The 72,089-nt window shown below is 41.2% G+C and overlaps 3 protein-coding genes across 7 annotated transcripts in view; 2 read left to right on the top strand and 1 right to left on the bottom strand.

Moving 5' to 3' along the window:
- Nucleotides 1-12,632, top strand: part of LOC134294287 (uncharacterized) — an 18,903-nt gene extending 6,271 nt beyond the window's left edge. Inside the window, exons 3-6 of one of the 2 annotated variants that reach the window (XM_062964863.1) lie at nucleotides 2,265-2,579; nucleotides 5,249-5,347; nucleotides 9,688-9,737; nucleotides 12,170-12,632. In XM_062964863.1, coding sequence (XP_062820933.1) covers nucleotides 2,265-2,579; nucleotides 5,249-5,347; nucleotides 9,688-9,737; nucleotides 12,170-12,202 — 497 coding nt within the window. In that variant the 3' untranslated portion in view covers nucleotides 12,203-12,632. Of the gene's footprint in view, nucleotides 1-2,264; nucleotides 2,580-5,248; nucleotides 6,966-9,687; nucleotides 9,738-12,169 lie in introns of those variants that run through there. The other variant, XM_062964862.1, reaches the window with a different exon arrangement.
- A 7,220-nt stretch (nucleotides 12,633-19,852) lies between these two features.
- aph1a (aph-1 homolog A, gamma-secretase subunit) lies at nucleotides 19,853-47,021 on the top strand. The gene is made up of 7 exons (XM_062964856.1): nucleotides 19,853-20,039; nucleotides 24,742-24,912; nucleotides 25,449-25,522; nucleotides 32,030-32,152; nucleotides 35,372-35,499; nucleotides 39,185-39,308; nucleotides 44,480-47,021. The coding sequence occupies exons 1-7, from the start codon at nucleotides 19,927-19,929 to the stop codon at nucleotides 44,542-44,544; spliced, it is 798 nt and encodes a 265-aa protein (XP_062820926.1). The 5' UTR covers nucleotides 19,853-19,926; the 3' UTR covers nucleotides 44,545-47,021.
- Nucleotides 47,022-59,477: 12,456 nt separating this feature from the next.
- The window catches only part of ca14 (carbonic anhydrase 14), a 61,051-nt gene continuing 48,439 nt past the window's right edge, over nucleotides 59,478-72,089 (bottom strand). For 2 of the 4 annotated variants that reach the window (XM_062964932.1, XM_062964936.1), the window contains 4 exons: nucleotides 70,811-70,937; nucleotides 68,026-68,046; nucleotides 63,800-63,884; nucleotides 59,478-59,772 (listed from right to left, as the gene is read on the bottom strand). In XM_062964932.1, coding sequence (XP_062821002.1) covers nucleotides 59,703-59,772; nucleotides 63,800-63,884; nucleotides 68,026-68,046; nucleotides 70,811-70,937 — 303 coding nt within the window. In that variant the 3' untranslated portion in view covers nucleotides 59,478-59,702. Of the gene's footprint in view, nucleotides 59,777-63,746; nucleotides 63,885-68,025; nucleotides 68,047-70,810; nucleotides 70,938-72,089 lie in introns of all 4 variants that reach the window. The other 2 variants (XM_062964935.1, XM_062964933.1) reach the window with 2 other exon arrangements.

Here is a 72,089-nt window from a genome sequence, read left to right as displayed (position 1 = left end):
AGATCACCTGTATTCCAAAGTGCTGCAAAAAAAAGAACCTCCAACATTTCCCTATAACCTGTAAGGGGTTTAAAGTCTGTAGAACAGAAAAAAGGGGGAGTAGCCCACAGAGGCTTGAGTTTTCAAAAGTACACTTGTTCAGGCTCATTTTTTTTTTTTCTTGAGATTCAATTTCTGGGCAGATGTCCAGCTCTTATCTGTTGTATCACCATGTTCTCTAAAAACACTGAAGCATTGTTCTTTCAAAACAAGGATTTTTTTTTTCAAGCCTAAGACCATTTTTTTTTTCCAAAAAAAAATATCTACAGCTTCCGAATTGCTTCTGAACAAATCTACTAACATTGTTTATAACTCTTTATGCATTTTGAATTCAACACATACATCTCATTCACACAAGGTCCACAGGAATTCTGATTAGTGGTTAGTTGTTTAGATAAAGTCACACACTCTCTCTCAGCTCATGAAACATTCTCACCCAGTTGTCCCAAATAAGTCCAAAGCAAGGATTTAAGATCCAGGTGAAAGACAGAACCCCAAAATATTATATATATATATATATTATATACACATTTACATCATCATTTTCTTTCTTTCTTTTTTTTTCATATTAAATTCACATTACATTTTTTAAAACTTCACTAGTTCACAGCGGCTTTTCATTGACCTTGGCTGTCCACTGGAATTCCATTATCTTTCTCTGGGCATTTCGCCTGAGTTTAACAAGAATGACAGGGAGTTTTTTACCTTGGACTGTCTGCCAAGATTTTCCCACTATCTTTTTGGCATGAGGCCCAGGTGCAAAGGAAAACTTTTTAAGAAAACAGCCTTTGTTCCTCAGAAATAACAAGGAAAACTTTCTGAGCCACTTTAACAGCCTCCCTCCCTTTTTCTCGCCTCTCTGCAGCTTGTCAGCAAAAGCAAACTAACACAGACCCTCTTCGAATCAGATTTTTTCAACCGTAATAAAACATTTCTAGATATTTGTGCTCAACATTTTTTGTGTAAATCTATAGACTCATTTTTCATTTTCACTTCAATATTACCACGAAACATGCAGAACTTGAAACTCATTATTCCCCACACATAACAAAGAAATCAAACAGTTTTTTTTTTTTCCCTTCCCCGGGAGTTGCGACTCCTCATGAGCCCTGCACGACTTGGTCTTGGGGCACCCTCACAAGTCTTGTTCTCTGGGGAATTCCTTCTACGGCTCTACTTGCAACTGAGCCGAAATTGTCTAACATACACTGTAATGGGGTGGTGGATTTGAACCCACTGCCTCCCATCCTGCCTAATAGAGGGGACTGCCTTGGACTGGGCACCTGGACACTCAACGGTGTGTGTCAGGAATCACAAGACAGAACCCCTTTTATCTCCCTGGGAACCTTTGTGTCCCTCCCGGCGCTGTTCCCTTAGTGTCTCATTTAACCACTATACTTGCCAGATTGCTGTAGACGTCGGACCAACCTTCGCCCCTGGGCTTTTTCCCTGGATCCTTTTCCTCCTAGCTGGTTTCTTTGGAACCTCGCTGTCGTTGCGGCTCCCACCGTCGGCCGGCGTTGGCATCAGAGGCAAGTACCGCAGCCGGTCTTACAATATTCAGGGGCCCCTTCTCGTCTCACGGTAGTTGCCTCTGGCCCCCACCGCCGAGTTGGGACCGTCCCGCCAACGGGATCCGTCTCCGATCTCCTGGCCCGTCTTATTGTGGAATCACGTCGGGGTCACCAGAAAATGTAGCGGAAGCCAGATTTCCCCTCTTCCCGGCTTCTCGTGTGTCTGTGCGGACGCAGTGGAAGTAGGAGACAGACAACTGGAGGTTTTTCCAAAGAAAGCAGTTTACTAATGTTCCTGCAGCTGCAGAGGTTCATCCCACGCACAACTAGATGCTGAAAAGGGAGAACCCCGCAGACAGGGTCGAGTGTCTATTTATACAATTCAGTGGGTTCAGTTTACGACCGCCCACATATCAAACCATTGGTGCATATTTGTGGTGCAGTATTACATTTCATTACTTTCGTTTCTCTCAAAACACATGATTTCAGGGAAACCATGTGATAACCCATCGGCTGTGTTCCTGGCCTGCTCGTACCTCCTTATATGGCCATTTCCTCCTACCCCTTCATTCCTGCCTTACTTTCCTATAGTAAATCACCATTATTTTGCAATTTGTGTAGGTCTGGTTTTTTTGACACATGGTCTTTTCCACACAGCGCCTGTGAGAGAAAACAGCTAGCAAATTGTGAGTTATCATTTTTATTTTTCAGATGCTTCAAGTCCAAGTCCTTTCATCTTCATGCCTTCCTTCATGGAAGAGTCTCAGTTCAATCATAGCATCCCCCTCCTCTGTCTCTTCTTCAACACACTTCCTTCTCAGCATGCGATCTCTTGGGAAATTGGTGGAGAAATGTCTCATGAAGACTATAAAAATGTGAGTGTGATAGACAGAGAAGGAGTCGTCAGCATCTGGAGTCTGAAGCTGATTCCTCCAGAGAAATGGATCCCAGGGATGACCTATGCTTGCTCAGACCAAGGGAACAGAAACATCAGCGCTGTAATCCCAATGAATCTCACATCCAGAGGTACATTATGATGAAACCTATTCAGTCTGTACAGGCAGTCCCCATGTTACGAACAAGATTGGTTCTGTAGGTTTGTTCTTAAGTTGACTTTGGAACAGGTATATCTTGTAAGTTTAACTCCAGCCATCTATCTACATAACGCCTTTGTGATGTTCGTTTTGCTGTGTCTACCTTTGTTTAGAAGATTTCACCCCATTTTCTGTCCCTGTGGGAATTGGATTTTCAAAAGGTTGGCTTGTTGTGGGAACAAGGATTGGAAAGAAAACTTGAAGGGAGACTGTGAAGATGTGGCAGGGAGGAATCTTTTTTATCCCACCGCTGCCACCAAATTGTGGAGATGTCAGGCAGAGAGGAAATTTTCTTTTCTTTCTTATTCTTATTCACTTTAGATGGTAGCGTTACTTAGTTTTGAATGTAGGTGACAGAGACTTGGATATTGAAGAACAAAAACAAGTTTATTTCAGACACAGAGCTTAGTGGTTACAGTAACTTCTCTAAAGGCACTTAGATAATGGTTGCAAAGTTATTAACTGATCACTTTGGATCTAACTGGGATTGCTTTCCCTTCCTACTCGGACTCTACAAATACAGTAGTCTCACTTATCCAAGCTAAACGGGCCGGCAGAAGCTTGGATAAGTGAATATCTTGGATAATAAGGAGAGATTAAGGAAAAGCCTCTTAAACATCAAATTAGGTGATGATTTTACAAATTAAGCACCAAAACTTCATGTTATACAACAAATTTGACAGAAAAAGTAGTTCAATACGCAGTAATGCTACGTAGTAATTTCTGTATTTATGAATTTAGCACCAAAATATCACGATATATTGAAAACATTGACTACAAAAATGGCTTGGATTATCCAGAGGCTTGGATAAGCGAGGCTTGGATAAGTGAGACTCTACTGTAAACCTAAACAAGTCACCTAACTTGCTTAATTTAACACCACTAGAGATCTGAGTTCCCCTGGTTTCCCTAACCTGGAACCAGTGTCTTCCCTGTGACTAAAATCAAAGACTAAACTGTTTTTTAAAACATTCCCTCCTTTTCCTTCAAACGGCGGTTGGCTCCGCCCTCGTTACTATGGCAACCTGCCTCAGAATGCTGAGCTGGTTACCATCCCCCATGCACTGGTGACTAATACTTACCCTTTTAAACATAGTTAAACCTGACTTTTAAAACAAAATTAAACATGAATCAAAAATAAATATAAATCAAAATAAAAACACACTTCTTTACAGAGACCCCTTTCCTCTCACTTCCTGTTGTCTCAGTCCCGTTCTTATGAGTTGTTTCAAAGTCATATGTTGTAACTTGGGGACTGCCTGTATACTAAACAATGTAGCATTATATCCCACCTCAATGTGCATCATTTGCAATTTTTTTGGGGGGGGGGGGTTCCTTTCCCTTGTGATTTGATGATATTTTGAAATATTCTCATGGAGGCAGTGAACTTATGCTCCAGATAAAACTTCCCACACCATCCTCCATCAGGTCTTTAGGAAAAGTTTCCACAAAAAGAAATTACAGTAGAGTCTCACTTATCCAACGTTCTGGATTATCCAACACATTTTTGTAGTCCATGTTTTTAATATATCGTGATATTTTGGTGCTAAATTCATAAATACAGTAATTGCTACATAGCATTACTGCGTATTGAACTACTTTTTCTGCCAAATGTGTTGTCTAACATGATGTTTTGGTGCTTCATTTGTAAAACCATAACCTAATTTGATGTTTAATAGGCTTTTCCTTAATGCCTCCTTATTATCCAACATATTCGCTTATCCAACATTCAACCGGCCCGTTTATGTTGGATAAGTGAGACTCTACTGTACCTACCATCTTAGAGTCTTTCTTTCAGTCTCGTTCAAAGTTAGAATTGGAGATTAATGTTGTTTGTTTTCTGGGCCGTATGGCCATGTTCCAGAAGCATTATCTGCTGAGGTTTATATATCTGCATATAATGATGTCCACGGTGGGAGAAAGAACACTTGTCTGTTGGATGCAAGTGCGAATATTGCAATTGGCCATCTTGATTAGCACTGAATAGCCTTGCAGCTTCAAAGCTTGACTGCTTCCTGCCTCAAACATTCAAGTGTTCTTTCTCCCAGCCTGGACATTATTCCAGAGGTATATGAACCCCACTTGCCTAGTTTCCAACAGACCTCACAACCCCTGAGGATGCCTGCCATAGATGTGGACGAAACATCAGGAGAGAATGCTTCTGGAACATGGCCATATAGCCCAGAAAACACAACAACCCTGTGATTCCGGCCATGAAAGCCTTCGACAACACAATGGAGAGAATGTTTGAAAATATTCAGTGAATGATCGAAAAATATGAGGAAGTCTGGTGAGGCGAGTCCTGGACGCTGGGAGTTCTTCCATGCAAAATTCGTGTTTGCTTCTTTTATGGGTGAAGAAAATAGTTAACATTACTCATTCCTTCCTAGGCAAATTTTGGACTTTTGGAGATGAAATCCAAAACACTTGGAGGGCCAAAGTTTGCCCATGCCTGCTGTAGGGAGTCACAGAGATTTGCAGGAACTGTGTGTTTTGGAGAAGAGATACGTGCCATGTGTAAACTTCCCCCTAAAGTACTTCAAATTAGAACAAAAACCATTTTAGTTGCTAATTGCCTTTGTCCCTTGTGCCTTCTAATAGTAAACTGCACTGCAATATTATATATCGGGATCCCTTGCATTGTCGCTCTCCTGGCAGTTCTACTCATGATTGCCCGCTTCTGGAAGCATGTCTTTGGAGGTAATGCCGTTTCTAAATATAATATTAATTCAATCATATCCACTCCAATATGGATGTTGTTGTGGACCAGGACAAATGCAAGATGCTCCACTTAAGCAGAAAAAAAATGAAATGCAAAGATATGAATGGGGGATGCCTGGCTCAAAAGCAGTACATGCGAAAAGGATCTTGAAGTCCTCGTGGGGAGGAAGGTGAATATGAGCCAACAATGTGATGTGGTGGCTAAAAAAGCCAATGGGATTCGGCCTGCATAAATAAGAGTCTAGTGTCATGCTCCCCCTCTATTCTGTCTTGGTCAGACCGCAACTGAAATCACACTGTCCAATTCTGGGCACCGGATTGAAGGGAGATGTGAACTCTAAGCTGGAAGGTGTCCAGAAAAGGGTGACTCAAATGATCAAGGGTCTGGAGAACAAGCCCTATGAGGCGCGGCTTAAAGAACTGGGCATGTTTAATCTGGCTGAGGGTGATGAAGGTGTATTGGGAAAATATAATACTTGTATTGGAAAATATATATTGAATGTAATCATGTTAAGAAATAGAAATAGGAAAATATGTAATCACCAGCAGATTGTGTGCTAGCCTTAAAAATACACTCTGCTCAGCAAAAGCAAGACCTAAGTTCACTCTGAGTGCCAGGGACATATGTTAAGTGTCAACAAGAATAGATAAGCTAATGGACAAGAGACAAATTAAGGCTTTTTGGGATGTCAAGATAAGACCGGGCGCCATGAGGGGAGTGCTAATAGGTCTCTGACATCTAAGATAAGGGGGAACTCCTTAATTAATGAGAACCCCTAATGGATGAGATGAGAATTCCAGAGATAAGGCTAATGGAGGGTCAGGGGTCTTGAAAGTAGTCTATATTTTAGGAAAATGCAAAGATAGCTTTTTAGTAAGTGCACAGTAAGACTTTTTTGACACTAATTGGTGATGGATAATGCCTGCATGACGTAGTAGATGGAGGAAAAAGGATATATAAGAACCTATGATCCTTTGTTCCAGTACCTTCACTTTCCTGACCACAGGAGAAGGTCTTTGCTTATTCTCTCTGGCCATTGAGAATAAACGTCATTTTTTCTACAGCCACCGGAACTCTCTTTGTCTCATTTCCTCAAACCTTTGTCTGCCATTTCAAGGGGAAGGCTGAGAGGAGACATGATGGGACACATGGATCAGGATGTGAGGGGAAGGAAGTCATAGGGAGGAGGGAACAAGCTTGTTTTCTGCTGCCCTGCAGACTAGGATGCGGAATGATGGCTTCAAACTAGAGGAAAGAAAGGGGATTCCACCTGAACATCAGGAAGAACTTCCTCACTGTGAGAGAGAGCTGTTCAGCAGTGGAACTCTCTGCCCCGGAGTGTGGTGGAGGCTCCTTCTTTGGAGGCTTAGAGGCTGCATGGCCATCTGTTGGGTGTGCTTTGAATGCGATTTTTCTGCTTCTTGAAAGCGGGTTGGACTGGATGGCCCACGAGATCTCTTCCAGCTCTATGATTCTAAGAGTCTATGAAAATAACTTTGGCTCCTGTTCATCTAGTCCAGGGGTCCCCAAACTAAGGCCCGGGGGCCAAATGCGGCCCTCCAAGGTCATTTACCTGGCCCCACCCTCAGTTTTATAATACATTTTTATATCAGTTTTAATAATATGTTGTATATACATATAATATTGATAAAAATATTATAATGTTTTACAATATAATACTAATAATAATACCATATAATAATATTAATTATATGTTATATATTACATATAGTATTACAATATAGTGGTATATTTCAATATAGTAATGTATAATGCTAATATTGTGCTATGCTAATAATATAATATACTAGCTGTGCCCGGCCACGCGTTGCTGTGGCAAAGTATGGAGGAAGGGCCTTGAGTCTACACTGCCATATAATCCAGTGCAAATTAGATAATCTGTGGAATTGGCCTAAGTGAGGCCTAAATCTGCCTGTCCCCTAACTGAACCCTGGCTGTCCCTTGGCTGAGTTGGTTGCTAGGAGACCAAGTGGGCAGAGATTAGCCCTCTAAACTGGCAGCAATTGGATAAAAACAATTATTGCTCTCTCTCTAATTAGGACTTTATTTTTCTTTTCTTTTTGTTGTATCAACCTAGAGGCATGGATGATGGGTTGTATTGTCAAATTTTGAGGTTGGGGGGCCTGTAGTTTTGTTGTTTGTGGGTCGCCGTGATGCCATCACTCATTTATATATATAGATTGTATGTACATACAGCTGCTCTGAGTCCCCTTCGGGGTGAGAAGGGTGGGATATAAATGTAGCAAATAAATGTAGTAAGCAAATAAATAATTAATTTTAGACTTAGGCTCACCCAAATTCTGAAATGACTTGAAGGCACACAACAACAACAACAATCCTAATTAACTTGACTATCTCATTGGCCAGAAGCAGGCCCATACTTTCCCTTGAAATCCTGATAGGTTTATGTTGGTTAAGATTGTTTTCATTTTTAAATATTGTATTGTTCTTTCATTGTTGTTGTTGTTTTGCACTACAAATAAGACATGTGCAGTGTGCATAGGAATTTGTTTGTATTTTTTTTCAAATGATAATTCGGCCCCTCAACAGTCTGAAGGATTGTAGATCGGCCCTTTGCTTTAAAAGTTTGAGGACCCCTGATCTAGTCGATGCTTTTCCTTTGTCTGCAGCCTGGGGATGGAGTGACAAGGCCTATCCCTTGCCCTTCCTGCTTCATTGAGGAGCATTGGTTGAAGCGGGCAAAGTCAATGGGTGCATCCATACTGTAGAATTAATGCAGTTTGGCATCACTTTGATTGCGGCGAGAGTTGTTGTTTGGTAAGGCACCGGCCCTCCTTGGCAGAGAAGGCTAAAGACAATTGTAAATGGACAACTCCCACAATTCCATAGCATTGTGCCATGACAGTTAAAGTGGTGTCAAACTGCATTAAGTCTACAGTCTAGATCAGGGGTCCTCAAACTTTTTAATCCAAGGGCCGGTCCACAATCCTTCAGACTGTTGAGGGGCCGGATTATCATTTGAAAAAAAAGACAAACAAATTCCGATGCACACTGCACATGTCTTATTTGTAGTGCAAAAACAACAACAAGAACAATGAAAGAACAATACAATATATAGAAATAAAAACAATTTTAACCCAACATACATTTATCAGGATTTCAATGGGAAGTGTGCTCCTGCTTCTGGCCAATGAGATAGTCAAGTTAATTAGGATTGTTGTTGTTGTTGTTGTTGTTGTTGTGTGCCTTCAAGTCATTTCAGACTTTGGGCGAGCCTAAAATGTATTTATTTATTATTTATTTATTTGCTGCATTTATTTACTACATTTGTATCACACCCTTCTCACCCCAAAGGGGACTCAGAGTGGCTTAGAAATTATATGTACATACAATATATTATATTATTATCATAGCACAATATTAGCATTATATATTACTATATTGAACTATACCACTATACTGTAATATTATTAGTAATATTATATGTAATATAGAATATATAATAAATATTATTATATGGTATTATTATTAGTGTTATATTGTATTACATTATAATATTATTATTATTATCAATATTATATGTATATACAATATACTATATTATAAAACTGAGGGCGGGGGCCGGGTAAATGAACTCGGAGGGCCGCATCCGGCCCCCGGGCCTTAGTTTGGGGACCCCTGGTCTAGATGCACACCATGTCTTCTGAAAATAAGACAGAATTCCAACTTGCCTAAAGGAGGCAGATGTGAGGCCTTCACTGTCATTATAATGCAGATTGAACGGGATTATATGGCAGTGGAGACTCATATAATCCAGCTCCATCTGCATTATATGGTCATTGCAGACCAGGCATGGGCAACCTTCAGCCCTCCAGGTGTTTTGGACTTCAACTCCCACAATTCCTGACAATCTACCGGCTGTTAGGAATGGTGGGAGTTGAAGTCCAAAACACCTGAAGGGCCAAAGTTGGCCCATGCCTGGTATATACTGACCATATGATGCAGTTCAAACTACATTATATGTCAGTATAGATGTGGCCTAAAATAGCAATTCCTGAATTTTCTATAATTGATTTTAAAAACTCTGGGTGACTTTGAGAGTCACACTCTCTCAGCCTCCGAGGAAAGACTCCTCAGAATAAACCTGGCCTAAGAAAGCCCTGCAATAAGTTTTAAACAATACAAAGAGCCACTGGACTTTGAAATGTGTTGATTTTTTAATGTTGTGAGCTGCTTAGCATCTCAATCAGAAGATAAAAGCAGAACAACAAAAAACAACAACAACAACAACAACAACAAATTAACTAAGCTTTCCTCTTTTTCTCCTTTCTCATAGGAAATGTCAGGAAACCAGCCAATGAAATGCCCATGACGCCAATGCCACAGGTATGTGCAGTCCTTGCATGATGGCAATCTGGGATTTTAAATTTGTGTTTGAATTTATTTTTTTCTAAGGATCTTAGGCCCCTTCTACACTGCCATATAAAAACCAGATTGCTTTGAACTGGATTATATGGCAGTGTAGACTCATATAATCCAGTTCAAAGCCGATAATCTGAGTTATCCACTTCAATGATCTGAATTATATGGCAGTGTAGATCCACCCTATGATGATCCAAAAGTCTCTTTTTAAAAAAGAATCAATGGTGCTGCTGAATTTTACAGATCGAACAATACTTTCAGGTAAAATTAGAGAGCTTTTGTCCCCCCAGCCGATTCTGCAAACATAGGGCCCTCCCACACAGCCATATAACCCAGAATATCAAGACAGATAATCCACAATATCTGTTTGAACTGGGTTATCTGAGTCCACACTGCCAGAAATCCAGACTGTAAACCCACAGAGTGGGAAAAGAATGCTATGCTCTGAAGATAAACGGGTCGGCAGAACCTTGGATAAGCGAAAATCTTGGATAATAAGGAGGCATTAAGAAAAAAGCATATTAAACATAAAATTACATTATGATTTTACAAATTAAGCACCAAAACATCATGTTTTACAAGAAACTGACAGGAAAAGCAGTTCAATACACAGTAATTACTGGATTTACAAACTTAGCACCAAAACATTGCAACATTTACCACAAAAACAATGACTATTAAAAGGCAGACTGCCTTGGATAATACAGAACCTTGGATAAGTGAAGCTTGGATAAGTGAGACTGCTGTATTATTTATTGGAATCATGCAGACAGTATGGGCTCTAGATTCATTTGGTGCATTTCCTTAAGCTGGTATCAGAAGAGTGTCAGCATTGATGTAAGAATATTATACAGCTATATGGAAGCGGCCCTAGGAGATCAAATAATAATAGCAAGCTCAATGGAGGCAACACCATCAAGGCCATAAACACCTGGGCCATACCTGTCATAAGATATACTGCTGGCATCATAAACTGGACACAGATGGAACTGGACAATTTGGACAGAAAAACAAGAAAACTCATGACCATTCATCATTCACTGCACCCTCACAGTGATGCTGACCGACTATATCTGCCTAGAAGATCAGGGGGCAGAGGACTCTTACAAGTAAAACAAGCAGTCAAAGAAGAAGAACATGCCCTGGCAGAAGATGTAAAGCAAAGTGAAGAACCTGTTTTGATTGAAGTCAAAAATCAGAAACTCCTCAAAGCACAGCAGACAAAAAACCAGTACAAGAAAGCCGCACTACAAACTAGAAATGACAGCTGGCACAACAAAACATTGCGTGGAAGGTTCCTTGACAAAATTGAAGGAAAAGCTGATAAGGAGAAGACCTGGCTCTGGCTCACGAATGGGACCCTGAAGAAGGAGACAGAAGGCCTGATCCTTGCAGCCCAGGAGCAAGACATCAGGACAAAGGCCATTAAGGCCAAGATCGAAAAATCAGCTGATGACCCAAAATGCAGACTCTGCAAGGAAACCTACGAAACCATTGATCATATCCTCAGCTGCTGTAAGAAAATTGCACAGACAGACTACAAACAGAGGCATAACCATGTGGCCCAAATGATTCATTGGAACTTATGCCTCAAGTACCACCTCCCTGCAGTAAAGAACTGGTGGGATCACAAACCTGCAAAAGTCTTGGAAAATGAGCACGCAAAGATACTGTGGGACTTCCGAATCCAGACTGACAAAGTTCTGGAACACAACACACCAGACATCACAGTTGTGGAAAAGAAAAAGGTTTGGATCATTGATGTTGCCATCCCAGGTGACAGTCGCATTGGCGAAAAACAACAGAAAAAACTCAGCTGCTCTCAGGACCTCAAGATTGAACTTCAAAGACTCTGGCAGAAACCAGTGCAGGTGGTCCCGGTGGTGATGGGCACACTGGGTGCCGTGGCAAAAGATCTCAGCCGGCATTTGGAAACAATAGACATTGAGAGAGTTACGATCTGCCAACTGCAAAAGGCCACCCTACTGGGATCTGCAGCATCATCCGAAAATACATCACACAGTCCTAGACACTTGGGAAGTGTTCGACTTGTGATTTTTTTATACGAAATCCAGCATATCTATCTAGTTTGCTGTGTCATAATAAAATAATAATAATAATAATAATAATAATAATAATAATAATAATAATAATAATAATAATATACTTTATTTTTCTATCCCGCCACCATCTCCCCGAAGGGACTCAGGGCGGCTAACATGGGGCCAAGCCCAACGTAATACAAATATAATAGTTTAAAAACAACAGATAAGTCAAACAATATCAACATAACATTCAGACATAAACAAAATTAAAACACAAAATAGAAAACAACCATGATGAGAAATAGGGAGGGTAATAAAACAATCCTAGTGATCTTTGGCCTTCTCTTCCAGACCAAATATGCAGAACTCCGTTCCAGCAGATGAAGAAATCTATTTGTTTCCCAAATAGATCGATTCTGGTAATGATTTGTGGCCCATTTTAAAAGAAGGGAAGACTGGGTGATTATAGATGCTTGTATTAAACATGATTTCCCCCTATACCGATATGATCTGTGTCCTTACTCAGAAGTGAGATCTCGCGTTCAGTGTGATGCTAGGAAGGAAGTGTCCTGAGATATGAGGCGACTCATTTACCATCATTTTGCAAATGTTTCCTTTGTGCTTTGCACCTTTATATATATATATATTTCCTGCCTGCAAGCCTCGAGGGAAGGTCCAGCTGAGCACAAGAGCAAATGCTTTCCTGTTTTGTAATCAGGAGGGAAAAGAGTAATTGGTTGCATGTCTTACCAAATGTAAGTAAACATTATAAGAGCCCTAAAATTGGGGCTCTTTCTGCTCTTTGCAGGAAGGAGTTTCAATCCTCTCTGGGATCCAGTCTGAATTTTAAATCTTTATCCTTAAGTATCAGCTTTAGAGATACAGAAAAGACAACAAGAATAGCAATGGCAAGAGTACCATCCAAGGAAACAATCCTATTTACAAGCTACTGGTAATACCTTGGGCTGGGTCTACATCTGCCATAGAATGCACTTTGGAACTGCTCTAGCTGTAGGGTGAACTACAACTCCCACAATGGTGAATCATTCCCCTCCAACCCCTCCAGTAGATTGAGTTAGTCATGCGTGATCTGTGTGCCAAGTTTGGTCCAGGTTCATCATCAATGGAGGTCACAGTTTCTCTGTTTGTGGGTGTGAAATGGCAGACAAAGGTTTGAGGAAATGAGACAAAGGGAGTTCCGGTGGCTGTAGAAAAAATGACGTTTATTTTCAGTGGCCAGAGAGAGTAAGCAAATAAGAAAAAAGACCTTTTCCTGTAATCAGGAAAGCGAAGGTGCCTAGACAAAGAAACACAGATCTTTATATACTATTTTGGTCTACCTCCATCTACGTCACATAGGTATTATCAATCACCAATTAGTGTCAAAAAGTCTTACTTGGCACTTAACTAAAAGCTATCTTTGCATTTTCCTAAAATATAGACTACTTCAAGACCCCTGACCCTCCATTAGGTGTTATCTCTGGAATTCCCATCTAAGCTCTCAGGATCCATTAATTAAGGATTTTCCCCCTATCTCAGCTGTCAGAGAGTCATTAGCCCTCCTCCAGGGCGCCAGGTCTTATCTTGACATCCCAAAAAGCCTTAATTTGTCTTTTGTCCATTAGCTTATCTACTCTTGTTGACACTTTATTTATTTATTTATTTTTCAAACTTATATGCCGCCACTCCCCTTTTTATACATAGGCTGCAGCCAAGCCTCTAATTCTGACCAGTCACAGCCACTGGCCAGCATGGGCTGGGAACAAAGGATGATTAAGTGTCAATGAATGGGGTTCCTTTTACTGAAAAGAAAAAATAACAAAGTGATTGAGGGCATTTTCTGGCCCTACCCAGGAAGGCTATTGTCTTATGAGATGAACATGGCATGGCCCCTTAATAGGGCTGGCTGGTGATTCCAGACCCCAGAGAAACAAAACATCATATATTAATACAATCATGCAAAAATGATAGAAGATGGGTTTGGATGTAGACATGCAGATTTCCTTCCGATGCAAGAGGTCCTGTCCATCAAAGGCGCAGGTGGTGAAATGGGTTCTTCCCCAGAGGGCAGCGAGAGGTGATTGCCCTGCCTGAGTAAGCTATTGTGTTACAATGTCCAGATGAAGTCCACGAGATGGATGAGGCTGGAAACTGATGAGGAAATTCCCAGCTTGGTTTCTTTTCCCCAGACTATGCAATTGTGTGGGACGCAAGACATCTTTGGGTTCAGGAACAAGGTTCCCACCAAAGGGAAGGAATGGGGATCTCAGGAGCGTAACGTATTAGGTTAACACAACATATAGGCAAAATAGGAACACATAGGAAAAAACATGGAGTGTTTAGGGCAATTTATATACATGAGAGACATTGTTTTCCAAAGTACCTTTAACAAGCCAGGCTTCCCAGAGGAAAAAGGGGAAGGAAGGCAGGCATAGTAGAAGAAGAGGAGGAAAGGGGGGAAAACGTGAGGAAGGAAGAAAAAGGGAAGGGGAAGGAAAAGAGGGAGGAAAGGAGAAAGAAAGGAAGGGAAGGAGGAAGAAGAGAAGGAAAGGAGGGGGAAGAAGAAAGAAAAAAGAGAAAAAAGGAGACTTCAGTGGGTGGGGACCTGGCCCAGGTAAACTAAACATCCCAAGGACCCAGGGCTAGTTTTCTCATGCAGTGTGACAGCGCGAGTGGCGCCATCTATATGTTGAACTGTAAGTTGCAAGATTTGAATTGTATCATGCCTGATTTTGCCTTTACCCTGTAAATGTAGTTGGATTGATTGGTTATTTATAGCTGTCAATCAATGTTGTTTGCACCAGTTATATTGCTCCCTCAGCTCAATTGTTTGGCTCCACCTCTTCCTGGAGTAGGACAATGTTTCCTTTTTTCATTCCACCATCAAGCTTTCTACCAGATGGACGTGAGAGAGACTTGGCTCTAAAAGCCCTTGATTAAGTTAACCTCTCAGCACCAATTCTGAGGTTCTTACCCTTGAGACTTACGCTTCATGTTCAGGGCCAACCTGGACGACGTTGAGGAGTCTCGAGCGCCTTCAAATCAGTTCTTTGGCACCAAAGGAAGACTGTGTCTTCAAACATAGGCCATTTGGACTGAGGCTGAGGATTGCTCCGGCATTCACAGCCATTGAGAAAGAGGGACCTGGAAAAGCTTCTCAGCTGCAGAGCTCCTTGGACTTAAGACAACCAAACACTGTAATGTATTTTCCTTTACCCCTTTGAAACTTCCAGCTTATCGCCTTAATGGGATAACCTTTTGTGAACAATAAAACCAGTTTTGAGATATCTACAGTGTTTTGGTCCTTGGGAGTTCCAGTTTCCCTAAAGGAGGGCAAGAAGCAATCCCCTGGGGAAAGATGTCACGTCCATGCCTCTTTCGCTAAGAGTTATAGCCGCAGGCGCAACGGCACATGCAGCAATAATCAAATTTCAGCATAACAGGTCTGTGTGCCAAGTTTGGTCCAGATCCATTGGTGTTTGGGTTCACAGTGCTCTCTGGATGCAGGTGAACTACAACTCCCCTAAATCAAGGTGAATTTTCCCCAAAAACCTCCAGTATTTTTTGCTGGTCATGGAGGTCTCTGTGTGCCAAGTTTGGTCCAATTCTACTTTGGTGGAATTCAGAGTGCTCTTAGATTGCATGTGAACTATACATCCCAGTCCCTACAACTCCTATAAATCATGGTAAATTCTCCCCAAACCTCTCCAGTGTGTTCAGTTGCTGATGGATTCCTCTGTTTTCTGTGTGCCATAGAGAAGAATAGGAAAGGGTTATGGGAGGGGCAGTGGGCGGGGTCATGCAAATTTCACGCCAATGGAGAGATTCAGGAACACTGGGGTGTCATTGGTGGAGGAAAAATGGAAAATCTAGAAGGAAATTGTCCCCATATGAAAGCCTTCTCTTGGGTGGTGGGCAGTGTGGCATTTGTGGAGGACATTGGCAGGATTCTTAGACATGTTCATGGCGCTCACTATAACCTGCAATGTCATTGGAGGCCATTGGTGTCTCTTGAGTTGTGGGAGCTAAAGATGTGTGTGGAAGTGGGAGCTTGTTTGTGGAAGTGAACACCTCAGCCATACACACTCATACATATTTTCATTTGTATTATGTGTATATGATATTGAGCTCTTTTAGTTAGGGATTTCCTTCTTGAAGGGAATCCCCCGCTCCTCTCTCGGGCGTGAGTCTGAGGATCCTGGCAAGAGGGGCAGCCCCTATAGATCAATCAAGGTTTAGCCAAAGAATTTCTCACCCTCAGGATGTTGAAGAAAGAACTCCGAGTTTTATTCAGTTTCAGCTGAAAAAGGATGACAGTCTGCGATCGTTCGTCAAGAGTCATGACATACATTTACAGATCAACCATTTTATAACAAAAATATGGGAGGCGTGGATTGAATTCCGCGCGACACCTTTTCCCCGCCTTCCTATGCGCTGATTGGTCCTTAAAATGGTGGCGGGAACCCTCGTCCAATCAGAGGGCTCCCTATGTCTCAGGGTCCCCCACCAATCAGGGATGAGGAGGCGGGTTTATCTAGGAACAATGGACTTGCTGGGGATTAACGAGGAATTATGATTGAGTCATTGAGTCAATGTCCAGGAGGGGTTTCTAGACTGCGTCTTGGGGTGTAAAACCGCTATTAAATAAGACCTCCCTGGACCCATCTGTATGTAACAACTACAGACCTATTTCCAACCTCCTGTTTTTGGGCAAGGTTCTGGAGCGGGTGGTTGCCACGCAGCTCCAGGAGTTCCTCGATGACACTGATTTTCTGGACCGCTCGCAGTCTGGCTTCAGGCCTGGGTACAGCACCGAGACGGCTTTGGTGGCCTTGGTGGATGACCTCCGCAGGGAGCTGGACAGGGGGAGTGTGACCCTGCTGGTTCTCTTGGACATCTCAGCGGCTTTCGATACCATCGACTATGGTATCCTTCTGGGACGTCTCTCCGGGATGGGCCTTGGGGGCACGGTTCTGCAGTGGCTCCGGTCCTTCCTGGAGGGTCGTTCCCAGATGGTGAAGCTGGGGGATACCTGCTCGGACTCCTGGCCATTGACCTGTGGGGTCCCGCAAGGGTCTATCTTATCCCTCATGCTATTCAACATCTACATGAAACCGCTGGGAGAGGTCATCCGGAGTTTTGGAGGGCGTTGCCATCTCTACGCAGATGACACGCAAATCCACTACTCGTTTCCACCTAATTCCAAGGAAGCTCCTCAGATGCTGAACCAGTGTCTGGCCGCTGTGGCGGACTGGATGAGGAGGAACAGGTTGAGGATCAATCCTGACAAGACAGAGGCCCTCCTGGTCAGTCGCGCGTCGGATCGGGGTATTGGGTGGCAACCTGTGCTGGACGGGGTCGCACTCCCCCTGAAATCACAGGTCCGCAGTTTGGGGGTCCTCCTGGATTCAGCGCTGACGCTTGAGGCGCAGGTGTCGGCGGTGGCCGGGAGGGCTTTCGCACAACTCAAACTTGTGCGCCAACTGCGACCATACCTCGTGAAGTCTGACTTGACCATGGTGGTCCATGCCTTAGTCACCTCTAGACTGGACTACTGTAATGCGCTCTACGTGGGGCTTCCCTTGAAGACGGCGTGGAAACTACAATTGGTTCAGCGTTCGGCTGCTAGATTAATAACGGGAGCGAGTTACAGGGAGAGATCCACTCCCTTGTTTAAGGAGCTCCACTGGCTGCCGTTTATTTTCCGGGCCCAATTCAAGGTGTATACCATCACATATAAAGCCCTAAACGGTTTGGGACCCACCTACCTTCATGACCGTATCTCCTATTATCAACCTACCCAATCCCTTCATTCATCAGGGGAAGCTCTCCTGGCGCCACTGCCAATAACCCAGACCCGCCTTGTGGGAACAAGGGAGAGGGCCTTTTCTGCTGTGGCCCCCCGATTATGGAATTTACTGCCCACTGAGATTAGGCAAGCCCCCACATTAGTAGCCTTCAAGAAAGATTTGAAAACATGGCTTTTCCGTGGTGCCTTTGGAGAGTAACTATTTTACATCCCTTTTCTGTTGCTCCCTCTAATATCTATCCTCTAGACTACACCACTTCCTTGACCCTGATTGCTATGGTTTTATTTTATGTTTCTCTCACCCCGAGTTTTAATTTAATGTTCATACGGACCGCACTTGTTTTTATTGTTCTCTTGATTTGTATTGTAATGGATATTTTATTTATTGTACTGTTCATTGTGTTCTGAAGTGTTGTTTTTTTTTAATATGCTGTTTATTTTGTATTGTTTTGGGCATGGCCCCATGTAAGCCACCCCGAGTCCCCGTTGGGGAGATGGTGGCGGGGTATAAATAAAGTTTTATTATTATTATTATTATTATTATTATTATTAAATATACATTTTGGTCTGGCAGGCTTTGCCAGATTTCGGTGATGGGCTGTATTTGTTTTCGAAAGGTGTCATGTCCATGTTGACAGCTGAGACCATCCTAGACTTTTTGTAAGTGAACCGAGAACCGGATGGTCACCCTTTGCATTAAATGGGCTGCTCCGACATTCAATGGAAGGAGGGAGACCAAATCTATTGTCCATGCAAGAAATGGGTGTCTGACAGTTTCCTGGTGGAAGGGATTTCCTTCTGAGGTGCTGCAACTTGTTCATTCCTAGGTCAGGTCTCGGTCATTCTTCAACATAAGACATTTTTCACAAGAATAAAGAAAAGGAACAGGTAGGGTACATAATTCATACACAGGAAAAGACATTGCACAAGGAAAATAATATTGGAAAATGTGTGTCAATACAGGAAAAGCAGAAAGATAAGCAGTGAGAAATAAGGGCAAACATGTGGTTTAAAATGGGCTAACTCTTTTGTCTGAATAAACAGGGAGTGCTTTTGTTTGTAAAAGGATTAACAGGGTTGTTATCTCTTGCCTCAGGCTAAAAGGTCAAACACCTTTGGTGCAGGGATTTTAGTAAAATTACAGTGGACAGTAAATATCTCAGTTACCGTCTGCTATAAATGTATGAAATGTAGGACATAAGCCTTGATTAAAATGTACACACTATCTAACATGGGAAGGGTCCTTGTTATTGTTATTGTGGTCTTTGCAAATTGACCAAGACATCCAGCCTGATGTCCTTGTCAAAACTATGAATTCCTTAAATCATCGCTCACCTTCGATCTCATATAGATAGATATACAGTAGGGTCTCACTTATCCAAGCTAAATGTCCGGCAGAACCTTGGATAAGCAAATATCTTGGATAATAAGGAGGGATGAAGGAAAAGCCTATTAAACATCAAATTAGGTTATGCTTTTACAAATTAAGCACCAAAACATCATGTTATACAACAAATTTGACCGAAATGTAGTTCAATACACAGTAATGTTATGTTGTAATTACTGTATTTACGAATTTAGCACCAAAATACCATGATATATTGAAAACATTGACTACAAAAATGCCTTGGATAATCCAGAAGCTTGGATAAGCGAGTCTTGGATAAGTGAGACTCTACTGTATTATATTTTATTCTGGTTTATTATTTTTATGTTTAGTTTTGTTGGCGCTCCATGCAGTCATGCCAGCCACATGACCTTGGAGGTGTCTACGGACAACGCCGGCTCTTCGGCTTAGAAATGGAGATGAGCACCAACTCCCAGAGTCAGGGGAACGTCAGGGGAAAACCTTTACCTTTACCTTGTTGGCTAAGGAATCATGGGGGTTGTAGTTTGGCAAGGCTTCTTTGGCCTCCTCTGCCCAACAGGGCCAGTATCTCCCCAAACTACAACTCCCATGAATCCATTGCTTTGAATCATGGCAATTAAAATGGCGCCGATACATCCTTCGCGACTCTTTTCTCTCCCTCAGAAAGGCCTTCCCGCCTTTTTTTCTTCCCTCAGAACTACGACTCCCATAATGCATCTGTGGGAGGAAAGCTCCCTCTCCCTCTTTCGCTCCCTGTGGGCGGGTCGAGCCAAACCCTTCTCGCTCCTGATTGGCCGACTCGGCTTAGTTGCCCCCTCCCTCCTGGGAGGCTTTGGCCCCGCCCCTTCGCCTGCCTGCCTTCAGTCCCTTCCTTCCCTCAGCCGAAGCCGGAGTTGCTGAGCCAAGCGGCGGTCCATCCGGGCACTCGCGATGGGGGCGGCCGTCTTCTTCGGCTGCACCTTCATCGCCTTCGGGCCGGCCTTGGCCCTCTGCCTGCTCACCGTCGCCGGAGACCCCCTGCGCGTCATCATCCTCGTGGCCGGGTCAGCCAAGGGGTCGCTGAGGGGGGAGAGGGGGGCCATTGTGGGATGGGGAAGCCCTGGGGGCGGGGCTTGGGCAGGCCCCGCCCACTCGGGAAGTGCGGAAGTAGGGGCGCCCTGCTTGGAGGATGAGGGAAAGGGGGCTTGGAGGGAGGGGGCTCGTATAAGGACAGGGGCTTGGAAAAGTTACTTTCTGATGGCAATGTTCAAACCTATAGCAAGATTAGGGGATAGGACTTCAGATCCCTGGTCATGAGCAAACTTGGGCCCTCCAGGTGTTTTGGACTCCAACTCCCACGATTCCTAACAGCCTACCGGCCCAAGTTTGCCCTCCATGCTTGCAAAAGCCCCTTTGGCATGAATCCCCCATCTATAGCCTGCAGCTTCCTTCCACTATTCAGTATAACTGCAATTCCCAGAATCCCCCAGATGACATGGCTATTACTCCCCAGATCCCTGACCTATCAGCCTCCCAATTGATGTGACTACGATTCCCAGAATCCACAGATGACATGGCTATTACTCCCTAAATCCCTCCCAGTCAGTGTGACTGCAATTCCCAGAATCCCCCAGATGACATGGCTATTACTCCCCAGATCCCTGACCTATCAGCCTCCCAATTGATGTGACTACGATTCCCAGAATCTCCCAGATGACATGGCTATTACTCCCCAGATCCCTCCCAGTCAACGTGACTGCAATTTCCAGAATCCCTCAGATGACATGGCTATTACTCCCCAGATCCCTCCCAATCAACGTGACTGCAATTTCCAGAATCCCCCAGATGACATGGCTATAACTCCCCAGATCGCTCCCAATCAGCATGACTGCAATTTCCAGAATCCCACAGATGACGTGCCTATAACTCCCCAGATCCCTGACCTGTCAGCCTCCCAAGTGGCGTGACTGATTCCCAGAATCCCCCAGATTTATTTATTTAATTACGGTATGTATTTATATACTTCTCTTCTCCACCCCCAAAGGGGACTCAGGGCACTTGACATGGCTATAACTCCCCAAATCCTTCCCAATTAGTGTGACTGCAGGTCCCAGAATCCCCTAGTTTACCATGACTGCAGACTCTCAAATCCCTGAGCTATATATCTCTAGAAAGCCTAACAGATAACATGGCAAGAGTTCCCAGAATCCGCACCCACAACAGTGTATAGTCTTTCGGCATGACTGCAACTGCCAGAATCTTCCAACTGGCCATGACTGCAGATCCGTGATCTAGAACTCCTTGGAAGCCTCCTGATCAACAGGACTACAGTTGCCAGAATCCACTACGCACAGCTTGTGGGATCCTCATTCACCATGACTGCAATTCCCGGAATCCCCCAGATGCACACAACTACAGATCCCTTATCTATAACTTTAGGAAGCCTCCCTGTGAGCATGGCTACAAATGCCATAAGTTCCAGTTTGCAATTTGGAACATCCTTCCCCTATTCAGCGTGACTGCAACTCCCAGACCCCCCACCTCAGCTCCTGCCAGCATGTCTGCAACTCCCAATTAATTGACAACAACTTATGAGCAAACATGGTCTTAAATCCATTTGAGAGGCAACCCTTCCTTCCTTAAACAGGTCTAGCTTTTCCAGTTCTGCCACTCTCTGTTCTTTTTTTCCCCCCATTCCTGTGTTGCGTATTTTCCTTCCTTCTCGGCCGGAAACATATGGCAGGAGTTGCTGAGACTCAGCTTTCCGCTCATTCCTCTGCATCACAAAGCTGCGTGGGATTGCTTTGGATCCCAGTGATGGAGAATGATGGGATTTGCAGTCGTACCTCGGAAGGCCCTGTTCCATTTGTTTAACGTAATACCATCGATTGACTCAAGGTGGTTTGCAGCAAAATAATAATAATAATAAAACTTTATTTATACCCCGTCACCATCTCCCCGTGGGGATTCGGGGCAGCTTACATGGGGCAGAGGCCCAAACAACAAAGAAGAAAACATAAGCAACATAATACAAATCACACTATAAAAAGATAAAACAGTAATACAATATATCAATTAAAACAAAAATACAGGATAAAAAATTGCATTTAAAACACATAAATGGCAAAATCTTAATAAAAACGGGATAAAATTCAAGCAAGAAACACTAAAAGTAGATGAGATCGATTTAAACTAGCTGTCACATCAAATGGTCAATAAAAATAGTATAGAATTAAATATATATACTGTATATACTCGAGTATAAGCTGGCTCGAATATAAGCCGAGGCACCTAATTTTACCACAAAAAAAACTAGGAAAACATTGACTCCAGTATAATTTGACTCCAAGGATGGGTAAATTTCAGAAATAAAAATAGATACCAATAAAATTATATTAATTGAGGTATCAGTAGGTTAAATGTTTTTTAATATTTACATAAAGCTCAAATTTAAGATAAGACTGTCCAACTCTGATCAAATCATTATTCTCATCTTCTTCAATGTAAATGTGCTTCTGTATCCTTTTAATAATAATAGAGTAAAATAATACATGTAATAATAATAATAAATACAGGAAAATAATACATAATAGTAAATAGAGTAAAATAAGAAATGCAATAATAATAAGATCAGAGTGAAATAATAAATGTATTAATAATAATAATAATAATAATAATAATAATAATAATAATAATAGAGTAAAATAAATGTAATAGTAGCAACAACAATAGAGAAAAATAATAAATGTACCATATATTCTCGAGTATAAGCTGACCCAAATATAAGCCAACCAGGACCCTCAACCGAGTATAAGCTGAGGGGGGCATTTTCAGTCTTAAAAAAGGGCTGAAAAACTAGGCTTATACTAGAGTATGTACAGTATACGTATTAACAGGAAAAGAATCAAAGTGCCATAATCAGAGGTAGTCTGATCCAGGTGGTTGTATGTTTTCTGGGCTGTGTGGCCATGTTGCAGAAACATTCTCTCCTGACGTTTCACCCAAATCTATGGCAGGCATCCTTAGAGGTTGTGAAGTTTGTTGGAATCGGCAAGTGGAGTTTATATATCTGTGGAATGTCCAGGGTGGGAGAAAGAATTTTTCTGTTTTAGGCAAATGTGAATGTTGCAATTGGCCAGCTTGGTCAGCATTGAATAGCCTTGCTGCTTCAAAGCCTGCCTGCTTTCTGCCTGAGGGAATCCTTTGTTGGGAGGTGTTAGCTGATCCTGATTGTTTCTTGTTTGGAATTCCTGTTTTCTGAGTGTTGTTCTTTATTTACTGTCCTGATTTTAGGTTATTTTAAATACTGGGAGCCAGATTTTGTTCATGTTGATGGTTTCCTCCTTTCTGTTGAAATTGTCCACATGCTTGTGGATTTCAATGGCTTCTCTGTGTCGTCTGACATGGTGATTGTGAGAGTGGTCCAGCATTTCTGTGTTCTCCAATAATTTGCTCTGTCCTGGTTGGTTCATCAAGTGCTCTGCTAGGGCTGACATCTCTGGTTGAGTTAGTCTGCAGTGACTTTCATGTTCCTTGATTCTTGTCTGGGCAATGCTGCTGCGTTTGGAGGCCCCTCTGTAGCCTTGTCCACAACTGTATGGTATACAATAGACTCCTGCTGTGGTGAGAGGATCCCTCTTGTCCTTTGCTGAACGTAGCATTGGTTGGATTTTCTTAGTGTGTCTGTAGATAGTTTGTAGGTTGTGTTTCTTCATCAGCTTCCCTATGCAGTCAGTGGTGGATGTCTTCTGATGTCTGTGGTGGAGTCCACAGAAATGCTGAACCACTCAAACAACCACCATGTCAGACTACACAGGGAAGCCACTGAAATCCATGAGCATGTGGACAATTTCAACAGAACGGAGGAAACCATGAAAATAAACAAAATCTGGATACCAGTATTAAAAAAAAACCTCTAAAATTAGTACAGTAAATAAAGAACAGCACTCAGAAAATATGGTAATTCCAGACAAGAAACAGTCATCTAACACCTCCCAACAAAGGATTCCCCCAGGTCAGAAAAAGCCAGGCTGAAAGGCCATATACAGTGTTCCCTCACTTATCGCTGGGGTTAGGTTCCAGGAGCACCCGCAATAAGTGAAAATCCGCAAAAAAGAGACACTATATTTATTTTAATATTTATACTTTATTTTAGTAGTTACACACTATTTTAAGTCTTTATCAACCAATCGTGTGTTGATAAATCGCCTCCTTCTCATCCCGTTGCCACTTGGGCTCCTTTTCTCTCCCTTTGGCTTCTTCCTCCCTTCATTAAGCTGTAAATTGTAATTTTTTATGAGATAAACTTTTAGAGTTTATTGAAAAACTGCGAAACAGCGAATCCGCGAAAAGTGAACCGCGAAGTAGTGAGGGAACAATGTAGTGCTAATCAAGCTTGCCAATGGCAACATTCACACTTGCCTCAAGCAGACGAGCTTTCTCCCATCCTGGACATTCCACAGATATATATTTAAGCCCCACTTGCCTAGTTTCCAACAGGCCTCACAACCTCTGAGGATGCCTGCCATAGATGTGGGTGAAACGTTAGGAGAGAATGCTTCTGGAACATGGCTAGACAGAGCAGAAAACTCATAGCAGCCCAATGGCTGTTATGTTAATTCTCTTCTTTCCTCCAAGTCGCCTTGGCAAGATATGCATTCAGTAGAGAAGGCAAGATATGCATTCAGTCTTCTCTGTTGTAGAGAAGGCAGAACGTGGGTTTATGGAGACAATAATGTTCTTTTTAAAAACCTCTCTTACCCGCAGGGCCTTTTTCTGGCTGGTTTCTCTCCTCCTGGCCTCTTTGATCTGGTTCATATCAGTGCACTTGAGCGACCGCGAGGACGGGCGGCTGCAACACGGTCTCCTGATGTTCGGGGCGGCCATATCTGTTTTGCTGCAAGAAGCTTTCCGCTTTGCTTATTTCAAACTCCTCAAGTAAGTCTGTACAGACCATTTGATGCAGTTTGATGCCAACTTCAAACTGCAGCAGCTAGACAACAACCTTCCTTAATGTACCTCGATGCTCTGTTGTTTGTCTCATCACCATCTGGACACATTATGGTTGCCTCTGTAGCATCCTTGTCTTCTTATTCCTTGACTGTAGTCTCTATTTTGATTAGAATCATGGAGTTGAGAGAGACTACAGAGGCCATCTAGTCCAACTATTTGCCGTGCAGGAAATGCACAATGAAAGCATCCCCGACAGATGGTCATCCAACCTCTATTTACAAGCCTCCAAAGAAGGAGCTTCCACCATAATCTGAGGCAGAGACTTCCACTGTTAAATCGCTCTCACGGTCAATAAGTTATTCTTAATGTCTTGGTGGAATCTCCTTTCCTGTCATTTGAAACCATTACTGTGAACTCATAGTAACTGATGTAATGCAGAGATAGAGTTGAGTAGGTTGTGCAGTCCTAAGTGCATATATTGTCTTCTTTTGGAATTGCCTGCTGATTTTCTGCATCCGTAGGAAAGCTGACGAAGGCTTGGTGACCATAAGCGAGGATGGACGGTCTCCCATCTCGATCAAGCAGATGGCATACGGTGAGTGGGCAGGCCAGAGCTGCATCCACACTGGAGGGTTAATACAGTTTGGCATCACTTGGAGCTACCATGGCTCAGTGCTATGGGATCCTGGGATGACAGAAGGGCTTGTAAAACCAGAATTCCCATTGAGCTGTGGCCATTCGAGTGGTGTCAAACTCTGCAGAAGCCACTTTGAGTTTCCTTGTGGAGAGAAAAGTGAGGTATAAATAAGCATAATAATAATAATAATAATAATAATAATAATAATAATAATAATAATAATAATAATAATAATAATAGTAGTGTAGATGCATCCCTAGATTCTTCCTTATATGTCTTACTTGGACCTTGGAATAGTTTCCACTGAAAACAGTCCATGACTGGCTGCATTTTTCCATGTTTGGGGAGTGTTGTGTATGGGTTAAGGGAAAGCCTTTTCTGACCTTATGCAACCATTGCAAAGACCCAACGAAGCTGTAACCAAAGCATTTTTATATTCCCAAAGTTGTTTTTCTTTAAAGCAAGGGTGGGCAACAAAAGTGCTTAACTGTAGTAATAATAATAATAACAACAACAACAACAACAAAGCTTTATTCTTGTATCCCGCCCCATCTCCCCAAAGGGACTCGGGGCGATTCACATGGGACCAAGCCCAAAATACACCACAAAATACAACAACAAGGTACAATTAAAACATCTAAAATCAAATGCATATAAAATACAATAAAAACATACAATAACCAATAGCCTTCTAGGCGTAGTAAGCATTATGTTGTTGAAGGCTTTCATGACCAGGATCACTGGGTTGCTATGAGTTTTCCAGGCTGTATGGCCATGTTCCAGAAGCATTCTCTCCTGACATTTCACCCACATCTATGGCAAGTATCCTCAGGGGTTGTGAGTTCTGTTGGAAACTAGGCAAGTGGCGTGTATATATCTGTGGAGTAATGTCCAGGGTGGGAGAAAGAAAGAACTCTTGACTTTTGGAGACAAGTGTGAGTGTTGCCTTTGGCCACCTTGATTAACATTGAATAGCCTTGCAGTTTCAAAGCCTGGCTGCTTCCTGCCTGAGGGAATCTTTTGTTTGGGAGATGTTAGCTGATCCTGATTGTTTCCTGTCTGGAAATCTGTCCTGATTTTAGAGTTTTTTCAATACTAGTAGCCATATTTTGTTCATTTTCCTGGCTTCCTCCTTTCTGTTGAAATTGTTCACATGCTTGTGGATTTCAATGACTTCTCTGTGTGGTCTGACATGGTGGTTGTGAGAGTGGTCCAGCATTTCTGTGTTCTCCAATATTTGAAGTGGTCAGTTGCAGCATTCACACTTGCCTCCAACAGACAAGAGTTCTTTCTCCCATCCTGGACATTATTGCACAGATATATGAACCTCACTGATCTAGCTTCCAACAGATCTCACAACCTCTGAGGATGCCTGTGAGCAAAATGTCAGGAGAGAATGCTTCTGGAGCATGGCCATACAGCCTGGAAAACCCACAGCAACCCTGTAGAGGCATATTTAAGGACGGTTAGGCCAGCTTGTGCTTCCTCCTGTCTTAAAATTTGCAGTGGTTCATAAAAATAAGTTTTGGCAAGGCAACCCAGAAAGCTGTGCAAAGGCCTCATTTATTTATTACTAGCTTGGGGATCCAGCGATGCCTGGGTCATTTGAGAATGGTATTATTTGTCTTTTAATGTTATGTATTCTGTTTGGAGTGGGTGAACTATAATTCCCAGAATCGTGGCTGAATCCTTCCCAAACCCTGCCAGTGTTATAAGTTGGCCATTTTGGGCGTGTGTACCAGATGTGGTGCAGTACTTTCTGGATGGGGGTGAACTACTGCAACTTCCAGATTCCTGGGGCAATTGCCCCAAAATATCTATCAGTATCCCCAGCAGGCAATATTCAGTCTGTGTGCCAAGTTTGGTCTAGATTCGTCAATGGCTGGGTTCAGTGGTCTTTGGATGGAGGTGAACTACAACTCCCAAAATCAAGGCCCTTCCCACAAATATCTGCAGTTTGTTCAGTAGGTCATGAGGCTTCTCTGTGTGAAGTGTGGTCCTAGTGCATTGTCGGTGGGGGTCAGTGTTTATCTAATTGCAGGTAAACTATAACTCCCTTTTTCCCAAACTTGTCCAATATGTTGTATTGGTTATGGGGGTTCTGTGTGCCAAGTGTGATGCTCATTCATTTCAGGTGAACTATAAATCCCAGTACCTACTACTCAACTTCCAGTCCAGTTCCCCTCCAAACCCACCAGTAGTCAAATCTGGGCATATTGGGTCTGCATGGCAAGTTTGGCCGAGAGCCATCATTGTTTGGGTTCATAGCGTTCTGGGTGTGGGTGAACTACAACTCCTCTGTATTCCCCAGTAGGAGTGACAGGGCTCTGACTTGATGCAGGGTGAACTACAACTTCCACCATGTGGAGTCAGTCCCTAAACTCTTCCAGTAAGTTTAGTTGCAGCTCAGTTCTGCTCTGTTTGTTATGCAGAGAGATTGGAAAGGGAAGGGCAGTGGGCGGGGCCATGCAAATTCCACAGCAATGGAGAACCCTGGGATGCCTGCCTGTGGTGGAAGAAAAAGCAAAATCTAGGATGAAATGGTCCCCAAACGAAAGCATTCCTTGGGTGGTGGGCCGTAGTGTTTGGGAAGGACATTGGCAGGGACTGGGATACATGTTCATGGTGCTCGCTGTAACAGCAATGTCAGTGCAAAGGAGTGACTTGCTAGATTCTTGACCCTGGGAAGTACAGCCTGTTTGTGAAGGCCGGAGGCTGTCTGTGTGAGCAGACATCCGTGCCACATACACGCATACGGGTTTTTGCTTTTATTATGGCTTTAGATAGATTAGATTTATTTACAGTATATATATATTTTTCTCTGACTGAAGCCCTACATCACATCCCTTCAACAGAAACCCCCAATACCTCTATTGTAACTGGAGATCTTCCCAAAACAGTGAATGGAAGTGACATCGGGTCAGTCGTGTTTCTGTTTTGGGAAAGATTGGGTTGATAATCGAGATATTTAGTGATGCCGGAGGGGTTTGGGTCAAGACATAGGCGTTTTTACCTGTTCCCGTTTGCGGGAAAAGAAACACGCATATAAGCCCACCGATTAGGGTATTTTCAGGACTCAAAAAAAGTCAAATGTGACTCCCGTTGCCTTCTAATGTTTTGCCACCTCCTCCATTTTTCCTTGAGTTGCTTCTCCCAAAGGAAATATCCATTTTATGCCACCTTCTTAAGCTCTCTGAGTTGCCTTCCCTGTTGAAGTTGGCTTCTGCTACTTCTTTTTCTGAAACGCTTCTATTTTTAAGACAGATGGAAGTGTCGCGGAGGAGGAAGCACAAGCTGGCCCAGCCGTCCTTAAACACGGCTCTACAGTTAAAGGCTTTTGTGCCTCGTCCTTTGTTCTTGTTCTGGAACTGGATGCTGTTCCGGGCATCTCCAATATACTTCTTTTGGTGCCGAACACAGCAATAAAGAGACACTTTTTCTTTGTGGTCAGATGATGGAACAGATGGTAGAAACACTTTCCAGCTCCTTTGGCTGATCTCTTCACAATTTGAGATCCTAAACAAATTATCCCTCCGACAGCAATTCATTCCAGTCATTATTCCTGAATTTATAGAGAGTCAATTTTGGGTGCAATACCCCTAAAGCTGATGGAAGATGAGCTGCTGAGGTTGATATAGTCCCAAAGTATACAAAGAAAATTAAAGTGTGGCTCATATAATAATTGATAATAATATTATAACATAACTAGCTGTCCCCGGCCACGCATTGCTGTGGCGAAGTGTGGTGATATGGGAAATAAAAGTATTGAGGAATTGATGGTCATTAGTATATGTTATTTCCGAAAACTTGTGAATATACAATATTTCTGGTTGTTCCCTTTTTTGTCTGTTGGAGACAAGTATGAATGCTGCAATTAGTCAGAATGATTAGCATGTAATGGCCTTTTAGCTTCAAAGCCTGGCTGCTTCCTCCCTAAGGGAATCTTTTGTTGGGAGGTGTTAGCTGTCCCTGATTGTTTCATGTCTGGAATTCCCCTGTTTTCAGAGTGTTGTTCTTTGCAATATTTTGTGTTCTTCTACTGTCTGTGTAGATGAAGAAGTACCCTTGTGCAGTGCTTGAGCACACACACACAAAAAGAAAGGCTGTGACCCTCAGAAAACAGAGGATTTGCCAGGCTTTGATGATGCAAAGCTATTCATTGCTATTCATGCTGACCTTGGCATTCTGGGTTATATAGCTGTGTGGAAGGGCCTTGAGTCTACACTGCCATATAATCCAAATCAGATAATCTGTATTTTATGGGCAGTGTGGAAGATGCCCAAGTGAACCCTGTCTGTCCCCCGGGCACCATTGTGGCTGAGGGGGTTGCTATGACACGAAGGGGGCGGGGCCTATCCTTCTGACTGGCAGCCAGGGGGTGAAAGGCTCTTCCTCGTCCTCTGTAATTTAGACTAGGTTTTTTTTTTATTAAAAGACATAGATTGGATGACTATGTCTTTTGTGGCCAAATTTGGTGTGATTCGGTTCAGTGGTTTTGTTGTTTACTCCATGGGGAAAATGCACATTACATTTATATATATACTAGCTTTGCCCGGCCATGCGTTGCTGTGGCTTATGGGAATCCTTTGTTGGCCAGATGGAATAGCAGTGAATAGCCTTGCAGTCTCAAAGCCTGTCCGTTTTCTGGAGTAGCTGGAGTTTTTTGTTGTATGAACGTAGAGGCATGGATGAGGTGTTGTGCTGCCAAGTTTGGTGTTTCTGGGATGTGTAATTTTGTTGTTTTGTCCTAGGCCAAAATTTCATTACCCTTTTATATATATAGACTAGCTTTGCCCGGCTACGCATTGCTGTGGCTTATGCTTTCAGAGTGTTGCTCTTTATTTACTGTCCTGATTTTAGAGATTATATTGTTCTGTATTATTATATCACAGTCATTATTACATATTATATTTATAATCTTATATTATCTGCTTAGAACTGGATTATACGAGGCCCCTTCTACACAGCTGTATAAAATGCACACTGAAGTGGATATATGGCAATGTGGAGTCCAGATAATCCAGTTCAAAGCAGATAATCTAAGATTATGAATAGGTTATATAGCTGCGTGGAAGGGCCTTGAGTCTACACTGCCATATAATCCAGTTCAAATAAGATAATCTGTATTTTATAGGCAGTGTGGAAGAGGCCTAAGTGAGGCCTAACTCTGCCTGTCCCCTGGGCTGAGTGGGTTGCTAGGAGACCAAGTGGACGGAGCTTAGCCATCTAACTGGCAGCAATTGGATAAAAACAATTATTCCTCTCCCTCTAATTAGGACTTTATTTTTCTTTTCTTTTGTTGTATGAACCTAGAGGCATGGATGAGGGGCTGTACTGCCAAGTTTAGTGTTTCTGGGATGTGTTGTTTTGTCCTAGGCCGAAATTTCATTACCCTTTTATAGATATAGATAGATACAATATAATAATAATAGTAATACAATATAATATTAATTATATAATATTACAGTATAATGGTATAGTTCAATATAGTAATATATAATACTAATATTGTGCTATGCTAATTAAATATATAACAATGTAATGTGCGTTTTATTATGGAGTAAACAACAAAAGCACTGAATCAAATCACACCAAATTTGGCCACAAAAGACATAGTCATCCAATCTATGTCTTTCAATAAAAAAACCCTAGAAAAATAAAGTCCAAATAACAGAAAACCCCCAATTGCTTACCAATTTGAATAGCACTGAACAACCTTATAGCTTCATCGCCAGGCTGCTTCCTAACCAGAGGGATCCTCCATTGGCCACCTTGAATAGCACTCACCAGAGGGATCCTAACCACCAGACTACGCCACAGCAACGCGTGGCCGTATAATATATAGTATTACAGTAGAGTCTCACTTATCCAACACTCGCTTATCCAACGTTCTGGATTATCCAACACATTTTTGTAGTCAATGTTTTCAATATATCGTGATATTTTGGTGCTAAATTCATAAATGCAGTAATTACTACATAGCATTACTGCGTATTGAACTACTTTTTCTGCCAAATTTGTTGTATAACATGATGTTTGGGTGCTTCATTTGTAAAATCAACCTAATTTGATGTTTAATAGGCTTTTCCTTAATGCCTCCTTATTATCCAACATATTCGCTTATCCAACATTCTGCCTGCCCGTTTATGTTGGATAAGTGAGACTCTACTGTATATAGTATAATATATTGTATGTAAATATAATTTCTATGCCTCTCTGAGTCCCCTTTGGGGTGAGAAGGGCAGGATATAAATGTAGTAAATAAATAAAAGTACATATCTGTCCCATATGAGAACGGAGCAAACAAATCCAATCCGTTTCCAACATTCAGGTCTTATTCCCAGCCGCAAAACTGTTAAGATAAAGGGGGAAATCGAACAAAGGTGATAACAGCTATATAGCCATGATGCTAACATGGACTCCAAATCCCATCTGTCCAGCTCACTGCAGCTCTCTTTTCCATAGTGTCGGGTCTCTCCTTCGGCATCATCAGCGGCGTCTTCTCCGTCATCAACATCCTTGCGGATTCCATCGGGCCGGGAACTGTGGGCATCCATGGGGATTCGCCCCATTATTTCATCACGTCAGGTAATAATCTATACACCTAATAAAAGTGAAAATATGTCTGTGTCTATGTAATTAGGGTGTTCACATACACAGACAGGCTCCCATTTCCATAACTAGCTATAGCTCCCACTACTCAGTAGAACCAACATCCTCCCTCCAGTGACATTGCAGGTTACAGTGAGTGCCGTAAACATGTCCAAGAGCCCTGACAATCTCCACAAACACCATCCTGCACACCACCCAAGTGAAGGCTTTCATAAGGGGACAATTTCGTCCTAGATTTTCTGTTTTTCCTCCACCACAGACATCCCAGTGTTTCTGAATCTCTCCATCGGTGTGGGATTTGCATGACCCCGCCCCCTGCATCTCCCATAACCCTTTCCTATTCTTTTCTATGGCACACAGAAAAAGAGGACTTGATCAGCAACTGAACATATTCGAGGGTTTTGGGGAGAATTCACCATGATTTATAGGAGTTGTAGGGCCTGGGATGTATAGTTCACCTGCAATTAATGAGCACTTTGAACTCCGCCAAAGATGGAATTCGACCAAACTTGGCACACAGAGTCCCCATGACCAGCAAAAAATACGGGAGGTCTTTGGGGAAAATTCACCTTGATTTGGGGAAGTTCTAGTTCACCTACATCCAGAGAGAACTGCGGACCCAAACACTGATGGATCTGGATCAAACTTGGTACACACATGCCCCATGACCCACTTTACATCCTGGTGAAGTTATAATAATAATAATAATAATAATAATAATAATAATAATAATAATAATAATAATAATAATAATAATAATAAACTTTATTTATATACCGCCCTATCTTCCGGATGGGACTTAGGGCAGTTTCCAGTCATAAAAACAACACAAACATTACATAACAACATAACACATTATTAAGCAAAGTAAAATAATACAATTATAACAATAAATTGAATGCGATTTCCTGCTTCTTAGCAGGGGGTTGGACTGGATGGCCCATGAGGTCTCTTCCAACTCTACTATTCTATGATTCTAAATAACACTTACGTGACCAGATCAAGGGGACGGGAACCATAAACCCAATATATTAAAATGTATCATTTTAGGCTAGGGAAATCTTGTGCTAGGGAAAGTTGGGGGAGGATAGACCACGGATGATGAGATTTGCAGTATCTTCACCCGATTCAACTTCCAACAGACCACTGAAACCCCCAAGAATGACAGTCCTGGGCAAAACTTGGCACACAGACTCCCCATGACTAACAGAACAAGCTGGAGAAGTTTTGGGGACATTGATTTACAGTAGTTCACCTGCATCCAGAGAAACAGTGACCCCCACTGACAGTGGACCGGGATCCATGCCTGGGCGGTTTGTTTTTTCCCCATGGCTGCTTTTAGGAAAGAGACGTCTAATAAGTACAGTAGAGTCTCACTTATCCAACATAAACGGGCCAGCAGAACGTTGGATAAGTGAAAATGTTGGATAATAAGGAGGGATTAAGGAAAAACCTATTAAACGTCAAATTATGTCAAAAGTCAGACGCCAATTAGAGAGCAAAACAGTTTATTCAAGAAATAGCCCAAAAACAAGTCACAAACATAAAAGATGGCTTAAAACACTTAACTTTCAGTGTTTTAAAGCAGTTCAGACAAAAATGTATCAAAAGCTATGATTTAACAAATAAACCGGATTATTCAAGCAAATAATCCAGATTAAACCAAAAGGTTCTTCAGTTTGACTCAAAACGTTCTGAGTTGACTTGAAATCAGCAGCCAAAACAAAGCAAAGACTTGGAAACCCCCGAAAAAACTCCCCAAAGTCCCAAACTGGCAATGTAAACTTAAAACTCCAAACGGAAAACCTAAACGGAGCAAAGGAGCTATCCACTGAATAGCTTGTAAACAAACTTTGGAAGCTGGTGCAAAAGGAGAGAGCTCCAAGCCGCTACGGAGGCAACACCAGGGTTTGAGATTTAAAGGGACAGAGCAAAACTTCATCAAACCGGTCTGGAGTCGAAACAGGAGAAATAGCAAAAAGAGTACAGACAATGCCAGGGACTCAAGGAGTGAAGCGAAGAGAAGTCGTCAGGTCGGTCCAGGGTCAGGAAAGGAGGCAGCAACAGGGTTGGGAGGCCAGCCAGGAGTCGAGAACCGTAGGTAGTCACAAATCAGGGAGCGAAGGCAGAAGCAGAGTCGAGTTCCAGTCCAAGGTCCAGTAGTCATCAATTCAAGGTCCACGAAACGGAATGGCACAAAGAGCCAAGGTAACGGAGGCAACAGCAGCTAATACAAAATAGTAATAACAGTGCAGTCCAAGAAAACCCACACAGTTCCAGCCCTCCGTTGCAAAACAACCCAGGTTAACTTACATCAGAAGCAAAGTCCCAGTCCAGTCTTCAATAACACGTACAGGAGTCCCAGTGGCACCCAGCAACACCTTGCCACGCGCAAAGTGAAGTGCCTAAACATTCCCATTTTATCTCAATTCTCCCAGAGTGTCCAAACACCAACGCCCAAAGAGCAGGTGACCCAAATCCTTAATCTGAATCAGAACTCCACACAGCTAACGCCCATGGGTCGGGTGTCCTGAATTCTTCATCAGAATCCCAATCAACCTGCCCACGCCCAACACCACGCACACCTGGAGATCCATCCTCACTCCTCCAAGCAGCCCAAGTGGGGTCTGCTTCTGAAGGTACCCAAGCTTCCCCAGTGTCAGCAGTATCCATGGGCCCCGATTCCTCCCCAGGCATCTCCGGTGCCCGTGCCCAGTCAATGCCCACTTCTTCAGCCACCACCTGTTCCACAGCATCCATTTCTTCCACAGACTCCCCATCTGAATCTTCCTCAGAAGACTCCCCATTGAGATCCCTAATTCTCTTTCTGTGCAAATCCTCCAGCGAGCCCTCCTCGCGAGGGTTTTACTTCCTCTTCTGATCCCACCACCATCATTCACAGTCCCCAAAGGCGCAGTCACAACAAATTACATTATGATTTTACAAATTAAGCACCAAAATATCATGTTTTACAACAGAAAAAGCAGTTCAATACATGATAATGTTATGTAATAATTACTGTATTTACAAATTTAGCACCAAAACTTTGCTATGTATTGAAAATATGACTACAAAAACATTGACTACTAAATGGCAAACTGCGTTGGATAATACAGAACATTGGATAAGCGAAGGTTAGATAAGGAGACTCTACCGTACACTAGTATTGATGAATCTTCCGTTTTCTCTTTCCAGCCTTCCTGACCATGGCAATCGTTCTTCTGCATACATTCTGGGGGACCATCTTCTTTGACGCCTGTGAGAAGAGGTGCTACTGGAAGCTGGCGCTGGTGGTGGCCAGCCATTTGATGACGTCCGGGTTGGTGAGTAGGAATCCTTGCCCGCATCCGTCTTCCATGGGATGGCAGCCTTTCCAAATACAGTATGTAAACAAATTGTAAAATAATAATAACAACACTTTATTTATATTCCACACTTCTCCCCGTGGGGACTCAGAGTGGATTACAGTATAAACAGATACAGGCAAACATTTGGTGCCTTGTTACAATACAATGAGAGACACATACACAGACAAAGGCAAAGACAAAGGCTTCTCCTTTCATTTCCAGCTTATCTCTGGCTCTGAGGGAGGTACTCTTTTCCATTTTCAAGCCATGGAGCCTGCATTGTTGCCTTCTAGTTGTGTCACTGGCATGATTTCTTTGAATGTCTTTATGCCTTTCCCGCCGACGCGGTACCTATTGATTTACTCACATTTGCATGCTTTCGAACTGCTAGGTTGGCAGGAGCTAGATCTAACAGTGGGAGCTCACCACGTCCAGTGGATTCAAACTGGCAACCTTCAGGTCAGCAGTTCAGCAGCACAATAATAATGACAAAAAACAACAATAACAATGATAATTTTTTATTTATCTATGGCCCTATCTCCTCAGGAGGACTCAGGGCATTTTCCAACATAAAGCAAAACATTCACTTGACAACGTGAACATCATAAAAATAATAAGCATAATAAAACAAGAACATACAATTCAAAACAATCCACAAAAGTTGATTGAACCCATTGCACCACCGCAGCCCTGAAAAATTATGTTCCTGCTTTAAAAGTCTTCTTTCCTGTTCAACTGTGTGGTCCTTACTTTGAAAGTACAGTAGAGTCTCACTTATCCAAGCTAAACAGGCTAGCAGAAGCTTGGATAAGCGAATATCTTGGATAATAAGGAGGGATTAAGGAAAAGCCTATTAAACGTCAAATTAGGTTATGATTTTACAAATTAAGCACCAAAACATCATGTTTTACAACAAATTTGACAGAAAAAGTAGTTCAATACGCAGTAATGCTATGTTGTTATTACTGTATTTACAAATTTAGCACCAAAATATCACGATATATTGAAAACATTGACTACAAAATCGGCTTGGATTATCCAGAAACTTGGATAAGCAAGGCTTGGCTGAGACTCTACTGTAGTTGTTCTATTCCAGAAGTGTCATTTTGTGGCTGCCACAAGCTAGGTTGAATGGGCTGAGGCTCGATGAGATATTCATTGAAAAAGTATAGCAAAATGTGCTGCAAGATGTCCCGCCAAAACAAAGTTTTTGCCATTTAATAAACCTTTCCCATGTTTCTGTGATTGAACCAATTAGGAAATGGCATTTATAACCCAGGAACAAAAATTGTGTTACACAGATGGGGCTGGGCTTAGTACAGCGGATGAACCACTGTGCTGCAGAAAAATCCTGCCGATTGAAAGATCGGCAGTTCAAGCCCAGTTCAGGGTGAGCACCTGGCGGTAGCCTGAGCTCACCTGCCCATCTAACAAATCAAAAGCAGTAATGCGAGTAGATAAATAGGTACTGCTTTTAGCAGGGGCGCAATAAAGGTGCCCTTAAGGGAGGTATTTTATGACACCATAAAGAACAAGACCAGAGATATGGTGAACAAGAGGGAGGTGGAAGAAAGAAGTCCTGATGGCTCTTCGTCATAGAGAATGGAGCAACACCATCACCCTGTGACTGAATCTGAGCTCAGCCTCCAAGGCACCAAAAACTGGACTTTATTTATTTACAGCATTTATATTCCGCCCTTCTCTCCCCGAAGGGGACTCAGGGCGGATCACATTACACATATAGGCAAACATTCAATGCCTTTTAACATAGAACAAAGACAAGACAAACATAGGCTCCAAGCGGGCCTCGAACTCATGACCTCCTGGTCAGAGTGATTCATTGCAGCTGGCTGCGCCACAGCCCGACTTCAAGATAACATACTTCCTTCTGTCTGTCTGTTCTGTCCTGTCTGTCCAAATGGCATTGAATGTTTGCCATGTATGTGTACTGTGATCCGCCCTGAGTCACCTTGCAGAGATAGGCCGGAATATAAATAAAGTGTTGTTATTATTATTGTTATTATTATTAAAATATCCTCAGGCCTCAAAGGCTGTTGGGGTGCCATTCCCATTATCCCTAGTCCGCATGGTGGATTGTCCAAAGTGTCATTCAATAACATCTGGGACTCAGATTGGGTAGAAACTAAAAACTAGGTAAAAAAGAATTATAGTTGGCCATCTATATATTTTCCGTCCATGAATTCAATGGTTCTTTGAAGGTAAACAAAAGAACAATGTGGCCCTTGATGAAAATGGGTTTGATGCCCCTAATATGAAAAGGCCCTTCAAAACACAAAAAGGCTAGAATTTGGTGACTTGGCTTTATTATTGGAGAAGGCTGCCTCCAGAATGTCTGTACCCCTTATACGAGGGCTATCCAGAAAGTAGGATACGTTTTGGATTTTAAAAAGATCAAAGTATAGGATAAATCATTTACCATATGCAGCTGAAAGACACATCCCAAAACTACAGTCTCATGTAATCCCCATTTAAATTTAGCCACGTTTCTTCAGTAAATTCCCCGCTTGTGTCCTCAGCTCTTCCCCCTTCTCCCTTCCTGCAGTGTAGCCAAAACGCTGCGCTGCCAGCCACGCCCCCATTGTTGGAAACGGAGGAGAGAGGCGGCAAATTTACTGGTGCAGTACTTTTCAAACTCATCTATATATATAAAAGAGTGATGGAATCCTGGCGACCGACAAAACAACAAAACTAAACACCCCACAACCTCGAAAATTGACAGCACAACCCCACATCCACACCTCTAGGTTGATACAACAAAAATAAAAGAAAAATAAAGTCCTAATTAGAGGGAGAGGAATAATTGTTTTTATCCAATTGCTGCCAGTTAGAAGACTAATCTCTGCCCACTTGGTCTCCTAGCAACCCACTCAGCCCAGGGGACAGGCAGAGTTAGGCCTCACTTAGGCCTCTTCCACACTGCCTATAAAATACAGACACCACCAGACAATGCCACAGCAACGCGTGACCGGGCACAGTTAGTTTATCTATAAGAAAGGTGGCTAAATTTAAATAGGGATTTCATGAGATTGTAGTTTTGGGATGTGTCTTTCAGCTGCATATGGTAAATGTTTTATCCTATACTTTGATCTTTTTAAAATCCAAAACGTAGCCTACTTTCTGGATAGCCCTCGTATATGCTGTGGCCACTGGTGGTGCTGTTTTGGGGTGTGCTTCTGGAGGTCAAATCTCAATCTCAATCCTGGAGGTCAAAGGGCCATCTCGTCCAACCCAAAAGCCAATTAGTCCAACCTCATTCTGTCGTGTACAATCAAAGCCCTCCTGACAGATGTCCATCCAGCCTCTGTTTCAAAGCCTGGAAGGCATTGTATTGTGGGACACCCTCTTAATAAAAATGTTATGCTGCTCTGGGTTTAGGTCTGAGCTGTAAAGAATGCTCTGGGAGGATGTGAGGTGGTGAAACGGAACCCAGAGACGTAGGGAGTAATCCACTAAGCCCAGGAGGGGTTTCCTTGGAGACGAGGGATCCTTTCGCACGAGGGGCTTTGTGGCAGCGAGCGAGGCTTACAGCAGGCCGATGGGGGTTGGAGTGCAGAGTGGGATTAGCGGCTCTCTTCTCAAATCCCCCTTTATCTCTCTCTCTCTCTGTCTCTCCCCTTGTTTTTTCCTCCCTTCTCTCCAGACATTCCTCAACCCTTGCTACGAGGCCAGCCTCATCCCCATCTTCATGATCACGCTCTCCACCGGAGTCTGGGCTTTCTTCACAGCCGGAGGTTCCTTCCGCCGCATCCTCTCCTGCCTTTCCTGTGAGAATCGTGGAGTATTTGGGGATTGCAAAAAATAACTCACGAGGAATACGGTTGGCCCTCCATATCCACAATACCTATATCCACACTTTCAACCACCTGCAGATTGAATGAAAAACAAAAAAACAAAAATCTTAAAACCCTATCCCTCTATTTTATATAAGGGTACCCATTTTATTATTGTATATCACGGGATTTAAGCTTCCACTTTTTTCCCCTCTCAAGGTTTATAAGCAGAGGCTTGATGGCCATCTGTTGGGAGGGCTTTGATGGTGTCTTCCTTCCTGGCAGAATAGGATTGGATGGCTTTTGTGGTCTCTTCCAACTTTAGGATTGTATGATTCCTGCCCAGAAGCTTTTTAAAGCAGAGGCTGGATGGCCATCTGTCAGGAGGGCTTTGATTAATAATAATATATTGTATATCCATATAATATTGAAAATAATATTATAATGTAATATGATATAATACTAATAATAATACAATATAATAATATTAATTGTATATTATATATTACATGTAATATTAATAATAATATTACAGTATAGTGGTATAGTACAATATAGTAATATATAATGCTAATATTGTGCTATGCTAATAATATAATATATTGTATGTACATATTATTTGTAAGCCGCCCTGAATCCCCTTTAGGGTGAGAAGGACGGGATATAAATGTAGTAAATAAATAATGATATAGAGCAGGGGTCCCCAAACTAAGGCCCGGGGGCCAGATGCAGCCCTCGAAGGTCATTTACTTGGCCCCTGCTCTCAGTTTTAGACTTAGGCTTGCCCAAAGTCTGAAATGACTTGAAGGCACTCAACAACAACAGTCCTACTAAACTTGACTATCTCATTGGCCAGAAGCAGGCCCACACTTCCCATTGAAATCCTGATAGGTTTACTGTATCTTGGTTGAAAATGTTTTTATTTTTAAATATCGTATTGTTCTTTCATTTACTAATATTGTGCTATGGTAATAATAGAATATATTGTGAGTACATATAATATTGATACTAATATTATAATGTCATACAATATAATACTAATAATAATGCAACATAATAATATTAATTATACATTATATATTAAATGTAATATTATTGATAATATTACGGTATAGTGGTATAGTACAGTATAGTAATATGTAATGCTAATATTGTGCTATGCTAATAATATAATATATTGTATGTACATATAACATTGATATTAATATTATAATGTCATACAATATAATACTAATAATAATGCAACATAATAATATTAATTATACATTATATATTGAATATAATATTACTAATAATATTACGGTATAGTGGTATAGTACACTATAGTAATATATAATGCTAATATTGTGCTATTCCATTAATATAATATATTGTATGTACATACAACTTGTGAGCCGCTCTTGAGTCTTGGGGTGAGAAGGACGGGATATAAATGTAGTAAATAAATAATGATATAGAGCATTGGGAAGTTACCTGGTTTTCAGTTAACAAACGCCAGCACCAAACTGCTCTACATTCGCAACGTCTCCATTGGCTGCCAGTTTGTTTCTGAGCACAGCTCAAAGGGATGGTTATATCCAATATAAATCCCCTTTGGCTTAGATTCAGATAATTATCTGTCAGGCCATAACTTCTCATATAACCCTGGCCCAACCCTAGAATCAACAAGAGTCCTTTCAGTTCCACTACTATTACAGATAGTATTACAGATAGGAGCCCCCAGTGGTTCAGTGGGTTAAACCACTGAGCTACTGAATTTGCTGATGAAAAGGTCAGCAGTTCGAATCCGGAGAGCGGAGTGAGCTCCTGCTGTCAGCTCCAGCTTCTGCCAACCTAGCAATTCGAAAGCATGTAAATGTGAGTAGATCAATAGGTACCGCTCTGGCGGGAAAGTAATGGCACTCTATGCAGTCATGCTGGCCACGTGACCTTGGAGGTGTCTACAGACAACACTGGCTCTTCAGCTTAGAAATGGAGATGAGCACCAACCCCCAGAGTAGGACATGACTAGACTTAATGTCAGGGGAAAACTTTTACCTACTATTACAGACACCGTAAGTCAGAAAAAGCTTGAAGACACAAAATATCAACCCATTTTTAATACAGGACTTTATCAATTTGATTAAAATTCAATCTTTAATTATAAATAATAACAATAATAATAATAATTTTGCCTGCCTCCTTGTGGCTCAAGGCCGGTAACAACATCACTAAAACCCCATAATCATGTAAAACATTTCTATAAAATACACATATTAAAACATAATTTCATGAAATACACATTAAAATACACACAGAACAAAGGTTAAACATTAACCATCCATTGTCGAAGTCTTTCATGGCTGGAATTGCTGGGTTGGGGTGAGTTTTACATGTTGTCTGGCCATGTTCCAGAAGCATTCTCTCCTGATGTTTCACCCACATCTATGGCAGGCATCCTCAGAGGTTATGAAGGTCTGTTGGAAACTAGGCAAGTGGGGTTTATATATCTGGAATAATGTCCAGGGCGGGAGAAAGAAAGAACTCTTGTCTGTTGGAGGCAAGTGTGAGTGTTGCAATTGGCCAGCTTGATTAGCATTGAATAGCCTTGCAGTTTCAAACCCTTGCTGCTTCCTGCCTGGGGGAATTTTTTGTATAGGACAGTGATGGCCAACCTATGACATGCGTGTCAGCACTGACACGCCTAGCCATTTTTGCTGACACGCTGCTGCCTGCAGATTGATTGGATGACTATGTCTTTTGTGGCCAAAATTGGTGTGATTTGGTCCAGTGGTTTTGTTGTTTACTCCAAGGGAATTATGCACATTACATATATATATATCATTCTATTATTATTCTATTATTATTGTAATATATTCTATTATTACCATTATATTACTATTATATTATTATTCTATTATTCATGACTACATTGAAACTAGAATAGAGAGAAATCAGCGTGGAAACTGCAAGAGGTACCATAGATTGTTGTACATGGAAATAATGGTAGTAAATAGTTTTTTGATTTATTAAATACAGTTATATATTACAATTATACATTTTTGTTATTTAAACTATACATATTGCGAAATTATGATTTTTTTTTCTCGAAGTGACACACCACCCAAGTCATGCTAGGTTTTTTTGGTGAATTTCGACACACCAAGTGAAAAAGGTTGCCCATCATTGGTATAGGAGGTGTTAGCTGTTGGAAACCAGGCAAGTGAGGTTTATATATCTGTGGATATATAAACAACCTACAAACTATTTACAGACCCACTAAGAAAATCCAACAAATGCTCAGTTCAGCAAAGGACAAGAGGGATCCTCTCAACTCTGCAGGAGTCTACCATATACAATGCTGCTGTGCACAAGTCTACATAGGGATACCTTGTTGGCCACCTTGATTAGCATTGAATGGCCTTGCAGCCTCAAAGCGTGGCTGATTTCTGCCTGGGGGAATCTGGCTACCAGTATTAAAAAAAAAACCTAACAAAGGTTTTCCCCAGTCAGGAAGCAGCCAGGCTTTGAAGCTGCAAGGCCATTCAATGCTAATCAAGCTGGCCAGTTGTAACATTCACACTTGCCTCAAACAAACAAGAGTTCTTTCTCTCACCCTGGATATTCTTCCACAGGTATATAAACCCCACTTGTCTAGTTTCCAAGAGACCTCTCAACCTCTGAGGGAGCCTGCCATAGATGTGGGCAAAACATCAGGAGAGAATGCTTCTGGTACATGGCCAGACAGTCCAGAGAACTCCCAGCAACCCAGTGATTCCGGCCATGAAAGCCTTCGACAACACATTATTATTATTATTATTATTATTATTATTATTATTATTATTATTGCTATTACTATAGTTACTAGCTGTGCCCAGCCACCCATTGCTGTGGCAAAGTGGTGGTGGTATTGGTTAAAAATTGTTGTGGAATTTTTATTTGACGTTATTTGTATTTTTTAATTAATTTTATTTTAACTTATCTTTTTTATTTATTCTATTTTATTATTTTCTTGCATTATTTTTAGTTATTTTCTGTTATTATAGTATTTTATTGTATTAATTTTTAGTGTTTTTTATTATTTTTTAGTGTTTTTATTATTTTATTGTATTATTTGTATTTATTTTATTTTTATTCTTTCATTATTATTTGTCTTTTTATTATTTTATTGTATTATTTGTATGTATTATATTTTATTATTTGATTATATTATTTTTATTTATGTTTTTTATTGTTTTATTTTATTTTATTTGGTATTAATTTTATTATTTTTGTTTCTCTTTGTATTGGGTTGCTCTGAGTTCTGTGGTCTGCGTAGTCATGTTCCAAATGTATTCTCCTGATGTTTCGCCTGCATGTATGGCAGGCATCCGCAGAGGTTGTGAAATGTGTTGTAACGAAAGCAAGTGGGGTTGATATATCTGTGGAATGACCAGGGTGGAAGAAAGAACTGTTGTCTGCTTTAGGCAAGTGTGAATGTTGGAATTGGCACTGAATAGCCTTGTAGCTTCAAAGCCTGGATGGTTCCTGCCTGCCTGGAATGAACAAAATGTGGCTCCCAGTATTTAAAAAATCTGTGAAATCAGGACAGTTAACTAAAGAACAGCACTGAGCAATCAGGGAATTCCAGACATGATGTATTGAGAGCCAGCTAACATCTCCCAACGAAGGATTCCTCTCCGAAGCAGGAAGCAGCCAGGCCTTGAAGGTGGAAGGGTATTCAATGGTAATCAAGGTGGGGAAGTGGAACATTCACAGTCGCCTCAGACAGATAAGAGTTGTCCCATCCTGGATATCATTGGTGAGATAAAAATAAACATCCCACTTGTCTGTTGTCAAACAGATCTCATAATCTCTGAGGATGCCTGGCATAGACATGGATGGCAATTTGGCAGCAGAGAGGGTCGTGAGGGAATGTGATGTTTAATCGGCTTTTCCTGAATCCCTTCTTATTATCCAACATATTCACTTACCCAACGTTCTGCCGGCCTGTTTATGTTGGATGAGTGAGACTCTACTGTATATTTATAATCTTATATTATCTGCTTAGAACTGGATTATATGAGGCTCCTTCTACAGATTCTGGCCATGAAAGCCTTTGACAACACATTCTCAGCCTCGTTTGCTGGGCGATTGACTGATTTTCTCTCTTTCTTTTTCCCCCCCGGTCGTGGGCTTCCTTGCAGGCCGACGGAAAGAAGAGAACCACGTGATGGTTTACTCTGCACTCCAGCTCCCCAGTGAGAACTGAGTGTCCCGGGATCCTCCGAAGGGAACGGGAGTCACCCAAGTGCCTTCTTCTTGCCAATGGTACACATCCATTTCTCTGTCTCTTCGTTCTCTTCCGGAACGGAGCGACCACTCTGACGTTTTGTACATTCCTTTGGGATTCGGGATAGAAGTGTCGCTCTGGTTGTGATGTACCATTTGGAGTTATAATTTCCCCTCGCTTCTTCCGTGGAAGATGGGGATTGTTGGTTGCGGGAGGCGCCGAGCTCCTCATCATAGAGAATCCGGCACATTTCGGCGTCGGTTGTGAGACGTTTCCTGTGGCGATGTGGTGAGCCTGTTTGGATTCGTGCCATTTTTAAACGTCTGTGTGTGCGGACGTAGAGTTTGCCAAGAGAAGCGGATGAGCAAATGATGGGGCCTCATCCGGGATCATTTTATCCTACTGAATGTAAACAAAGGCCGAACTGGAGGAAGAGTTTTGAATACATGTTGCAAGTGAGGCTCCCAACCCACGTTCTTCTCTCCCTGCTTGAACATATCCTCCATGATGTACAATTATTGATATTTTTGTTGACTAGAATCGAAACCGAACTCATTAGATTGTATTTTTTAAGCCACTGGTTTGAGCAAGTGGACTCTTTTGCCTCCGCTGCATAGGATGTTTTGTCTTAGATTTTCCATATTTTTTTGTATTTTTCCTTTCTTGTTCAGTGCTAAGAATCACAGCCCCCTTGGAAAAAAATATAGAGATTGGAAGAAGGAAACGGAGTCCGTTTTGAGAAGGACGAGAGCCGCAAAGACTGTCTCATGTTGTAATCGTTCTTGTCCAAGCTCTAGATGGTGGCATTGATTCCAAAGATAGGTCCGGGGTCCAAGAGAGATGTTTTCAGACTCTGATTCCCAGAATCCTTCACCACCAAAAATGGCGGCTTTCAAATGGGGATGATTGGTAGTTGCCACTTGGCAACTGTCTTGAAAAAATAATTATGCAGGGAACCAGGCGAAAATCACTTTGGGGCAGGGTTGTTGTGTGTTTTCTAGACTGTATGGCCATGTTCCAGAAGCATTCTCTCCTGACGTTTCACCCACATCTATGGCAGGCATCTTCAGAGGTTGAGAGGTACCGTGTTTCCCCGAAAATAAGACAGTGTCTTATATTAATTTTTGCTCCCAAAGATGCGCTAGGTCTTATTTTCAGGGGATGTCTTATTTTTCCATGAAGAAGAATTCACATTAACTATTGAATTAAAAAATGAACATTTATTATATACTGTATAGTAGTTGCCATCACAGACCAGCATAACCAGACAAACTGTGAATCCTATCAAGAATTTCTTGTTACTACCCTGTTTCCCTGAAAATAAGACATCCCCAGAAAATAAGACCTAGTAGAGGTTTTGCTGAATTGCGAAATATAAGACCTCCCCCGAAAGTAAGACCTAGCAAAGTTTTTGTTTGGAAGCATGCAGGATCAGTAAATGTACATACCATAGATTGTTGTACATGGAAATAAAGGTAGTAACAAGAAATAGTAATAATATAATAATAACTTTTCTTGTATCCCACCTCCATCTCCCAGAAGGGACTCAGGGCAGCTTACACAGGGACAAGCCCAGCAACAACATAAATTTACATACAAACAGAAATTTAAAACAGTATAGCAATAAAATATAATACAGAAATTGTTGAAAGGATTCACAGTTTGGTTATGCTGGTTTGTAATGACAACTACTGTACAGTAGATAATAAATTTTCATTTTTAAACAATTCAACCATAAATGTGAATTCTTCTTTGTGGAAAAATAAGACATCCCCTGAAAATAAGACCTGGTGCATCTTTGGGAGAAAAAATTAATATAAGACACTGTCTTATTTTCGGGGAAACAGGGTATATCAACCGGAAATCGGAAAGGAAATCCCTCATTTTATCCTACTGAATGCAAACAAAGGCAAGACTGGAGGAAGATACATACCTCACAACCTCTGAGAAAGCCTGCCATAGATGTGGGCAAAACATCAGGAGAGAATGCTTCTGGAACATGGCCATACAGCCCGAAAAACACACAATAACCCTGTGATTCCAACCATGAAAGCCTTCGACAGCACACTTTGGGGCAATTGTATCTACTATCCCTGTAATCTATATAGACAATGGTGAGGAATGTTGGGAAATGCAGTCCACCATCTATGATTCCTCACCTCTGGTTTAGAAAAAGGTAGAACCACTTCCACTTGTTTTCCTGGGTTGCTGATATGGCTGATGGAAGTTGCAGTCCAACGGCATCCAGTGATTCACAAAGAAAGGACTGTTGCATCGTTGTTAATGTACGTAATTCATGTTTCTTATGTGAGACGCGGGGGCGGCATTGGATCTCGGTCCTTTGACAAAAATGCCGGCCCTTTAAGAAAAGGTTCTGACGCCAGAGTCCTGTGATTCCCAGTCCTTCCCCTTCCCTGAAAAGTTTGTGCAATGAATAAAAAAGGGCTTTTCTTGTGGTGCTGTTTCATACACAAAGGCTATTATGCGCCATCCTGGTTACACTATGCAACCCAATATTTGTTCCCAGGTTGTAAATGTCATTTCCTAATTGGTTCTGTCATAAAAACATGGGGATAGTTTCTTAAACTTCAAAAACTTCATTTCTGGGGGACATGATCCTGCAGCACATTTTGCAATAGTTTTTCAATGAATACCTCATCCAGTTGCAACCTATTCAACACACCTCCCAACAAAGGAGATTATATATCTGTGGAATGATGTCCAGGGTGGGAGAAAGAACTCTTGTCTGTCTGAGGCAAGTATGAATGTTGCCATAGGCCACCTTGATTAGTATTGAATAACCTTGCAGCCTCAAAGCCTGGCTGTTTCCTGCCTAGAGCCAGTCCAACAATGAGGCGAATTAAGCGGTCGCTTCGGGCGCCAAACATACGGGGGGCGTAGTCGAGACTGCTTTTTCTGTTGATTTGTAAAATATGATGTTTTAGTGCTTAATTTGTAAAATCTTGATGTAATTTGATGTTTAATAGGCTTTTCCTTAATTTCTCCTTATTATCCAACATTTTCGCTTATCCAACGCGTTTATTTTTCAGTGATTGTTGGGGGGGGGGCAAAATTCTGTTCGCCTACACTTGAAAAATACCTAGGGTCGGCTCTGTTCCTGCCTGAGGGAATCATTTGTTGGGAGATGTTAACTGGCCCTGATTGTTTCCTGTCTAGAATTCCCCTAGGTAGGAAGCAGCCAGGCTTTGAAGCTGCAAAGCTATTCAATGTTAATCAAGGTGACCAGTTGCAACATTCACACTGACAGACAAGAGTTCTTTCTCCCACCCTGGACATTATTCCACAGTTATATAAAACTCACTAGCGTAATATGCCTCACAACCTCTGTGGATGCCTGCCATAGATGTGGGCAAAACATCAGGAGAGAATGCTTCTGGAACATGGCCTTTCAGCCCGGAAAATTCACAGCAACCCAATTCAACACAGTTTGTGACAGCCACAAAAATGAGTTTTTTGGAGTAGGTACTCAAACTAAGTACCCCACAGTTAAACAGGAATTAAAACTTTCAAAGCAGGAACAGAAAAAATATTTTAAATTTTGGGTTGCTGTGAGTTTTGCAGGCTGTATGGCCATGTTCCATAAGCATTCTCCCCTGACATTTTGCCCACACCTATGGCAGGCATCCTCCGAGGTTGGGAGGTCTGTTGGAAACTTGGCAACTGGGGTTTATATATCTGGAATAATGTCCAGGGTGGGAGAAAGAACTCTTTTCTCTTTGAGGCATGTTGCCATTGGCCAGCTTGATTAGCACTGAATAGCCTTGCAGCTTCAAAGCTTGGCTGCTTCCTGTTTGGGGGAATTCCGGACAAGAAACAATCAGGGCCAACTAACACCTCCCAAAGAGCGAAGTTTATATATCTGTGGAAGGTCTATGGTGGCAGAAAGAATCCTTGTCTGTTGGAGGCAAGTGTGATTTTTGCAATTGGCTATCTTGATTAGCATTGAATGGCCTTGCAGTTTCAAAGTCTGGCTGATTCCTGCCTGGGGGAATCCTTTGTTGGGAGGTGTTAGCTAGCCCTGATTGTTTCCTGTCAGGATTTCCGCTGTTTTCTGAGTGTTGTTCTTTATTTACTGTCCTGATTTTAGAGTTTTTAAAATACTGGCTGGATGGCCATCTGTCGGGAGAGCTTTGATGGTGTCTTTCTGCCTGGCAGAAAGGGGCTGGATTGGATGACCTGTGGGAGTTTCTTCCAGCCCTAGAAATCTATTTATCCCAGTTTATATTTCTTTCTCTCAATCCCTGAGATGCCTCTCCTCCAGCCTGAAGGAGCCCTGAGTTATTTTGAGCAAGGAATGCGGTGAAGCCTGATCTCAAGCCAACCCCCGTTTTCACCCTCAAGCGGCTGGTGTCATATTCAAAGAGTCGATCCCAAAATACATTGCCGACACAAAACAAAAGGAATGGCAGAGTGGGACTGTGTCTTTGGAGTGCAACTGTAGAGGTTGTTATCTTCAAATGGCATTGCTTTGCTATCTACGAGAGTTGAATGAAAAGTAATGCCTTCACTTTCGTTACTTGGGTTTGGATGGGAATCTAATCTAAATTCTAATTCTAAATCTAAATCCATAATAAAAGCAAAAGCCCGTATGTGGCACAGATGCCTGCTCACACAGACAGCCTCCGGCCTCCACAAACAGGCTATACTTCCTAGGGTCAAGAATCCAGCAAGTCACTCTTTTCCACTGACATTGCGGTTACAGCGAGCGCCATGAACATGCAGCCCAGCCCCTGCCAATGTCCTTCCCAAACACTACAGCCCACCACCCAAGGAAGGCTTTCGTTTGGGGACAATTTCATCCTAGATTTTGCTTTTTCTTCCACCACAGGCAGGCATCCCAGGGTTCTCCATTGCTGTGGAATTTGCATGGCCCCGCCCACTGCTCTTTCCAATTTCTCTACATAACAGCAGAACTGAGCTGCAACTAAACTTACTGGAGGAGTTTAGGGATTGACTCCACATGGTGGAAGTTGTAGTTCACCCCACATCAAGTCAGAGCCCTGTGACTCCTACTGGGGAAGATACAGGAGTTGTAGTTCACCTACACCCAGAACCCTATAAACCCAAACAATGATGGCTCTCGGCCAAACTTGCAGATATGCCCAGATTTGACTACTGGTGGGTTTGGAGGGGAACTGGACTGGAGATTTGGGAGTAGCAGGTACTAGGATTCATAGTTCACCTGCAATGAATGAGCATCACACTTGGCACACAGAGGCCCCATAACCAATACAACATATTGGACAAGTTTGGGGAAAAGGGAGTTATAGTTCACCTGCAGCCAGATAAACACTGACCCCCACCGACAATGCACTAGGACCACACTTCACACACAGAAGCCTCAGAGAAGCTACTGAACATACTGCAGATATTTGTGGGAAGGGCCTTGATTTTGGGAGTTGTAGTTCACCTCCATCCAAAGACCACTGAACCCAGCCAATGACGAATCTAGACCAAACTTGGCACACAGACTGAATATTGCCTGCTGGGGATACTGATAGATATTTCGGGGCAATTGCAGTATCTAGAATCTAGAAATTGCAGTAGTTCACTCCCATCCAGAGAGTACTGCACCACACCTGGTACACACGCCCAAAATGGCCAACTTATAACACTGGCAGGGTTTCGGGAGGATTCAGCCATGATTCTGGGAATTGTAGTTCACCCACTCCAAACAGAATACATAACATTAAACACAAATAATACCATTCTCAAATGACCTGGGCATCGCCGGGTCCCCAAGCTAGTATTTTAATAAATCAAACACAGAAATAATCCTTAGAATAGTTAACTACAACTATTCACTTTTCCACATAATCACCAGATAATTGGATACATTTCTGCCAACAATGAACAAGTTTTCTGAAGCCGTTGACACTCTTGTTTCCACAACCGGTGTCTCACAGGACCCATTGTGCACAGATCTTCCGAAAGCCAAGCAAAGCAATTATGTGAAATGCCAATGATGCTTGAAATTTCTCTGAGTGATACCACGATCATCCTGAATCAATCTGTCAACCTTTTGCTTGTGAAACCTGGTACCCTGTTTCCCCGAAAATAAGACATCCCCGAAAAATAAGACCTAGTAGAAGTTTTGCTGAATTGCTAAATATAAGGCCTCCCCCGAAAGTAAGACCTAGTAAAGTTTTTGTTTGGAAGCATGCCCGGTGCCCGCCAAACAAAACACCATAACATGCAGGATTGGTACATGTACATACCATAGAGTGTTGTACATGGAAATAATGGTAGTAACAAGAAATTCTTGATGGGATTCACAGTTTGTCTGGTTATGCTGGTTTGTGATGACAACTACTGTACAGTATATAATAAATGTTCATTTTTTTGTTCAACAATAAATGTGAATTCTTCTTCATGGAAAAATAAGACATCCCCTGAAAATAAGACCTAGCACATCTTTGGGAGCAAAAATTAATATAAGACACTGTCTTATTTTCAGGGAAACACGGTAGTTGCTGTCACATAAACGCACAGGACTCACACCATAAACAGCTTTCATTCTCTGATGAATCACCTTCTGCTGTCAATTCAATGACCTCATGTTGCTTAAGCCGCATTGACCGACTGTCTGCGCAGGGTTCCCTACTTCGCACTTTAACAACACAACCGTTCAATGCTAAGGCTTCCTGCCAAATGGAACCGTAGAGTAGAGTCTACTGAACAAGCCCATCCCTGCCGCAGACCAGGACTGCCATCTTTTGAGGAGTTACGAAGGTGGAGGCATTACTTTTCATTCAACCCTCTTAAGCCCAAAGAAAAGAGGTTTCATTCGGACCTTGGGGAGCAAATTCCTACAAATCCCAGCATGCTAAACATTACAACAGTTTCCAGAAGTCCTATTTGCAGGGGATATATAATGGAAAGAAGACTCTCTTGGGGTGTTGTATGTTATACTCTTGGGATTCTGAGCGTCGTCATCCAATCTCCCACGGCTGTGCTGTCCGGGGATGATGGAGATGGCAATCCAGTATTGCTTGGAAGGTGAGAATTAAGCTTGTTTTGCTCTTCATCCTTTAAGAGCTTTTCCTAGCTGCTTATCTCTGGAAGCTTAGCAAATGCTGCTCCATCTTTAAAAAGGACTTCTTTTTGGAGACTGGTTGGGAAAGACTCAGTCTTTTCCTCTCCGAAATGATATACAGTAGAATCTCACTTATCCAACACTTGCTGATCCAACGTTCTGGATTATCCAACGCATTTTTGTAGTCAATGTTTTCAATATATCATGATATTTTGGTGCTAAATTCGTAAGTACAGTAATTACTACATAACATTACTGCGTATTGAACTACTTTTTCTGTCAAATTTGTTGTCTAACATGATGTTTTGGTGCTTAATTTGTAAAAGCATAACCTAATTTGATGTTTAATAGTCTTTTCCTTAATGCCTCTTTATTATCCAACATATTCGCTTATCCAACATTCTGCTGGATAAGTGAGACTCTACTGTAATGGAAAGGTTTGTTGGGGAGAGAGCTGAGTCTCTTAACTTCAAGGAAATCTCTATTTTTGTGGTTTCTTCCATGCTGTTTTCATAAAAATCTAGAGTTGGAGGAGAACCAAAGGGCCATCCAGTCCAACACTCTGCCATTAAGGAAAGGCACAATCAAAGCACTCCCAACAGATGGCCATCCAACTTGAGAATGAACCATTGATGATGAACCATAAAATTATTTTCGTTGCTACTTCGTAACTGTAATTTTGCTACTGTTACGAATTGTAATGTAAATATCTGATAGGCAGGATGTACAGTAGAGTCTCATTTACCCAACGTTCTGGATTATCCAACGCATTTTTGTAGTTAATGTTTTCAATACTTCGAGATATTTTAGTGCTAAATTCGTAAATACAGTACAGTAGAGTCTCACTTATCCAACGTAAACGGGCTGGCAGAAAGTTGGATAAGTGAATATGTTGGATAATAAGGAGGCATTAAGGAAAAGACTATTAAACATCTAATTAGGTTATGCTTTTACAAATTAAGTTCCAAAACATCATGTTATGCAACAAATTTGACAGAAAAAGTAGTTCAATACGCAGTAATGCTATGTAGTAATTACTGTATTTACAAATTTAGCACCAAAATATTATGATGTATTGAAAACATTGACTACAAAAATGTGTTGGATAATCCAGAATGTTGGATAAGCGAGTGTTGGATAAGTGAGACTCTACTGTAATTACTACCTAGCATTACTACATATTGAACTACTTTTTCTGTCAAATTTGTTGTATAACATGATGTTTTGGTGCTTAATTTGTAAAATCATAACCTAATTTGATGTTTAATAGGCTTTTCCTTAATTCTTCCTTATTATCCAACATATTCACTTATCCAACGTTCTGCCAGCCCATTTATGTTGGATAAGTGAGACTACTGTATTTTCATTCACTAGACCAAATTTGGCACAAATACCCAATATGCCCAAATTTGAATACTGGTGAAATATGGGGAAAATTGGCCTTGACATTTGGGAATTGTAGTTGCTGGGATTTATAGTTCACCTACAATCAAAGAGCCCCTTGAACCCCACCAATGATAGAATTGGGCCAAACTTCCCATACAGGACCCCCATGACCAACAAAAAATACTGGAGGGATTTGGGAGGAATTGACAGTGGGAGACGTAGTTCACCAATATCTTTCCAGTCAGGCTTCCGCCCTGGCCATGGGACGGAGACAGTCCTGGTTGCCATTACAGATGAACTTCGTCGCCAGTCTGATAGCGGCGGATCAGCGCTACTGGTACTTCTCGACCTTACCGCAGCGTTTGACACCGTTGACTACGATCTAATGATTCACCGTCTCGCCATGTCCGGAGTTCGCGGTCAGGCCCTCAATTGGTTCAACTCATTTCTGCGAAACCGGAGCCAATGTGTGGAGTATATGGGTCAAGTCTCTGACAGATCTCCCCTCCTATGTGGGGTACCCCAAGGTGCCATTCTCTCCCCTCTTCTCTTCAACATCTACGTTAGACCCCTTGCTAGCTTGGTTCGGAGTTTTGGCCTAGACTGCTATCAATATGCAGACGACACCCAACTCCTTCTGCGCTTGGAGCCTGGAGCAACGTCAATACCAGAAAATGTCACCTTATGTCTGGAGGCTCTGTCGAACTGGCTACGTGCTAGTAGACTGAAGGTGAACCCGGCAAAGACTGAGATTCTCTGGCCTGACCCACTTGCTACCCACCTTCGATGGTGCTGCCCTATCTCCTTCGCCCACCGTTAAGAGCCTGGGTGTCGTTTTAGATTCGCAGCTGACAATGGAAGCTCAGGTCGCTGCTGCCAGCAAACAGGCCTTTTTCCATCTACGACAAGCGAGGCAACTGGCACCCTATCTATCTGATGAGGCTCTGGCAACAGTCATCCATGCCACGGTCACGTCTAGGCTGGACTATTGCAACGCCCTGTATGTTGGGCTTCCGATGTCCACGACCCGAAAGCTCCGTATTGTTCAGAATGCAGCAGCCAGGCTACTCACAAGAACACCCATGAAATGCCACTTAACACCAGTGCTGCAGCATCTGCATTGGCTTCCAACTGATTACCGTGGTCTATATAATATGCTAGTTCTGACCTTTAAAACTCTTTACGGCCAGGGCCCATCGTATCTTAGGGACCGTCTCTCCTTCTCCCATCATCGGAGGTTGCAACGACCATCCCAACGAGACTTACTCTATGTACCGGGTCCTAGAGAAAGGAAAGGACCAGACGCAGAGCTTTTTCTGTTTCTGCCCCTGCCTTATGGAATGCCTTGCCGCCCTAGATGAGAGCCATGCGTGAGTTGGGGCCTTTCACCCTCGCACTCAAGACCTGGCTCTTTACTAGAGCTTTTAATCTATGTTAATTTTATTAATATTTTTTTATAAGTTTTATTTATAATTTTCAAATACAGTGCATACTTTTAAAAACGTGGGTAAGTGTAAGCAGGGTGAATAGACCAAGAAGAAAGCCAGAAACCCAAGAGAATAAAAAAACAAACAAAAAGGAACCACATACCAAATATACAAAACAAAAACAGAAACAAATCAAAACATAACCATAAGAAAAAAAAAGAAAGAGAGAAAGAAAAGGAAAGGAAAGAAAAAATAAAAGGTGGGGGGGGGGGAAGAGTAAGAGTAAGGGGGATTACATCAAGGGAAAAATAACATACTTCAGGGAACATAACTAACAAGGGAAGTACTCTTCCATTTTTTCTTTCTTTCTAGTCCTTTTAGCACTATATTCAAATCCTTGTGTACTTATAATTATATCACTTCATATTGGGTTCAGTTCATTTCTTGCAATATTCTTCTAGTTTACTCCAATTTGTCCTTCTTATATATCTTCCGTTTGTTTCCTTCAAAAGGAACGTAAGTTTGTCCATGTTTTTGATCTCTTCTAACTTGTGTATCCATAGTTCTTTATTCGGAATATCCTTCATTTTCCAAAGTTTTTTTTTATCCTTTACAATTTTATCTTGTAAATCGCCTAGAGCATTGTGGATGGAGGGCGATTAATAAGTAATTAAATGATGATGATGATGATGATGATGATGATGATGACCTAAAGAGCACTGGGAACTCAAATGACAATGGATCTGGTCCAAATTTGGCAGAAATACCTGATAACGCCGAAATTTGAATATTAGTGGGGTTAGGGATTTCATCATTTGGGAGTTGTAGTTGCTGAGATTTATAGTTCACCTACAAAGAGGACTCTGAACCCAGCCCACAATGGATCTTCCCCAAACTTGTCACACGACCTACATGACCAACATTGAATACTTGTGGGGTTGGAGGGGGGCTGTTTTTGAATTCTGGGAGTTGTAGTTCACTAACACCCAGAGAGCACTCTGTTCGCTTAACCCAGGGGTCCCCAAACTAAGGCCCGGGGGCCGGATGCAGCCCATCGAAGCCATTTATCGAAGCCCCCACGGCACAAGGGCAGAAGGGGGTTGGGTTAAATGACCCAAGGGGCCTCTTTTTCTCTTACAACCCTTATTATTATTATTATTATTATTATTATTATTATTATTATTATTATTATTATATTGTATGACACAGCAAACAAAATAGACATGCTGGGTTTCGTATCACAAAATCACAAGTCGAACACTTCCCAAGTGTCTAGGACTGTGTGATGTATTTTCGGATGATGCTGCAGATCCCAGTAGGGTGGCCTTTTGCAGTTGGCAGATCGTGATTTTGTCAATGTCTATTGTTTCCAAATTTATTATTACCAACACAACGGCGTTGTATGGCACAGCAAACAAAATAGACATGCTGGATTTCGTTTCGCAAAACCACAAGTCGAACACTTCCCAAGTATCTAGGACTGTGTGATGTATTTTCTGATGATGCGTGCAGATCCCAGTAGGGTGGCCTTTTGCATTTGGCAGATCGTGATTTTGTCAATGTCTATTATTTCCAAATGCCGGCTGAGATCTTTTGGCACGGCACCCAGTGTGCCCATCACCACCGGGACCACCTGCACTGGTTTCTGCCAGAGTCTTTGAAGTTCAGTCTTGAAGTCCTGAGAGCGGCTGAGTTTTTCCTGTTGTTTTTCGTCAATGCGACTGTTACCTGGGATGGCAACATCAATGATCCAAACCTTTTTCTTTTCCACAACTGTGATGTCTGGTGTGTTGTGTTCCAGAACTTTGTCAGTCTGGATTCGGAAGTCCCACAGTATCTTTGCGTGCTCATTATTATTATTATTATTATTATTATTATTATTATTATTATTATTATTATTATTATTAACATTGAGACTGGGAGGCCATCTATCAGGGGTGCTTTGCTTGTTCTTTTTGTGCACAAAGGCAGAAGGGGGTTGGACTCAATGGCCCAAGGGTCTATTATTATTATTATTATTGACATTGAGACTGGGAGGCCATCTGTCAGGGGTGCTTTGCTTGTGCTTTTGGTGCACAGAGGCAGAAGGGGATTGGACTCAATGGCCCAAGGGGTCTCTTCCAACCCTCTTTATTATTATTATTATTATTATTATTATTATTATTAACATTGAGGCTGGATGGCCATCTGTCAGGGGTGCTTTGCTTGTGCTTTCGGTGCACAAAGGCAGAAGGGGATTGGACTCAATGGCCCAAGGGGTTTCTTCCAACCCTCTTTTATTATTATTATTATTATTATTATTATTATTATTATTATTATTAATAATAATAATAACATTGAGACTGGGAGGCCATCTGTCAGGGGTGCTTTGCTTGTGCTTTTGGTGCACAGAGGCAGAAGGGGATTGGACTCAATGGCCCAAGGGGTCTCTTCCAACCCTCTTTATTATTATTAATTATGATTATGATTATGATTATTATTATTATTGCTCGGTGGCCATCTATAGTCCGGCCCTCCAATGGTCCAAAGGATTGTGAACTGACCCCCTGTTTAAAAAGTTTGGGGACCCCTGGCTTAACCAATCACACAACTCAAGCTTAGATGCAGGTTTACACCATATAGATCAAGCCGATTCCTTCCCCAACAAATAAAGCACAGTTTTCGGGGGGCCAAATGTTTATTTTAATGTTTTAGATGATGGAATGAAAACGGCAACCGACCAATGAGCTTCCTTTTACACACAAATGCCCTCCACGATTTTCACTTGCTAAGCTGTTGAAAAGGGAGCTTTTTCTCTGCAAAATCTGAATTCAAATGTTCTTAATCCCAGACGTCTGCAACTCTTGAGGATTCATAATATTGAGCCATGGCCATTAAAGCAATGTTGAAGCTTCGTTCATTCCGCAATGTAGATCAAGCATGAGCAAACTTGGGCCGTCCGGGTGTTTTGGACTCCAACTCCCACAATTCCTAACCGCCGGTAGGCGGTTAGGAATTGTGGGAGTTGGAGTCCAAAACACCCGGACAGCCCAAGTTTGCTCATGCTTGATGCATCTAAAAGATCAATGCACATAGGAACCTCAAGAGGGCGCCATAATTCAATCATAACAACTGCTCCATAGGAAACTGTTGTTGTGGTTGAATTATGGCGCCCCCTTGAGGCCACTGTGTGCATCGATCCTTTCTTCCACTGCTGCTATGACATTTATGAAGTTTAAGTGAGCTACAAGCTAGTAAAAGAGATCAAATCTCCCCGCAAATCTTATTATCCCCATTGAATAAATGACCCGGGTTCCGGCATACTGATAATAATTAATATTGGGTTGCCAATCCCAGTATCCCCACTGAATAAATGTCCTGAGTTCCAGCATACTGATAATGATAATTATTAATATTGGGTTGCAAATCCATTATCCCCACTGAATAAATGTCCCAGGTTCTGGCATACTGAAGATGATAATTATTATTAATATTGAGTTGTACATCCCATTATCCCCACTGAATAAATGTCCTGGGTTCTGGCATAGTGATAATGATAATTATTAATAATGGGTTGCAAATCCCAGTATCCCCACTGAATAAATGACCCAGGTTCTGGCTTAGTGATAATGATAACTGTAAATATTGGGTTGCAAATCCATTATCCCCACTGAATAAATGTCCTGGGTTCTAGCATATTTATAATGATAATTATTATTATTAATATTAGGTTGCAAATCCCATTATCCCCACTGAATAAAGGTCCTGGGTTCTGGCATAGTGATAAGCACCAAAACATCATGTTATACAACAAATTTGACAGAAAAAGTAGTTCAATAAGCAGTAATGCTATGTAGTAATTACTGTATTTACGAATTTAGCACCAAAATATCATGATGTATTGAAAACATTGACTACAAAAATGCGTTGGATAATCCAGAACGTTGGATTCGCGAGATCTATTGTATTATTATCATCATCATAATCAATATGCCAGTGTGTTTATGCTATCAAGGCGCAGGGAGTTGTTGGTAATAAATTTATTATTATTATTATCATCATCATCATCAATACACTAGTATGTTTATGCTATCAAGGTGCAGGGAGTGGTTGGTAATAAATTTATTATTATTATCATCATTATCATCAATATGCCAGTGTGTTTATGCTATCAAGGCACAGGGAATTGTTGGTAATAAATTTATTATTATTATTATTATTATTATTATTATTATTATTATCATCATCATCATCAATACGCCAGTGTGTTTATGCTATCAAGGCACAGGGAGTTGTTGGTAATAAATTTATTATTATTATTATTATTATTATTATTATCATCATCATCATCAATATGCCAGTGTGTTTATGCTATCAAGGCGCAGGGAGTTGTTAGTAATAAATTTATTATTATTATTATCATCATCATAATCAATATGTCAGTGTGTTTACGCTATCAAGGCGCAGTGAGTTGTTGGTAATAAATTTATTATTATTATTATTATTATCATCATCATCATCAATACACCAGTGTGTTTATGCTATCAAGGCGCAGGGAGTGGTGGGCAATAAATTTATTATTATTTTTATAATCATCATCATCAATATGCCAGTGTGTTTACTCTATTAAGGCGCAGGGAGTGGTGGGCAATAAAATTATTGTTATCATCATCATCATCATCAATATGCCAATGTGTTTATGCTATCAAGGTGCAGGGAGTTGTTGGTAATACATTTATTATTATTATTATTAATAATAATAATAATATTAATATCATCATCAATATGCCAGTGTGTTTATGCTATCAAGGTGCAGGGAGTGGTTGGTAATAAATTTATTATTATTATTATTATTATTATTATTATTATTATTATTATTATTATCATCATCATCATCAATATGCCAGAACCCGGAACACTTATTCATTGGGATTATATATCCCGCACAGCCTTTGTTATGTTGGGATCAGAAGCCCTTGGAAGGTTGCAATACTACAAATCCTATTACACACTTAACTCCATACGTGCTTCTTTCTTTCCTGTCAAACCTGAAAAAGGATTGGTTGAGCTGCAGAGACAAATTATTATTATTATTACTACTACTATTATTCTGCTTTTACATCATGATTGGGACTCCAAGTTGGCACTGTGATGCTAGTCCTCATGGTTTCCAACCGGTTGCCCGCACTTCCACATCTCCTCCCATGCAAGTCTCTAATTTTATTTATTTATTTGCATCGCAGTGAAGAAAGTCAGGGATGAAATGTTTGGGGACTCTTGTAAGGATCTTAATCCGAAATGGCTCTCCGCGTGGAGGAAGTAAAGACAACACCCTTCTGTTCCTGCATTCTTCCATCCCTGTCTCGGAAAAAAGAAAGAGACGGAGGTTTAGGAGGTGAGAAGATGGGCCCTTCCTGCATTCATCGGGGCTTCATCGGTCCGAAATCTAGGAATTGGTAAAATTTGGCTCCATAAATGGCCACATCCCTTTCCTAGATTCGTTCTCCGCTTTCTGCTTTGCTAAAATATCTCCAAGTGACTGGCACTCAAAGCTTTCCAATGAGCAAATCAAAGACAAAAATGCCATCACATGCCTTCAAGAAATTTAGAAATACAGTAGAGTCTCACTTATCCAACATAAACGGGCCAGCAGAATGTTGGATAAGCGAATATGTTGGATAATAAGGAGGCATTAAGGAAAAGCCTATTAAACATCAAATTAGGTTATGATTTTACAAATGAAGCACCAAAACATCATGTTATACAACACATTTGGCAGAAAAAGTAGTTCAATACGCAGTAATGCTATGTAGTAATTACTGTATTTATGAATTTAGCACCAAAATATCGCAATATATTGAAAACATTGACTACAAAAATGCGTTGGATAATCCAGAACGTTGGATAAGCGAGTGTTGGATAAGTGAGACTCTACTGTATTGCAGTTTGCCATATTTCTAAAAATTTCCAACCCATTGATGTGGTTGGATTATAGCTCCCCCTGTGGACAGCTGTGGGTACAGTAGAGTCTCACTTATCCAAGCCTCTCTTATCAGCCTCTGGATAATCCAAGCCACTTTTGTAATCAATGTTTTCAATACATCGTGATATTTTGGTGCTAAATTCGTAAATACAGTAATTACTACATAGCATTACTGCATATTGAACTATTTTTTCTGTCAAATTTGTTGTCTAACATGATGTTTTGGTGCTTAATTTGTAAAATCATGACCTAATTTGATGTTAATAGGCTTTTCCTTAATCCCTCCTTATTAACCAAGATATTCGCTTATCCAAGCTTCTGGCGGCCTGTTTAGCTTGGATAAGTGAGACTCTACTTATGAAGTTGGGTTGCTGTCTGGCCATGTTCCAGAAGCGTTTCCTGACGTTTCACCCTCATTTATGAAAGGCATCCTCAGAGGTTGTGAGGTCTGTTGGAAACTAGGCAAGTGGGGTTTATATATCTGTTGAATGATGTCCAGGGTGGGAGAAAGAACTCTTGTCTGTGAATGTTGCAGTTGGCCAGCTTGATTAGTATTGAATAGCCTTGCAGCTTCAAAGCCTGGCTGCTTCCGTGTTGGGGAATCCTTTGTTGGGAGGTTTGTTGTTAGCTGGCCCTGATTGTTCCCTGTCTGGAATTCCCCTGTGTGGCAGGGAGGAATCCTTTTAAATCCCACCGCTGCCACCAATTGTCAAGATGTGGGAGAAGGGATTTTTTTTCCATTAATTATATTATTATATGTTTTATATCCGCTGCCACCAGTTGTGGAGATCTCAGCCAGAGGGGAATTTCTTTTTGAATCTTTTCTTTCTCTTCTTTTAATTCTCTTTAGATGGTAGCGTTACTTAAGTTTAGGATATGTGTGAGAAGAGGCTTGGATGTTGAAAGATATCAAGTTTATTTCAGGCACAGAGCTTAGTGGTTACAGTATTGCTTCTTTAAAGGCACTTAGATAATGGTTGCAAAGTTATTAACTTATGAGGAATACACTTTCAAAATACTTGCTCCTTTCCCTTGAGCAGTCTAAACCTGATCACTTTGGATCTAACCGGGATTACTTCCCCTTACTACTCAGACTCTACAATACATATAAACAAGTCACCCAACTTGCTTAATTTGACACAACTAGAGACCTGAGTTTCCCTGGTTTTCCTAACTTGGAACCAGTGTCTTCCCTGTGACTAAAAATCACAGACTAAATTGTTTTTTAAAACATTCCCTCCAAACGGCGGTTGGCTCCGCCCTCGTTGCTATGGCAACCTGCCTCAGAATGCTGAGCTGGTTACCATCCCCCACGAAATAGTAACTAATACTTACCCTTTTAAAACATAAACATACAATTAAACATAACATCTGTAAACCAAATTCATACTTCATTACACCCTGTTTTTTGGGTGTTGTTCTTTATTTACTGTTAGAGCTTTTAAATACTGGTAGCCAGATTGTGTTTATTTTCATGGTTTCCTCCTTTCTGTTGAAATTATCCACATGCTTGTGGAGTTCAATGGCTTCTCTATGTAACATGATAGTTGTCAGAGTGATCCAGCATGTCGTTGTTGGGCTCGTCCCTGTAGTGAGCCGCCCCGGGTCCCTTCGGGGAGATGGGGCGGGATATAAAAATAAAGTTTATTATTATTATTTCTGTGTTTCCAAATGATCTGTTGTGTCCAGGTTGGTTCATCAAGGGCTCGGCTATGGCTGACTTTTCTGGTTGGATTAGTCTGCAGTGCCTTTCATGTTCCTTGTTATATATCGTGGTCCCTCTGTAGACTTGTCCACAGTTGCAGAGGTGAGAGGATCCCAACAAAGGATTCCTCCAGGCAGGAAGCAGCCAGGTTTTGCAGCTGCAAGGCTATTCAATGCTAACCAAGCTGGCCAATTGCAACATTCACACTTGTTTCAGACAGAGAAGAGTTCTTTCTCCCATCTGAACATTATTCCACAGATATATAAACCCCACTTGCTTAGTTTCCAACAGACCTTACAACCACCTAGGATGCCTGCCATAGATGTGGGTGAAACGTCAGGAAAGAATGCTTCAGGAACATAGCCATACTGCTCAGAAAACTCACAACAACCCAGTATCCTGAATCCTTGCATCAGCTGAGGTATCAACAGATGTCATCTATGCGATTTCGAAAATATTCCCAACACTCGTAAGTGTTGGAAAATGCAACAATGCTTAGCACTAATAATTAATATTATTAATTAAATTCTGAGCCAGACAGCTCAGAAAACTCACAGCTACCCAGTGATTCCGGCCATGAAAGCCTTCGACATGTTGTTCTTGTTGTTGTTTAGAATCAACCTCTCTCTGATCAGCGCACTACAGATTGGAGTCACAGTAGCACAACAAGCCAGCAGGGTAGAGATTATTTTTATCTTTGGCCATTATTATTATTATTATTATTATTATTATTATTATTATTATTATTATTATTATAGCACAGCAAACAAGATAGACATGCTGGATTTCGTATCACAAAATCACAAGTCAAACATTTCTCAAGTGTCTAGGACTGTGTGATGTATATTCGGATGATGCGTGCAGATTCCAGCAGGGTGGCCTTTTGCAATTGGCAGATTGTGATTTTGTCAATGTCTATTGTTTCCAAATGCCGGCTGAGATCTTTTGGCACGGCACCCAATGTGCCGATCACCACCGGGACCACCTGTACTGGTTTCTGCCATTATTATTATTATTATTATTATTATTATTATTATTATTATTATTATTATTATTATTATTATTATGACACAGCAAACAAGAAAGATATGCTGGATTCCATATCACAAAACCACAAGTCGAACACTTCCCAAGTGTCTAGGACTGTGATGTATTTTCGTATGATGCGTGCAGATCCCAGTCGGGTGGCCTTTTGCAGTTGGCAGATCGTGATTTTGTCAATGCCTATTGTTTCCAAATGCTGGCTGAGATCTTTTGGCACGGCACCCAGTGTGCCGATCACCACCGGGACCACTTACACTGGTTTCTGCCAGAGTCTTTGAAGTTCAATCTTGAGGTCCTGATAGCAGCTGAGATTATTATTATTATTATTATTATTATTATTATTATTATTATTATTATTAGAATAGGTCTCTCTCTACTCAGTGCATTACAGATTAGAGTAGCAGCAGCACAACAACCCAGCAGGGTAGAGATAATTTTTGGCATTATTATTGTTATTATTATCATCATTATTATTGTTATTGTTATGATTAGAATAGGCTCCTCCATATAGAGCGCACTACAGATTGGAGTAGCAGCAGCAGCAGCAGCACAACAGCCCAGCCGGGTAGAGCATTTGGGCCTTGCAAGGCCAAGGGATACCTCCATTGGGTGGAAGACAACGGTTCGGCCTCCCATCTCGGCCTGCGTCTCACCGTATTCTCTTCGCCACGATCCAACCGGCCAGGAAGACGCCCAGGCAGCCCAAGAGCACCCCAAAAATGATGGCCACAATCTCACCTGGGATGAGAACGGCGAGAAAAACAACATAAGGAACCCCATTGATTCAATTTTGGACAAGTGGTAGCTTAGGAAAAGGGGAACACATAACCTCTAACATCACATAGGTGCAAATTGGGACACAAGAGTGGTCTGGGAATATTGGAGTGCGGTCAAGATGGCGAAGGTTATTAATGAGGATGGAGTAGAAGAAACCCACATCCCACCAATACCATCATTACCATCACCGCCCAAGCAGGGAGCTTTGAAATGGTTGAACAGAAGCTTTCTGAAGCTTTAGGTCAGGGGTTCCCAAACTAAAGCCCGGGGTCCGGATGCAGCCCTCCAAGGCCCCCATCCTCAGTTTTAGACTTAGGCTCCCCCAAAGTCTGAAATGACTTGAAAGCACAACCACAACAATCCTACTTGATTATCTCAATGGCCAGAAGCAGGCCCACACTTCCCACGGAAATCCTGATAAGTTTACAGTATGTTGGTTAAAATTATTTTTATTTTTAAATATTGTATTGTTCTTTCATTTACCAATATTGTAAATGAAATATTGTAAATGAATGATATGGTAATAATATAATGTACTAGCTGTGCCCAGCCACGCGTTGCTGTGGCATTGTCTGGTGGTGTTGGTGAGAAATGGTTGAGGTAGTGGTGGTATTGAATGTCTGTTGTATGGTAGTCTTTATGTTTAGTATGCACACTGAAGTGGATTATATGGCAGTGTGGAGTCAAGATAATCCAGTTCAAAGCAGATAATATAAGATTCTAAATGGGTTCTATAGCTGTGTGGAAGGGCCTTTAGTCTACACTGCCATATAATCCAGTTAAAATCTGATAATCTGTGAAAGAGGTCTAAGTGAGGCCTAACTGTGCCTGTCCCCTGGGCTGAGTAGGTTGCTAGGAGACCAAGTGGGCGGAGCTTAGCCTTCAAACTGGCAGCAATTGGATAAAAACTATTATTCCTCTCCCTGTAATTAGGACTTCATTTTTCTTTTCTTTTTTGTTGTATCAACCTAGAGGAGTGAATGATGGGTTGTGTTGTCAAATTTCGAGTTTGGGGGGGCCTGTAGTTTTGTTGTTTTGTCCGCTGCCCTGATGCCATCACTCTTATATATATAGATTGTGTATACATATAATATTGGTAATAATATTATAAGGTAATACAATATAATATTTATTTATTTCAATATTTCTACCCCGCCCTTCTCACCCAATAGGGGACTCAGGGCGGCTAATAATAATAATACAATATAATAATATTGTATAATATAATAATATTAATTATATATTATATATTAAATGTAATAGTACTAATAATATTACGGTATAATGGTATAGTACAATATCTGTATATATAAAAGAGTGATGGCATCAGGGCAGCGGACAAAACAACAAAAGTACAGGCCCCCCAACCTTGAAATTTGACAACACAACCCATCATTCACGGCTCTAGGTTGATACAACAACCTGATTGGGCTGATTGGGTTGCTAGGAGACCAAGTGGGCGGAACTTAGCCCTCTAACTGGCAGCTATTGGATAAAAACAATTATTCCTGTCCCTCTAATTAGGACTTCATTTTTCTTTTCTTTATGTTGTATCAACCTAGATGGGTTGTGTTGTCAAATTTCGAAGTTGGGGGGCCTGTAGTTTTGCTGTTTTGTCCGGTGCCCTGATTCCATCACTCTTTTATATAGTCTCACTTATCCAAGCTAAACGGGCTAGCAGAAGCTTGAATAAGCGAATATCTTGGATAATAAGGAGGGATTAAGGAAAAGCCTATTAAACATCAAATTAGGATATGATTTTACAAATTAAGCACCGAAACATCATGTTACACAACAAATTTGACAGAAAAAATAGTTCAATACGCAGTAATGTTATGTTGTAATTACTGTATTTACGAATTTAGCACCAAAATATCATGATATATGGAAAACATTGTCTACAAAAATGGCTTGGATTAGCGAGGCTTGGATAAGTGAGACTCTACTGTATATAGATATTGTACTATAACACTATATTGTAATATTATTAGTAATATTACATGTAATATATATATATATTGCATCATTTCTACCCCGCCCTTCTCACCCATCAGGGGACTCAGGGCGGCTTACAATATAAAGACAAACATAAAAACAAATTACGTCACAATTAAAAATCAATTTAAATAAAAAAAATCATTAAAACTAAGAACCTACATTAAAAACCTACATAATTATGCATATAAATATACACTATACCAGGGGTCCCCAAACTAAGGCCCGGGGGCCGGATGCGGCCCTCCAAGGTCATTTACCTGGCCCCTGCCCTCAGTTTTATAATATAATATTTTTATATCAGTTTTAATAATATAATATATTGTATATACATATAATATTGATAATAATATTATAATGTTATACAATATAACATTAATAAAAATACAATATAATAATATTAATTATATGTTATATATTACATATTATATAATAGTATAGTGGTATAGTTCAATATAGTAATATATAATGCTAATATTGTGTTATGCTAATAATATAATATATGATATGTACATACAGCTGCTCTGAGTCCCCTTCGGGGTGAGAAGGGTGGGATATAAATGTAGTAAATAAATGTAGTAAATAAATGCAGTAAATAAATAATTATTTTTAGACTTAGGCTTGGCCAAAGTCTGAAATGACTTGAAGGCACACAACAACAATCCTAATTAACTTGACTATCTCATTGGCCAGTAGCAGGCCCAAACTTTCCATTGAAATCCTAATAGGTTTATATTGGTTAAAATTGTTTTCATTTTCAAATATTGTATTGTTCTTTCGTTGTTGTTGTTGTTGCACTACAAATAAGACATGTGCAGTATGCATAGGAATTTGTATTTTTTTTCAAATGGTAATTTGGCCCCTCAACAGTCTGAAGGATTGTGGACCGGCCCTCTGCTTCAAAAGTTTGGGGACCCCTGCACTATACCATTATATACCATTATATACAATCTATATATATAAAAGAGTGATGGAATCCTGGCGACCGCCAAAACAACAAAACTAAACACCCCACAACCTCAAAAATTGACACCACAACCCATCATCCACGCCTCTAGGTTGATACAACAAAAAGAAAAGAAAAATAAAGTTCTAATTAGAGGGAGAGGAATAATTGTTTTTATCCAATTGCTGCCAGTTAGAAGGCTAAGTTAGAAGCCCACTTGGTCTCCTAGCAACCCACTCACCCAGGGGACAGGCAGAGTTAGGCCTCAGGCCTCTTCCACACTGCCTATAAAATACAGATTATCAGATTTTAACTGGATTAGATGGCAGTGTAGACTCAAGGCCCTTCCACACAGCTATATAACCCATTTATAATCTTATATTATCTGCTTTAACTGGATTATCTGGACTCCACACCTTTACCCTTTACCATAACTACAACCAATTCCTCAATACTTTATTTCCCATACCACCATACTTCGCCACAGCAATGCGTGGCCAGGCACAGCTAGTATACCATTATAATAGTGTATTATTATATTGCATTACATTATAATATTATTATTAATATTAAGTAGCAGCCAATAATGAAAGAACCAAGGTATTGATATCTCCGGCCCATCCCCTGTTCAGATATCAGCCAGCATGCCAATGTCTTAAATCAAGAAACAGCTTCCTAAGGTTTACAGAGATATTCGTAAGAACACCTCAGCAAGCGAGAGTCCAAAAGTGGCAGGCTAAAACCCAGAACCTCAATCAGTGCCTGAGACCAGATGAGAAATTCCCCCTGAGCACAGAGAAGACTGGGCAACTTGGAAGGCGCTGAACAGACTGTGATGTGCACCATGATGTGCAGAGCCAATAATAGGAAATGGGGCTACAAAGTGGAGTCCACGACATGTGAGTACGCAAAAAGGCAAACCACAGACCACTGACTACAATGCAGCCTGAGTCCTGCCACATACACAATGGGGGACCTTCTTACAACAACACCAAAGGCACTCCAAGTGCCCAGCTTCTAGAAATCTAGTAAAATGACAAGTTTTTAACTTTGTTTGTGTTGTAAAATACATTATAACTGTATCCTCAATTTACTTCTGACACGAGAAATAAATCATCATCATCATTATCCCACCAAAGAAAGACACGGAAGCCAACCTACCTGCAGAATATCCAGAAGGAGCTGAAGGACACAAAAGAAGAGATATTAATCAACTGTTTAAAATAATGTTTTGCTTCAAGTAATACAGTACCCTCAGCTTTCCTGAGACTTTCAATACTTTAAAAAAGCTATTTGGGGCCATAGAACTTGGGCATCCTTTCCAGTTCGGACAGAAACCCGGAGCGGATGCCCAGAGTGGCGTAATCTGTATTCTCCCTGAAGGGCGTTCTACAATATGATGCTTTGAAACAGGCTGGATGGACATCTGTCAGGAACGCTTTGATTGTGGTTTTCCTGCCTGTTAGACTGGGGTTGGACTGGATGGCCTTTGGGGGTCCCAATTCTACTATTCTAGGATTTCATGACATTGGATCAGAATTTCTGAAGACAACAGAAAGTAGCAAAATGTTATCAAATCTCAAAGTTCAGAATCACAGATTTGTCCGATGCTCGCCATCCACTTCCTAACACAAATCTTAGTTACCGTATATACTCGAGTATAAGCCGAGTTTTTCAGCCCTTTTTTAGGACTGAAAAAGCCCCCCTCGGCTTATACTCGGGTGAGGGTCCTGGTTGGTTTATATTCGGGTCGGCTTATACTTGAGAATATATGGTACATTTATTATTTTTCTGCATTATTATTGGTATTATTACATTTATTATTTTACTCTTTTACTTCTTATTATTACATTTATTATTTTACTCTAGTATTGTTACTATTAAATTTATTTTAATCTATTTTTATTATTATTAATACATTTATTATTTTACTCTATTACTTCTTATTATTACATTTATTATTTTACTCTAGTATTGTTACTATTACATTTATTTTATTTCTCAATACTTTATTTCCCATGCCACCATACTTCGCCACAGCAATGCGTGGCCGGGCACAGATAGTATATATCACCCCTCCCTGATGACTTCGACATATTTTGCACCTTGGCCCAGATCCTTGAATTTATCATTTTATTTTTGTACGTGACTTTTTATGACTGTTTTTATAGTTTCTGATGTTTTATTGTTGATTGATCTGTTTTATTGTTGGTGCTTTTATATTGTCGTGCCCGGGCATGGCCCCATATAAGCTTCCCCGAGTCCCTTCGGGGAGATGGGGCGGGATATAAGAATAAAGTTATTATTATTATTATTATTATTATTATTATTATTATTATTATTATTATTATTATTCTCTATTTTTATTAATAATAATACATTTATTATTTTGCTTTGATATTATTATTACATTTATTTTACTCTATTTATTATTATATTTATTACTAGCTGTACCCAGCCACGCGTTGCTGTAGCTTTGTCTGGTGGTGTTGGTGAGAAATTGTTGAAGTAGTAGTGGTATTGAATGTCTGTTGTATGGTTGTCTTTATGTTTATTATGAACACTGAAGTGGATTATATGGCAGTGTGGAGTCAAGATAATCCAGTTCAAAGCAGATAATATAAGATTCTAAATGGGTTATATAGCTGTGTGGAAGGTTCTTGAGTCTACACTGCCATATAATCCAGTGCAAATTAGATAATCTGTGGAAGAGGCCTAAGTGAGGCCTAACTGTGCCTGTCCCCTGGGCTGAGAGGGTTGCTAGGAGACCAAGTGGGTGGAGCTTAGCCTTCTAACTGGCAGCAATTGGATAAAAACTATTATTCCTCTCCCTGTAATTAGGACTTTATTTTTCTTTTCTTTTTGTTGTATCAACCTAGAGCCGTGGATGATGGGTTGTGTTGTCAAATTTCGAGGTTGGGGGGCCTGTAGTTTTGTTGTTTTGTCCGCTGCCCTGATGCCATCACTCTTTTATATATATATAGATTTTACTCTATTATTATTAAAAAGGATACATAAGCACATTTACACTGAAGAAGATGAGAACAATGATTTGATCAGAGCTGGACAGGCTTATCTTAAATTACAGTTTTATGTAAATGTTCAAAAACCTACTGATGCCTCAATTAATGTAATTTTATTGGTATCTATTTTTATTTTTGAAATTTACCGCTCTCGGTTTATACTTGAGTCAACAGTTTTTTTGGGTAAAATTAGGTGCCTTGGATTATATTCTGGTCGGTTTATACTCGAGTATATATACGGTAAATCAGTGAAAATTTGGGATTAATCAATAACAGTTTATTCTACCAAAGGGCACTCCTGGCTAAGGAATAGAGGATAATTTTTCCTAGAATTCAGGGTAATCCTAAAGTGCATCCACACTGTGGAATGAATGCAGTTTGACAAAACTTGAACTGCCACGTCTTAAGAGCATTGCCTTGAGGTTCTCTGATGTACATCCTGTCAGGGGATGATGGGTAGCAGAGTGTAATCCAAAAATTCACCATCCCGGTCTTCACCTCCTTCTCCAGACTGTCTCCCCGTGTGGAAAACAGCACTGGACAAACACACTCTAGCAGACGAGGGCTCGGTTGGAAATCCAACGGCAATACATCTTTATTTACATGACTATATACAAACAGAGCAAATCAGTCCTTCCACCATGAGTGCTCTTGCCGAAGCTACTCATGCACACACAGACTGCTCAGGAAACTCCTCTGCATTCCACAGGACAAGAAAGAAAGTCCTGATCAAAACAAACTTGACCCCATTGGTCCTGTGATACGTCAATCATAGCAGACTCTCATTAACTCCATAACTGCTGAAATGCCTTGCCGAAAAACTAACACATAAGGCATTTCTAATAACCCAGATTGATTTTAACATTTCACAATACACAATACCCTGACACATCAATCCATACTATTCCCAAAGAGACACTTACTCGTAATAAAAGAAGAGTAAACGACCCGCTGGTTCACATTTTGAGGGTCTCGGAAGTTATCCACCAAAAGCGCCTCGGGCATCTTGCCTTCGTCCGTTGCATACAAGGATTTCTGCAGTTTCTCCAGCTAGAAGAGAGACGGGGATGCCCATAAAAACTCATTTCGGAACCTCTCCACATCTGTCATTACAACGCAGAGGCTCCATTCCCACACTGACCATTTAATGCAGTTTCAAAGCGGTATGGAAGAAAGCGTTCCCGTTGTGCCGACAATTATGTAGGGAATCCAGGAACCAGTCTGAGGATGGTGATGACACAAACCACAAAGCATTGATGCGCATAAAAGGCTTTCTTTCGTGCTTTTGGGGGTCATTTGTTGTCCATACTTGCTGAGTTTGAGACTAGCTTTGAACTACATTAAAGTAGAGTCCAGACTGTACTACAAAAGGAAATATCAATTTGGTCAGATAGGGAGAGCAGGATTTGCAGTCAGACCCAAAAGTGCTTTTGGGGGGGAATGTGGGAAAATGGAGTTCCTTTCATTTGGACAGATCCTAAATAATGCAAGAGTAGAATGTTGGAAAATTATTATTATTATTTTGATTGGTTGCATACTGCAAGTCGTTTACACACATGACCAGCTATTGCGCCAAATTGCTATGTGTGTGTGTGTAAAGAAATCCTTGCAAAGTTGCTTGCTTCTGCAGAGGCAAGCCAGGCCTCAAAGAATGTATCAGTTTGATGGCAGATGGCTGGTTTTGTCAGTTGGTAATTTGGGCTTGCAGGGAGAGCACAGAAAAGACAGGCTCTCTAGCTACGGTCAAGTAGCAGTTTGAATATGCTATGCTGTAAATAGAATGCTGATTGATTAGTTATTGATCCTATGCAACTACAAGGACATTATACGATTGCTGAACTGTTTATCTAACTTCAACTCAACAAGTAAATTTTCTTTGTTCTTTCAATTCCTCTGCCTGGTCTGAGTCTTTTGCATATGGTGTTAACTGGACGCTGCTGGTTCCGCTATACACACACCTGCTAACACCAGCCACTGCCAGAAGGGACAGAGAGTTTCATCTATTTATTTACTTATTTATTTACAGTATTTATATTCCGCCCTTCTTTCTCACCCCGAAGGGGACTCAGGGCGGATCACATTATATACATATAGGGCTAACATTCAATGCCCATAAACACATAGAACCGAGACAGAGACAGACACAGAGGCAATTTAACCTTCTCCTGAGGGGATGTTCGATTCTGGCCACAAGGGGGAGCA

The sequence above is a fragment of the Anolis carolinensis genome, unplaced genomic scaffold, assembly GCF_035594765.1.
Source record: "Anolis carolinensis isolate JA03-04 unplaced genomic scaffold, rAnoCar3.1.pri scaffold_14, whole genome shotgun sequence".
Classification (NCBI taxonomy): Eukaryota; Metazoa; Chordata; class Lepidosauria; order Squamata; family Dactyloidae; genus Anolis; species Anolis carolinensis.
The sequence above is the reverse complement of the archived record's forward strand: the minus strand, read 5'-3'. Positions and strand labels throughout refer to the sequence as shown.

What these genes read in the sequence shown, in the direction of transcription:
- aph1a (XM_062964856.1), top strand. Translation starts at nt 19,927, where the DNA reads ATGGGGGCGGCCGTCTTCTTCGGCTGCACCTTCATCGCCTTCGGGCCG. An exon ending in GTCATCATCCTCGTGGCCGG is followed by an intron (nt 20,040 to 24,741) that starts GTCAGCCAAGGG and finishes TCTTACCCGCAG; the next exon opens with GGCCTTTTTCTGGCTGGTTT. An exon ending in CCATTATTTCATCACGTCAG is followed by an intron (nt 32,153 to 35,371) that starts GTAATAATCTAT and finishes TTCTCTTTCCAG; the next exon opens with CCTTCCTGACCATGGCAATC.